The 72,089-nt window shown below is 32.1% G+C and overlaps 3 protein-coding genes across 4 annotated transcripts; all 3 read right to left on the bottom strand.

Moving 5' to 3' along the window:
• Positions 1-763: 763 nt before the first annotated feature.
• On the bottom strand, positions 764-16,623 carry LOC143080808 (sodium/potassium-transporting ATPase subunit alpha-like). The gene is made up of 19 exons (XM_076256865.1): positions 16,441-16,623; positions 10,967-11,146; positions 10,493-10,696; positions 10,033-10,146; positions 8,562-8,696; positions 8,224-8,341; positions 7,649-7,917; positions 7,214-7,412; positions 6,708-6,819; positions 6,137-6,462; positions 5,582-5,757; positions 5,005-5,141; positions 4,607-4,824; positions 4,229-4,330; positions 3,745-3,994; positions 3,373-3,547; positions 2,068-2,198; positions 1,691-1,792; positions 764-1,084 (listed from the first exon to the last, which is right to left on the bottom strand). Exons 1-19 carry the CDS (start codon positions 16,471-16,473, stop codon positions 964-966), a joined length of 3,102 nt encoding a protein of 1,033 aa, XP_076112980.1. The 5' UTR covers positions 16,474-16,623; the 3' UTR covers positions 764-963.
• A 10,187-nt stretch (positions 16,624-26,810) lies between these two features.
• On the bottom strand, positions 26,811-48,282 carry LOC143080807 (tetraspanin-3-like). Of its 2 annotated transcripts, none has more exons than XM_076256862.1 (8): positions 48,143-48,282; positions 40,937-41,015; positions 38,482-38,733; positions 37,576-37,650; positions 36,291-36,395; positions 35,238-35,417; positions 28,581-28,664; positions 26,811-27,525 (listed from the first exon to the last, which is right to left on the bottom strand). In XM_076256862.1, exons 2-8 carry the CDS (start codon positions 40,994-40,996, stop codon positions 27,253-27,255), a joined length of 1,029 nt encoding a protein of 342 aa, XP_076112977.1. In that variant the 5' UTR covers positions 40,997-41,015; positions 48,143-48,282; the 3' UTR covers positions 26,811-27,252. The 2 variants fall into 2 exon arrangements, with proteins under 2 accessions (XP_076112977.1, XP_076112978.1); XM_076256863.1 differs by lacking the exon at positions 48,143-48,282 and adding an exon at positions 43,096-43,193.
• A 3,775-nt stretch (positions 48,283-52,057) lies between these two features.
• On the bottom strand, positions 52,058-69,787 carry LOC143080806 (trehalase-like). Its single transcript, XM_076256861.1, has 13 exons — positions 69,576-69,787; positions 66,619-66,719; positions 66,194-66,323; positions 63,237-63,324; positions 61,999-62,099; positions 60,896-60,988; positions 59,934-60,173; positions 58,827-58,876; positions 57,715-57,912; positions 56,283-56,503; positions 53,862-54,086; positions 53,426-53,479; positions 52,058-52,279 (listed from the first exon to the last, which is right to left on the bottom strand). Exons 1-13 carry the CDS (start codon positions 69,641-69,643, stop codon positions 52,112-52,114), a joined length of 1,737 nt encoding a protein of 578 aa, XP_076112976.1. The 5' UTR covers positions 69,644-69,787; the 3' UTR covers positions 52,058-52,111.
• Positions 69,788-72,089: the final 2,302 nt, after the last annotated feature.

The following is a 72,089-nucleotide window of genomic DNA, read 5'->3' as shown; positions in this document are numbered from 1 at the left end:
GCATATGGTTTTTTATTTTTTATATTTCTCTCTGTTAAATGTATATAGATATATTTAAATGATTTTGCTATAAGCCCCGTAACCATTATTGCACTCTGACAACAAAGGACCTTCAAACTATTACAGTAAATGTTTTAAGCTAAAACCTAGACTGACGTCAGCTGTATTCTTGGTTATTTCCAACAAACAATTATCAGAAATGAGATTCCATTTTCAAACTTTATAAATTTACTTATGCTCCATAATGATTCTATTCCATATAATGATCCCCTTAACTTACTTAAATTTTGTCAGCTTTGTCATAAATCTCATTTGAACGGCTTTCCTGTATCTGAATATATTATGCCTTGAAATTCATGTTTGTGGAATGTTAGCCAGATTATATGTACAGATATGTGAGCAATTATACAAAAAAAAACATTTTGGTAAAAGACTACTTTTCTATAAAAGTTTGCATTCTACATGACATTAATACACATTCAACCAAAACATACAAATTTCAACTGTTCAACTGAATGAATCCAGATTTCCAATTTAAAATGTTGATTTCAAGTCGAATGTGAACAATAAAATAATCTGATTCTAAAAATAATAAAAAAGATGTATTTACAAATCTTACAACATACATATGTGTGAAGATGAAGTTGGTTTATCACATGACGCATGACACATAACCACTGTGTGCATAACTAACAAAATCATTGGAAAAGAAAAACATAAAAATGTCATCAAATCTTACTACTACACATTCATCACCATCTTATTAAATGCAAAATAATCCTGTTACTTCGATTTCTTAATCATGCATCTTCCACAATAGTTTCAACAATATATTAAAACGGTATAATGATCTGGATAAAAATTTACTTAAAAAATCTTTAAAATGACACTTTTCAAAAAAATCTAAAATTTTTGTATCACTAAGTACAAAGTTTGTGTAGGTCTCTTTACAACACACTGTTTTTAATAGTAGGTTTCTCTTTCTACCCATCCACCAGGGTTTCGGCGCAAAATAAACTTTCTACTTTCATCATATATAAAGATGGCTAAACTGAATGGCATGGCTGGGAACCACCATGAGGCCCTGCAATGAAGAAAATAGAAAATATTATAATTTATCCAAATGCACTGCAGAGACAAACATATTAACCTGAAATTATAACTTTTATTTCACTTGACAAGACATAGAAAATATTATAATTTATCCAAATGCACTGCAGAGACAAACATATTAACCTGAAATTATAACTTTTATTTCACTTGACATGACACTTGTATAGATTTAAGAAATGAACGAAATTCTTTGAAACCAAGACTTGAATACTCATTTTGAACTGCTATAATTGGAGGATTAATATTATCTATAATATTAAAACTGTAATAAAAATAAAAGAAAGTTTAGGATTTTTTTTCTTAAACTTGAAATACCAATTTTTTCTACACAAATTTTAGTAACTGACCCACTACAATTTAAACACATTGAAGACTGTTTCAGCTTAGTAAACTCTTGACACAAAATACATACTTACACGGATAAGTACAAAGTCTAAACCAAACTGACCATTATGACACTATGGATTTGGTCAAGAAACTTTATTGCAATAGACCATAACCCTTTTCTCTTAGGCTAATTTGATTCATTTACTGTAGTCCTCTGTACAATCAAACATCTTATAAAACCAGTACATACCTGAGGTTTTGCATACGAAGTCCCTTATCCAATCCTGGACAATAAGCCATAAATGCAGCAAGTGCAGTCTCAAAGAACAAACCGAATGTCATATGATGATTCCTGGAAAGAAACAAGTAATGTGTTAAATATATGCCATGTATTCTTAATCAAAAAAGTAAAGTTACTTATGTAATCAAAATATAGAATATTTTTTGTTTATCCAAATAACCAAAAACAAAAATTCTTTCAATTTTAAAATTTTGTCTAGTGAAAATTGAAGTTCAGCATTTTATCCATAACACACTTCAAAATTACAATGCAATAGTATTTATAGTTTTTGGTGCTGGACCTCACCATGCCTCAAAACCTTTCTAGTGAAAACACTGACAACTTACTTCAATCCTTGTTGAACAATGGACAATCTTCTGGTCTTGCAGATCAACAAATCAGCCCATTGCACTACGACAATGGAAACAAAGAAAGCTGTGTGGCAGGTGTATTCCAGAATCTTTCTTTGTCCATATGTCTGAAAATATATATATCAAATAATACTTAAACTCTCATACCATAATTTAATATCAATATGCATGTTTGAATTAATTTTTATATGCTGGAGCAATTCCTTTATTTAACGCAACTAATTAGATGCATATCTATGCATGTTAACTTTCATGTCAATAAAATGCTTGAATAAGTCAAACCAATTTTAAATGAAAATTTTCAAGATCAACTAATCAAGTTGTTCAAGTTATTGGCTAAGGAATAGCAGTTTGCAGCAAAACCTGTCAGATTAAATTTCTATATGCAATCTCCACTTTGGAGAACTTAAACAAAATTGAATTCCCTCCCTTTGTACATAACATTTGAAATGGTGAAGGCATCAATATCATGAATATTGTTCTCAATTTATTTTAATTTATTACTTCAAGCACAAACTACTTTTTTTACACCATTAAACATTTACATAAGGTTACTTTAACTATATAATATTTGATGTGATGCTCGTAACGTAATAATTGAATGTGCTTTTTACACATCTTTCACATACTTTAAAATATTTGGACTTTAATACTTAATTACTAGTTAAGCTTAAAGTCATAAGAAACGAGTAACTGGTGAAAAATAATTATTATCCAATTCTTGAACCAATGCATGTATATATCATAAACTTAGTCCTCTGTGCATGATTTTATCATTTTTTACGCAAATATATCGTATAATCGTCAATTTTTTTTCTCTCTGTCTGTTGTGATTTAACAAATATGGCTACTCATTAAATGTCGTGTTTTGAAGCCGAAGTTTACCGATTGTCACCTTATAGTAAATAATCAGCTAAAAAGCATGGGTATTTAGCACGTGTTTAACATATACAATCAGGTAATTGTTTATTTTGATGACAGATTCATGCGCATTGCTATCACCGGATTTTTTCGAGGAGGGTCACGCTTAGGTCACTATGCATACGGAAAATATGTCGGCGAATTGCTTCCTTGCAGCAAGCAATTAAAAATAAGTAAACTTCTTCTAAATGTGGACAAATTAAAGAATTTTCCTCAGAAAAAAGTATATGTACACAAGTTGTATAATGAAAACTATCCAATTAGTTTTAAAAAACATATGTATAATTTTTTTTTAATTTGTGGTTTCACATGACTTTAAAAGTTTCACATGAAAATTTTTCATAAAAATAGAAATCTTACCCATTCCTGTCCGTAAGAATCTTGTAGATCATTAACAGCCTTGGAATCCCATTCTTCACGGAGACCCAACAATCTGGATACCCAGAATCCATTCTCTACCATGATGACAAAGTATACAAAGAAACCAGCTGATGCCTGGATCATACCAATCTGTCCATATGCCATACTGATCAATCTGGCAATAAATTAACTTAGGCTTATTATTTCTCACCAAAACAATTGTCACATTGAAAATACAGGATAATCAACTTTAAAAAGATTTCTTCATTTTTATTGATAAAACAGAAGTTTTTTTGTCATAAAATATCATTTCACTATGAACTTGACAGAAATTCTTTATTCAGTAATTAATAAATGATATGCATGACTTACCTTTCGTTTACAAGTTTGTCCTTGAGTGGATCACGAGGTTCACGCTTCATGATGTCAGATTCTGGTCCTTCATAAGCAAGGGAGATAGCGGGTACCATGTCAGTTCCTAAATCAATACACAGAATGGTGATGGTTCCTAATGGCAGGGGAATATCCAATAGGATGAAGAACAAGAATGGTGAAATTTCAGGAATGTTGGAGGTCAAAGTGTAGGCAATAGACTTCTTCAAGTTATCAAAAATCAAACGACCTGTAAACATAAAACAATAAAATGAAAATATCAGTTCTTCTGTAATAACATTTTTTAAAAGAACTATAAAACTTTTATATTCTCAGACAGTAGAATCAGTCAGTTTTTGAAGGTAAACATAATGGTAAAGTTGAAATCTTATTTTTTATACTGTTAATGTGTAAATATATATAAAAAAAATACATGCATAACAAATAACAAACTTCTTCAACAAAGATACGTATTTATACACACCTTCTTCAACACCAGTTACAATGGAGGCAAAGTTGTCATCCAACAAGATCATGTCAGCTGCTTGTTTACTGACATCACTACCAGCAATACCCATAGCAACACCTGCAAAAGGCAAAAAAAATATTGTAATATGGAACTAAAACTGTAAAACTTGTAAATATCTGTTTTGTTTTCTCCAGCTACTATCAAACAACAATTGTTAAGAAAAATCTTCAATAGTGAATCAGAATTAAAGTAGATTCAAAATTTTGCACTGTGCATGGTGAATATTTGTTGAATCACAAATTCTATGATAAAATATTACTCCATGAACAAAAGTACTTTAACTTTATCTTTAACATGAAAGACAATAAGATGAAATCCAAAGCTAATCCTTACCAATATCAGCCTTTTTGAGAGCAGGAGAATCATTGACACCATCACCAGTTACAGCTACAATCTGTCCCTGTCTCTGACAACCTTCAACAATGATCAATTTCTGTTGTGGGGAAGTTCTGGCAAATACAATCTCAGGATGGTTCTTAAGGATCTCATCAATCTGTGCTGGGGTCATGTCACGAAGGTCAGAACCATGGACAACAGCTGCTGTAGCTTCACTGTAAACAAAAGTCATCATTAGTTTGTGACTGATTTTTTTTTACCTTACTTTTCATATTCATATGCCTCATACATAGAATTCTTGTACAGAGGAATAATTTCTAAAAGAGACTAATTCAATTAGTAAATTAGACTGTTTTTATTTCTTCAAGTATTTCAAGCAGTAATCTAATACTAACCTTGGTTCTACTTCTTCAATTGGACATCCACGTTCATTTGCAATATCTTCAACAGTCTTGCTTCCTTCAGAAATGATACCAACACCCTTAGCAATAGCCTTAGCTGTGATTGGATGATCACCAGTAACCATGATAACCTAGAAAAATAAGGAATTAAGTCATTATATGTATTGACCATTTGTATTTTCTAAATTCATATATTCATTAAATTATAATCCTAAAGATTAAAGAACTTATTCCTTGAAATTTTTAAATACTTTTTTGTTGCTATTCCAGAAAAAAATGTATGGGGGGTTGGAAGGCACATTATATTAATAATACATGGGTGATGGGTATCAGAGCAACTTTTCACACTATAATGCACTATAAGTCTCAATTACAATTGGCTGGGTGGCGGGTGCTCACAAAAAGTGCCTTCCAACCCCCCCATACATTTTTTTCTGGAATAGTCCTAATAAAGTTGAGGGTTTGAAAGTGTATTCATAAAATATTAAATTCAAAAATCTTATATTGAACAAATAATGTACATTTGTTTTTGTGCTAATGTTAAAGTGACATGATGTTGTGTTGACCTCACCTTAATACCAGCACTTCTACATTTTCCTACAGCATCGGGTACAGCAGCCCTAGGTGGATCAATCATAGACATTAGTCCCACAAATCTCAATCCAGACAATGGGAAGTTCTGTTCTTCAGCGTCAAAGTTGTATCCCATAGGGTACTGGTCAGATGGCAAGTAATAATCACAGAATCCTACAAACAGTAAACACTTATTTAAAGCCATGTATTCTATATCAATCAGTAAGATGTAATTCACAGAAAACAGATTTATCTTATATTTGTGTAGTTTTTTTTTCTACTAGAACTAAATGTCTTGAATATTTCAACTTAGTAATTCAGTAAAGCTGATTTGTCAATAGAATAAGAAAGCTATGTCATAAACTAAAGGATTTAATGTATATCATTATCATGTAAATATTTAATGGCTGAAAAAATTAAAATAAATTCTGATATAAGTATTTAGTCAACTAATGACAATATAACCTTATCTTAATAGGATCTACTTTAAACAAACAAAACAAATAATAAGTTTTGATCTTGTATATGTTTTTAAATTTCTAAATAATCTTACCCAAAACTCTTTCTCCAAGACCTCCTAATTCCATGTAGGCAGTGTTGAAATATTCCCTGAAGTTGTCGTCCAATGGAATCTCTTTGCCTTGAAACAAGACACTTCCACATCTGTCAAGGATTCTTTCAGGTGCACCTTTCATTACCAAGATATATCGTGGATCGTTAGGATTATCTGTCTCGTGAATAGATACTTGGTATTTGTTAGTAGAATTGAAGGGAATTTCACAGACTTTCTTGTGCTTGCCTCTGAATTCAGTGACTTTCCCAATAGACAATTCAACACACTTCAATAAAGCAGATTCTGATGCATCACCCATACACTCTCTGAAAAACAAACAATGGAATACTAAGTGTTATCAACCTTCTATTCACCTATATCTATCAGGATGATTTCAAAGTAATAGAATAAAAAATATTCAAACTGGTTTTTTTATTGTAAAAAGTATATTTACTCATTTTTAATGAAATGAATTTAACTTATATAGAGATTGTTTTTGTATTTAACACTCAAGTGTATGATGTATGATATTGGTTTATCTGTCTGTATTATGTCTTTTAAGGTACTGTACCTCTTTAATACAGGAACATTATCTTGGCCTCCTTTGAATTCAGCACGGTTACACAACATAGAAATTCTTGACAAAGCCATCCATGACTCATCTGCTCTTCCGTATGTAGCGTCTGAAAAAAAATAATTTGTTTTTATCTTCAATTCTGTTGTATTACATGTAACTGATATGCAATAGTAAATCAGACCATTAATATTTAATAAGCATAAAACAATCCAAGGGAATTATACTGCAATAAATGCAGCCAACATTTAATAATAGACAAATCTAATTACAGTTAAAATTATCAACCAAAGGTGCCTTTAAAATTGTAAGGATAGGCATAATGTTGTCTCAGTGGCAACCATACCACAACTTCTTTTACATAGAATGAAAAGTAAACATTCATTTCAGCTCTTCTGTACACCGACAAGTAAGCATTGGCAATTTTGCCCATAATCATGTATGAGAATGAAAACATGTTACTTTAACTAATTATAGTTGGTGAAGATATGTTGTTTACTTACTTGTCTGATCATCACTGGTATCAGCCTCAACAATTTTACCATCAAACCACATGTGAGCAACTGTCATTCTGTTTTGTGTCAAGGTACCAGTCTTATCTGAGCAAATGGTTGATGTGGATCCTAGAGTCTCTACAGCTTCCAAATTCTTTACCAAACAGTTCTTGCTAGCCATACGTTTGGCTGTCAGTGTCAAACATACCTAGAAAAAGAAAATGTTATTCAAATGTAAATCAACCACTCCAGCACAAGTTAACAGAATCCAGGAGATCAGTCTCACTACTAGATTAAGCACAGCTTTTTTTTAACATTGCAGTTAATTTAGTTAATAACAATTATGTCTAATTTTTACTTTATGCTACATGCGTTTTCAATTTTCCCCCTGCAAGTTGTAGGAAAAAAATAACCCCAATTAATTATACATGTGAGATAACTTACAGTGACAGTTGCCAAGAGACCTTCAGGTACATTAGCTACAATGATACCAATCAAGAAGATAACAGCGTCCAACCAGAAATATCCCAAGATAAATGCAATGATAAAGAATGAGACTCCTAAGAATACAGCTACACCAGTGATAATATGGATAAAATGAGCAATCTCTTTAGCAATAGGTGTTGTTCCAACTTCCAATCCAGAGGCCAAGTTAGCAATACGTCCCATCACTGTCAGGTCACCAGTTCTTACAACAATACCTCTACATGTTCCTGAAAAATATCAAGAAATTGTAAATTCACATAATTTTTATAAATTTCCTCAGCTCCCTCCTACTGTTTGATCTATTCAAAATGCATTTAAAGGCATTTGTGAGATGTTGTCGAAATGTATTTCAAAAAAATTTGTGTGATCTTGTCAAAATGTATTTATGAGCATCTGTGGGATAATCTTCAAATGTTAAATTAAAATCAAACCTTCAAAACAGATTACAAAGTTCCTGTAAAAAACACAAAAATATCTTTTTTTTGTTAACAATACAGATTTTTTTATACAGTAATATTTGATGGATATAATACCTTCTACAGCATTGGTAGAAAAGAAAGCCAAATTCTTAGTTTCTAGAGGATTTTCATTGGTGAAGTCAGCATTTCTGGTCTGTGGTTCAGATTCTCCTGTCAGTGAGGAATTGTCAACCTGTAATTCAAAATATCAAACTGTAAACAAAATTCAAACAGTTGAAATATTACTGTTGTTAGCTTTACAATCCAAATGAAAAAGTGCTTTCATCTTTTTAAAATTGATATAAATAAATTTGTCTATAGATTTCATTAATATCAGCAATCTATATTCTAACCTGGTCAAAATCAGCCAATTTAGTATTAATGTAAAACAACAATTATCTTAAATGACCTACCTTGAAACTGTGAGCTACAATGACTCTGACATCAGCAGGAACTCTGTCTCCAAACTTGACGTCCACTATATCTCCTAATGCAATCTCTTCAGCTTTAATTTCATATGTATTTCCACTTCGGAGTACTCTTGCATACTACAGAAAAAAAATATCAATTCATTAAAACAAAACATATAATCTGCTCCAGGTTATATTAAACTTTTTCTTGGAATATCTCCTTGAATTTTTCAAATCAATGTGAAAAAAGAATTTGGCATAAAAAATAGATTCAGTGTTTTATTTTCAATAACATCAGCAAACTAAACAAAACATTTAATTCACATACTTTTTGTTTAGGCTCATAAAAATGTTCAACAGAGCAATTGGGTAGAGGAAATAATAATAACAAGTGTCTCTAATCATAGGTAGTTGTCTCTTTCAGTTCACGAGCTAAACTATTTGTATATTAACCCTTTTTTGTGCAAAATAATATTTTATAAGATTTGTTTATAAGGCCAGTGTTTTTTAATTTGTTGGTTTACGGATTTATCCCATGAAAAAGTCGGGTCGTTCGGTCGGAAAAAAAAAAGAAAAAAATATCTTTAAGACAGAAATATATGCAAAATAAATATATATTTCATCTTTCTAACAATATGTTTGTTATACTATTTTGTCATCATTTCTTAAATTTTAGTTAAATGAAATATTATTGTTCAGCTGTCATAAACATCATGTGACATTGTCTAATAATTTTCCTGTAAAAAAAAGGGGGTGCACGGACAAAGACGAAATTAAATCGTCATTTCACAAGCAAAAAAAACAGATTCGCGTAGCTCTTAATCAATTCCAGAAAACTTGGTGAATAATGATCTTCAAGCACGAAAACAAAAAAAAGAAAAAATGTTAAAACATCGTACGAAAATAAGTTTCAACACACGTGTCTAAAACGAAATAGACTTGTCCACTGGAAAACGAGAATAATGTTTAGTACTTGAACTTGATGTCTTCCACCTGTCCTCATTTGGACGAGTCTATTTCTATGAGATTATGCATCTTACGGACTGATGACAAATAAGGAAAACGAACTTATCGTGTAATTGGTTTTAAACACAGGTTTCATTCCGCAAAACTATTTGCGCAAACGGCATTTCAAGGATTGTCTATTTTTAGAAACGTAAACTAGAAGTTTTATTTTTTCACAATAGAAAGTGTTATCAATTTTGTTAGTGATTAATGCATTCCATTTCATAAAAAAAAGACTATTTTAATTATTATTCAGGGATAATGCATTTATTAGGGTCAGCGGGAATAAAAAAGTATGAAAAGTCAATTTTATTTTTATTCTGGAAATCGTCAAAATCGGGTCGGCGTATCTGTAAACCAACAAATTAAAAAATCCTGGCCTAAGTTTAAACTTTCTCTTCTATTCAATCAACCCTTCATCCAGTTACAAATTAAAACAAAAACTTATGGTATATATTTTTATACATACTTGTGGAACCATGTTTTTAAAGGAATCCATAATTCTTGAACTTTTGGCTTCTTGGTAATAAGAGAAACAACCAGTGACAACTACTACAGCTGTTAATACAATACCTAAATATAACTGGAAAATACAAACAACACGTTATAATGATTTCACCAACTACTACAGCTGTTAATACAACACCTAAATATAACTGGAAAATACAAACAAAACATGTTATAATTATTGCACCTACATTACATTAATAAAAGCCCAGAATTCTTTAATAAATATATAACATATTCATATTGTACAAAGACTTCAACTTGGAAAAAAGAGAAAAAGAGAATATATAGCTTTGGTTTTTCTTTAAGGAAATGTCGAGGCTATTTTTATCTTTCTAAACCATTGATTTCTATCAGTAAAATAAATCTAATGTTTTGTTTTTGTCAAATTACATGTTAACATAGAAACTGTGTACACTTACATTATCACCTGGTGGAGTTTCATCTTGAGAAGCTTGAATAGAATAAGCTATAAAACATAAAATAGCTCCTATCCACAGTAGTAAAGAGAACCCAGTAAACAATTGTTTACAAAACTTCACCCACTCCGGAGTTGTAGGCGGCGGCGTTAGAGCATTTGGACCATCTCTTTCTAAAATACGTTTTGCATCTTCTATACTCAAACCCTGTAAAAAACCAAACAATATTCTATCATTTTGGTACTTTGAATGACATTAAGGTATTTATAAGTATTTTTTCAGAGATAGATGCCTGTAAGTTAATTATGTTTATTTTTAAATTGGAACCTTGCCCTGAACTATTCCTGGCTGGTAAGGTGCATACCAGCTACCCTGCTATGACAAGCGAATTAAATGATGCTTTATAAACCTCTTTAGTTCTGGTCTTCCTGTATTTTAATTAATTCTTTATTAAGTGATATTTAAACAGATATATACCGAATTGGGATCAGATCCTAGTCTTTCATATAATTCTGGAAGTGGTATTTTATGCTCGTCCATTTCCAATTCTTGTTTAAGTTCATCAAGATTTTCCTTCTTCTTGGTCTTTTTCGATTTTTTCTTGCCATCATCTCCTCCGGGTGTGACAGCATATCTGTAACTGTCTGCCCTCTTGTCCTACAAACAAATAACGAAAATTGTTAACTGATGGAATCATTGTAAAAACATAATTCTGTATGACAAGAAAATATTAATAAAGGTTGACAAATCAGCCATTTTAATGCAGTCAAATAGGGAACCATGTCACACATGGAATTTAGGTAGCTTTTATAATTTTAGCCTCATCAATAATTTGCAACCCTGATTTTATGTAAAAAAGGGTAGTTTTCAGCAGTACTTTATGAACAGTTCCTCAAAGCTGGATATTATTTGATAATTTCACTGGGAATTATAATGCAAGTAAAATTTTGTTTTCATATCCAATTTGTACAATTAAACATCTTGAGACAAAAGGATTACAGTTTTCTTTATTGCTTTGTATTATTGCAAAAAAATAATTGCATAAAAAAGTTATTTAGTTGCAACCAAACCATTGTGGTTTATAGGGTAAGATGCTAACACTGAAATCATTGGAGGTCTTTAGTTAACCATGTTAACTATGGACAAAATGATGGAATATAAAATTTTAAATGATTCTTTATAAATAACATAACAGTTGTTATACATGTTTTGTGTTGGCATTTTTATTCCATAAGATGTGTCAGTATCTCTTTTGAAATTGAAGTAACATGTACTGCCTTGCTTGAAATTCAATTGAGATCTACATTGTGTTGTATACCTATGTATCACAATTAATCAAAGGTATATAAAAATATTTAAAGCCCAGACAAATAATGTTATAATCAATTATGATAACCTACTGTGATAAATTGACAGGCCTATTATGACATTATGTCCCAGCTCAGTACACTGATGAATAATTTAACATTATGTCTTCTATAATAAGATGAATACATTTTTCACCTTCAATCAAAATTTAACCTTAATGTAGACAAAAAATGTTTCTGCAGATTTTTGAAGCAGTTACAATAAAATAAATATTTGTGAAAAATCTATAGTGAATGTTATTTAACTTCTTGCTATAATGTCCGGGCATTGATTACGACATTAACAATGAGGATACAATTCTGTGTTGACTCAGAATATTGACCTTAAAGACATACTACCAGTTAACCTTAGTTTACCTTATTTGTTAGGTGGTAAGTAAACTTACAGTGTATACATACGTTTACTTTGTAAACAACTGATATCTAACTATGATAAACATTTGATTCATTTTATAGGTTCTCCTTTAAAATATTTAGCAAATGTTGAAATTAATATTTGAAACAAAATGTTTAACCAATCAAGCAAAAAATTCTACTTATCATTGTTTTAATGCAACAACAAAGGGACCTTAAAACCACTATTGTTATCAACAATGTCATTATTTTTTTGAACATTTTGTGAAGTCATGTAATAGTTTATCACACTTAGTGTAAACATTACATCATCATCAATACCTTAAGATAAACCCCCAACAAAGGACATTATGTCATAAAGGTTGACATTGTGTATAATACTAAATATTTAATTCCGACAACACACAAGCATTATGTACATTACATTTTATCTGTGTTTTAAAGATATATTTTGAAGTGGAGACTAAAAGGGGGATAAAAATACACCACATGTAGACATTATTGATGTTAATAACTGATCTGAACTTAGCTGCCAGGAGAGTGATTGAAGTTTTTCACTATAAAAGCATAATGAGAAACACAGGATCAATTATCTGCTGGTCTGATATTGATCTACATTACCTACTATGAAAATTAATCTTAAACTTATTGAAAATAAGCCAGTTACTCTACTGAAAGAATCAATAATCTACCTAAATGTTTATCTCAAACATATTTCCTCACAAATGCACTAAGATATATAAACAAAATCTGATATTTTTTCAGTGCTTTTTGTTAGCTTTAAGTTTTGCCATGTGTTTTTAATTCTAAACCTTATCTTATTTCTATTATACTTTTATACATGGTACAAAAAAGCTTTACACCAGCATATTAAGATTAGGATTGATTAATAATTTATTTGAATAAATCAATAATGAATTAAAAAAATATTTTGGATGTTTCCCATGATCAAGAGGGTATATGGATCTGGACAGAGAAATAGTTTTCCATCTACAAAAAAGTACATGATGATATCTAAGTCCTGTCAAAATTATTACAAGAACTATGCCAACGTACAGACATGTTTAGATAAAAGTAGAAACCCAAACTAAGCATCTCATCCTTTTAATTACTTTGAATTTCATTTTGTCTAAGATTATTCAGTCAATAAGATGGATGGATTCGAAAGAAATTCTTAACAATACATTGTCAGAACACTGAAACTGCTGTCACACAAAGAAATTTTAAGAACAACATTTTCAGAGAGAAAATTACATTTAAAAGCAAAAAATATACCTAAATTAATATAAAGTAAGTATGTTTCCCACTTTGATGATTGTTTGTTCACAGTTTGTAACAGAATCCCAATGGCCATTGATTTAAAGTAAATACCTTTTGTACATGCATGTTATTGTACATTTGTACATCAAAGAACTTCTACATGTACAGGTATATTAATCTGGCTGTTAGTGTCTTGTTTAATTTGTTTTTACATTGTTCATTCAATGCCTTTCATAACTTGCTTTATGGTATGGGTTTGCCCTTAGTTGACAATGGTTGAAGGTCATAGAGGTTATTCATTTTGTTGGTATTTTCTGTGATTTTGTTTTGGGTTGAGAGCTATCTCATCTGCATATCATCTCTTATTTTGATATTGTGATATTCTAAATTGTTGTCTTGATAAACTATGACAAATTTGTTAGTCTTCTTGGCCTGCTGTAGTTTGTAATATGTTTATTTTCTCCAATATTTGTAGTCTGCAGAGATAGCAACACCAAGAATTCACTCAAGCTGGTGCTAGAATTGTTTAAACCCACACCAGATATCAGTTAAGATATAAGTGTTACTTCATATAGATAGGTTGAAGGTTAAACCTTTAACAAGTAAATCAGTACTTTCAAAAGTTTTTAAAAAAAAAGTACACTGTAGGAGGAATCTATAATTCAAGAATATGGAAAAGAAGAGGACAGTGATACAGAAAATGTTAAACATGGAGTCTAGGAGATGCCTAGTAAACCTAGCAAACACTAAACTTAACTAGTCCATCAATGTCCTTGTATCATGATACCTGAATATTCATTGTTAAACATTTTTAAAGATTGAATTCACCAGTTGAATTGATATTCATGTCTTCCAAGAAAATAAATTCAAGGAAAGGTCCAATCAGGTGAGACACATGAAACACCAAATTTATTATCTAGAATTCAAACATGCTACATATGCATTGTGTCTATATGCTGAAAAAAGATTACTTTGCAGCATAATTCAGGGTTCTCACTTAGGCCAGTCAATGTCTATGAACTTACTTAACAAAATGAATAAAATTTATAAGTGTGAAGTTTAATATTCTTAGGAGAAAAAAGTTGAGCATAAAAAGTCCAATTTTTTTAAGTTGGAGGAAAAAGTTGTTTATAATATTTATTTTGTGCATCTTCCATTGCTCAGTTAAATGGATTGCATGTTTTAAAAGCTTCAATTAATGTTTCTTAAAACCTGTTGGTTTGTTGAGTGAAATTAAGTAGACAGTTTAGGGTTAGTCTGGCATGCATTTTAATTCTAAGACCCCGTTTACACTAGGACATTTTAATCATTTAAACTAGACTAATTCACTTTAGATCGATTTAAGGGCCAATGTGAACTCTTTGAATCGATCTTCAATCGGTCTAAACTAAAACACCAAAAGAGGTAGTTTAGTTTGAATCGATCTAAAGTAAACCGATATCACTTTAAATGTTAAGGCATAGATCGGTTTAAACTAGTACGATTGAATCGAAAATAACGTATGAGCATGTACAGCGCCAAAACTATCTCAGAGGTTCGTTGTTTAATCCATATTTCTCTGTTTACAGACAATTAAAACAAACTGAAAACATTTTGTCTTCGCCATCGCATAGATTTGCGAAATCTGAGACTTCTTTTCTTGTGATGATTTTTTTTTCTTTTCAGAAACCGCAATATTTCGTTGTGTTGTAACTTCGTTACTACAGATATTTTTTTCAAAATTAAAGAATGGCAATAACACCTGTACCAAAATGTTTTAACTTCTGATTCAGGAGAAACAAAAACTTTCTCCATTTTTTTTTTCAAGTGTGTGTGTCAGAGTATCAATAGATGAATTTAATAAATCAGTCCTATTTATACACAATGTTTACAGTTTACGGATAAAAAGGTTAGATCGGTTGCGTTTTTAATTGTAGTGTGAACGCAGTGGATCGTTTTAGACCGATCTCTATCGTTATGATTAAAGATAATATGAATGCTAACTGGTTTTATTCAGTTCGATTAAAAAAAAAATGCAAGTGTGAACGGGGTCTAATCCTTTGGTATGATAAGAAACATGCTTTTATCTCACTAGTTCATCTTTAGATTTTATCAAATGCCAACAATAAACGATCTGTATTAATACATGTACACAAATTGGTTCATCCCTGAATTGATACATAATTTGAGTAGTCACTATTGAGGAACTTTGCAACTAGTTAAAAGTTCTATGCAAAATTTGCAATAGTTATTACATCAATGGCCTTGAGTATACAGAAATATTGACTAATAATGAAATAAAGTTCACATGTGTCCATATATTTGCTATTTAGAAATAAATTAAGAAACTATAATTTGTAGACCTTATTTCTACACACTTGTATAATTTTACTATAATTCTTCCATGCTATAATGAACTAACGAAAAAGATACTGTGTGATATGGTTCAGTGAAGAACGTCAAATGACCTCCAAATGCTGAGGGAAATGACCTTTTGATAAACCATGTTATTCTGTTTTTTTAAGAGCTGTTACAAAACTTGCTTTAGAAAAATATGTAATCGTAGATGGTTACTACAGTACAGTTCACTTTATTATTCTTTTGCTGTTTGGGGAAAATTGGGAATGCATCGATAAGTGCATCAGAATCAATCAATATGGATCCGGGTGATAAGTAGGTCACTACACATTTCCCAATGAATACAGTTATATGACTCAAAGCCCAATGAATATACTTGAAATAATTTTGCTCGGAATAAAACCAAAATTTTTAACACAATACACTTGTTATAATACGGTTATAAAATTTTGGGGACCGGCACAATGCCACAAAGCTGAGGCGGCCGCAAATATTCCACTAAACGTGACGTTTTACCAAGATTTGTGTACTTAAAATAAAAGTAGAAAAATGGTAATGGTTAGTCTTGCATGTCGTGAGGTAAATCCTACCATTTTCGTAATTATTTAAACATAATAAATGGTTAATATTTACCTCTTTAGACTTGGAAACCTTCGTCGACGCCATCGTGTCCGACGGTCACTGCAATGGAAAGCTTGATGTGAGGAACCAATGAAAATTACGAATTCTGTGACGTCAACACACTGACTCTGACATTTTTAAATGGAATTGCGAAATAATCACCTAAAATTCCTTTGGATTGAAAATTGTTTTAATTCAAAATAAGAACAGAATTTTATTTTTACCCTTTATTCTCTAAAAGAATTTTTATAAACTGATTATTCGAAAGTAAAGAGTATAATGAAGTCACGTGATAATGCAATTTCTTTTGCCACGCCTCCTTTTGCCCCTCGGCAATAAATTTTGTGTCACTTTTACAGGTGAATTTTGTATTTGCAAGGACGTTCGTTTGCCCTTGACTAATATTATTTTACAATGTCACAAATTATGAAAGGACACAAGAAAGACTATATGATAATTTAGATCCCTTTCCTCGTCTTCCTGTGACAAACTGAGTGCACTGTTTCTTATTGATCATTATAAAGACACACTATATTGAACTTAAATTATGTTTATTGGAACGTAGCGGATCCAGAGGGGGAAGGGGGTTCCAGGGGTTGGAACATTATTTTTAGGGGGACGAGCAATGCGTTTGAAATCGGACATATAGTTGGACCCCTTTTTAAAAATGGCTGGATCCGGCCACTGTTGTATACACATTTTCCAATAGCAATCAAGAGTTTCAAATTTTCTATTTTAATAACTAATTAAGTAAGAAAACTGAAATACTTACAAAAATAGTTACAATACAAGTTATTTTGGTTTTTTTTATGAAAAGTTTACATCTATGGTTATACTGTACATAATACATGATTTATGGCGGCAAATGAAACTGTCACACAATGGCTTAATAGTAAATTGGACCTGGACAGGGACAGGGAATTTATCCACAGGCAAATTAATTTATGTAAGATCATGCAATATTTGATGTGTCCTGCAGGTGAATTGTTACGACATCATTGAAAACTTGACGGGGATTATCCTGTCTGAATAAATATCATATGTAATTGTTATTTTATTTTTCAAAGCTATTATATCTTTGTACTTACTACGGATTATTTTCCCTTTGACACTGACTTGTTAATTGATAGAACTCCACTGTTGTATTACATAATTATTATGATAATTTTGATAATTACGATAAAAGTTATCTAAAGATTTATTAACTTTTATAATGTCAATTAGCCGTTATTCTTTGAAACAGTCGTTTGTGGATTTAGATGATAGCGAATATTATGAGAGTAAAAAAATTGTCAGTAGAAGCAATATCTAACTTTAGACGAAAAAAGTCCTTTTTAGTATTATTGATCAAATAAACTGTTCCAGGCATTGCATGATGCCTTAATATATAATCTGCTGGCATGTAAACATCATACATTTCTTCTCAAAAACTATGAAATCATTATGGTTACGATGGACGACAAACAGTTAATTGATTACCCCTGCTCTCCCTCTACAGTTATTTCCACCGTCACATTTATAATAAATGATAATTTACATGTTTCACTACTGGTATATGTCAAGTTACGATTAATGTTTTAGTAAAGACACGAGAAACACAAACCTTTGGTGTTTCAATGTTGGAGTAACCGGAGAAAGGGACATTCTGCTTTAACTGCAAATTTCCGTAAAACACATTAATTAATGTTCTTTCGAATAAAATAAACATTTATCTGTCTCTTGTAAATTAGATGGAAACATAAATAGCTGTTAATATATATCAAGAGCAAAACCTCGATATAGATATATGACGGGAAAACAAATGGCTAATAAAAAAGAGGGAGAGAGAGAGAGAGAGAGCGAACACTCCAAACTAAATAAAAAATAGAACTCGGGTTTCGAACTTTTTTCAACAGGTATGCATTGTAAAGGTTAATTAAACGGAAGAAAGCTTTTATTTTTTTAGTTTTACACCGACACAGCACGGTCTGGTGCAAGGTTAATTTCAGGTTTTGTGCAACACTTAACCTTTAATTATATTCTATGCTATACATAAAAAAAAATCCATTAAACTGAATTATATAAATACACCTATAGGACCAACATTGAATTGTTTCACATTTGCCTCATAAAATACTATCTCTTACATTGTCAACATAAGCTTGTATTCTCACCGTATATTTGTCATTTATGATACAAGAAGTTTGACATTCGCCGTAGGTGTAGGTGACATTTATAATAAGTTGTAATACGACCGGGCAATGCTGGTTAAACATGTCTAGTCAGTTTTTTTTTATTCAATGACCCTACCTTTCCGGGCATGCGGGTAACAATGGTACACATACGTTTTTCAACATTTTACGTACTTTAAAATAAAGTGCACAAGTTATATTCCAAAACATACAGGACACAGTTAATCATAGACATTTTTGCAAGACAATAGCTTTCAATAGAACCAGACAGTATTTTTTTTTTGTCTCTGAAAAAGTTCCATAGTAGTTTGCCAATTTTGAAAGACACGTTTTACCTATATATGAAATCGTTCACGGTATTTGCCTAGTTTGAAAAGAGTGCATATTAAAATACGGAGATGTGGTAATTGAGACAACTTTTATCTGAGTTCAAATGACATGGATGTAAGCAAGTATAGTTCTGTAAGTTCACCGTATAGAATAGTATACAACCCCCACCAATGAAAATAATCTATACCGTATAGGCTGCTATAAAAAGATGTGAACACTCGCAGACCCAGAGAGTAATTTCAAAATCTACTTGGGTAGCTACCATTTGATTTTTATCAGAGGGACAAGTGCGCTTTTCTCATCACTTGGCGTCCGCCGTCCGTCGTCGTCGTTAACTTTTACAAAAATCTTCTCCTCTGAAACTACTGGTCCAAATTGAACCAAACTTTGCCACAATCATTATTAGGTATCTAGTTTTAAAAATGTGTCCAGTGACCCGGTCAACCAACCAAGATGGCCACCATGGTTAAAAAAATTCGTAAGGGTTCCACGGAACCCAGTGTCTCGCCTACTTTTGCTGTTAATCGCAGACTCAACAAAAATGAGGAAAAACATCAATAAAAATTTCCCTCTCGATACTGTCTTTTGATTGAAAGAAGCTTCCAAGTTTGGTAAAAAATCCAGGATAGTTTATGAATCTAATAAATGTTTTATAAACTTTAACTGCAGACTGTATGTAATAGTAACTGAAAGAAAAACTAAGTCCATTTATAAGTAAAATACGGAAAAAGCGAATTTTTTTTTACAAAATTTACTTCTGAATAATATCTTATGATCAGAAACAAGCTTTTGTCTAAGTTTGGTAGAAATCCAGGATAGTTTAAGAACATTATAAAAATTTTAAACACTTAAACCACAGAGTGAATGTTTTGTTTCTGGCAAAAAAACTAAGTCCATTTATAAGTAAAATACGGAAAAGTGGAAATTTATTTTTACAAAATTTTCTTCTTGATACTATCTTATGATCATAAACAAGCTTCTGTCCAAGTTTGGTACAAATCAAGGATAGTTTATGAAAGTTATTAAAATTTTAAAAACTTTAACCACAGAGTGAATGTAATGTTTCCTCGCAGAAAAACTAAGTCCATTTATAAGTAAAATACGGAAAAAATGGAATTTTATTTTTACAAAATTTACTTCTGGATACTTTCTTATGATCATAAACAAGCTTTTGTCTAAGTTTGGTAGAAATCCAGGATAGTTTAAGAACATTATAAAAATTTTAAAAACTTAAACCACAGAGTGAATGTTTTATTTCTGCAAAAAAACTAAGTCCATTTATTAGTAAAATACGGAAAAGTGGAAACTTATTTTTACAAAATTTTCTTCTTGATACTATCTTATGATCTTAAACAAGCTTCTGTCCAAGTTTGGTACAAATCAAGGATAGTTTATGAAAGTTATTAAAATTTTAAAAACTTTAACCACAGAGTGAATGTAATGTTTCCTCGCAGAAAAACTAAGTCCATTTATAAGTAAAATACGGAAAAAATGGAATTTTATTTTTACAAAATTTACTTCTGGATACTTTCTTATGATCATAAACAAGCTTCTGTCCAAGTTTGGTAGAAATTCAGTATAGTTTAAGAAAGTTATTAAAATTTCAAAAACTTTAACCACAGAGTGAATATTTGTGGACGCCGCCGACGACGACGACGCCGACGACGACGGAATGTAGGATCGCTTAGTCTCGCTTTTTCGACTAAAGTCGAAGGCTCGACAAAAAGAACATAGGGGTAAAATATAGATTGTCAGGTCAACATCTATCTGCCCTAAAATTTTAAAATAAATTGAACAACCCGTTGTTGGGTTGTTGCCCCTGAATTGGTAATTTTTACGGAAATTTTGCCGTTTTTGGTGGATGTCTTGAATATTATTATAGATAGCGAAAACTGTAAACAGCAATAATGTTCAGCAAAGTAAGATCTACAAATAAGTAAACATGACCAAGATGGTCAGTTGATCCCTCAAGGAGTTATTGCCCTTTATAGTCAATTGTTTACAATTTTTCGTAAATTTTTGTAATGTTTTACAAAATCTTCTCCCCTGAAACTACAGAGACAAATTTAAGCAAACTTTTCCACAATCATCATTAGGGTATCTAGTTTCAAAAATGTGTCCGATGACCCCGCCCACGAACCAAGATGACCGACATGGCTAAAAATAGTACATAGGGTAAAATGCAGTTTTGGCTCATATCTCTAAAATCAAAGCATTAAGAGCAAATCTGACAGTATAAAATTGTTAATTAGGCCAAGATTTATCTGCCCTGAAATTTTCAGACCAATCAAGCAACCTGTTATTTGGTTGTTACTCCTGAATTTGTAATTTTATGAAAAGTTTGCAGCTTTTGGTGATAATCTTCAATATTATTATAGATAGAGATAAACTGTTAATAGCAATAATGTACAGCAAGGTAAGACCTTCAAATAAGTCATCACGACAAAAACGGTCAAATGACCCCTTAAGGTGGATCGGGACTATTCGACTGCGCATAATTTCACGCATGAATTACAATGCTCACGAAAAGTATGTGTCGTAAATTCGATATTATTTTTTTTTTAAATATTTTGATTGATTAGAAATGTTAAATCATTGCAGTTATGTCACTAAAGGAATATTTTCGTTATAACGTGTATCTGTGAAAGGCTCTAAATGACATTTCAACCATTTTCACCATTTTCCCGCCAAAATTTGGGTTTTAAGCCAAAATATATGTTTTATCCTTATCGGTGACCTATGTTTTTTATTTGCCCATTCTTTGCAGCTATTTTTCAGCTTTTTATATTACAGTTTTGGACCAAGTGTCATGATAGAACTTTTTTTTATATATTCCAATAAAAATATGTCAATACCTCTATTTTCCCTATCATTTCATTGAAAAATGGTCCCTTTTACATACCTGTTTAAAAGTAAAATTTTGAGCTAAATTGGTCCCTGACCCCTATTTTATTCGACCAATTTCCCTGGGACATTTGTTCCTTTGCCGTGAAATTCTATCTGGGTAATTAAGTTATTGAATAGTTATTAGAAAAAACTTATCCTTTACAAATACTATGAAATAATAATAGTTTATTTGAATTAAAGCTAATTTGTTAAAAAAAAATGTATTATGATGGGAAATAATTTCACAAATTATCATTGACAAAATTTCCTGAAATATTCAAGTAAATATCATTCTTTTAAAAAGAAATTATCGTGAAAAAATCTGAGCCATAGGCGGACCCAGCGGGACCCTGAGGGGCCCGGGGCCCCCTTTCGTGGGAAAAAATTGGTTGATTATATAGGGAATCACTGAAGCATGACTGGAGCCCCCCCTTAGGTCAGTCAGCGCCCCCCTCCCTTTAGGAAAAGTTCTGGATCCGCCAAGAAAAGAGATTTTTCTTAAAACTAGAAATGGTATATATAAAAATACACGATATTGCACTAAATACACTTTCGAAAAGTGGTGACCAGGTATTGGACAAACGCACGTATTTAAAGGGCGAACGGAAAGCTGTAGATATGTTACAATGCATTGGTACATATTGCCGTTTTCTCTCTACCTTCGAAAATATAGTTTAACATGTGACTATCCCTAAACGAATCAAATTTGTTAAAATATACGAATTGATAATCTTGCTGTTGGTGTGTTGTTTATATCGGTACATATTGCTGTAGATGTGTTTTTTATCGGTGTATGATATGTTATTCAGTGGTACATATTATTGCAAGTAAATACTGTCATTATTATTTATTTCCTTGCAAAGAAGGTAACGTGCAATATGTGCTTACAAAGTTACATTTTCTAAGTGACAAAATAAATCAATATGAAAAGACAACATATAAAGGCCATTCCCACATTTTGACATAGTTGTTCTGACCAGCACACATACAGCTTACCTCATTTACATTGTAAGAGATACACCTCATTTTTTTCTTGCAATTTACATTTCAGATGTAGGTATAAGTTGGGTGTTGGGAGCCTGTGTTTATAAGTCAGATTTATTTTGGCCCTGGTCACAACGAACCAACGACACATCAATGCAGCTCCACGACATGAAATTTTGTCAAATCGCGGACCATCTGTGATCGTCGTATGACAGTCGCACGATATTTTGAGCATTGTGGCGCTGTCATGTGTCGTGGGACGAAAATTGGACATGCACCTTTTTTGCTCTACGATTTTTTGTCGTGTCACTGTCTTGTGACTGTCGTGAGAGTGTCTTACCACAGTCACGAGACTGTCGTGCGATAAACACATTGTCGTGGGTACCATCATAAACCATTTTAATAAAGAATAATCGTACGACTGTCGTACGACTGTCGTAAGACAACCCCACGACTGTTGCAAGACACTCGTGATACAGTCGCACGATTGTCTCACGAATATCACATTTCGTACGATGCTCGCACAACATTGATTGTCTGTCGTACGACAGTGGTATGTTCGTCGTGCAACATATTTTCGTTTTATTTAGAAGAATACAATTCGGCGGAAATGATTGTTTGGAAAAAAATATAGTCTGCCGTTTAAAGAGGATGATTATTCAACCAGAACGAACACGCTTGGCCCTGCTAAAAAAGGCGCCTTGTCGGAATCCAACAAGACCAAAATATGGCCCTGTTAGCGTTGATTCGCGACCGTGATATATAGTAACCAGCGAAACGCCCGACGTTGGTTGGTTAGGCCTCACATCACTAACCCAATAAATCTGGCCTTCTTTATATACTAGTAGTTCGGAGTCAAACGTGCGAGTGCGTACCCACGACTGTGTCTAGCCCCAAACAGTTCACGATTGTCGTACGACTGTCGCACGACCGACTTGCGACAAACCCACGACAGTACAATTACAATTTTTTTTCAGTCTTGTACCCATCGTGGAATCAGCGTGGACATGTCGTAGCTGATGTGATCACTCGATTTGTTTTTGGCATTTTGCACGACAGTGCCACAACTATTTAATAGATCTTCCACGACAAAAAAATCGTACGATCTGTTGTGACCGGGGCTTTACAACTTTTAAAAGGGTTTGGTGAAAGATCATAGTTCAGTATGCAGATCGACTCTTGAGATTTAAATTGTGTCTTAGAAAATCCAGTACGAGTGACTCGCAGGAAGATTTTGAAAGTTAGGGGTATTATTATTTCAATTTCTGAGGTGAAATATATCTGATGAAAACCCGGCTGACTGCAAGCAACGGTTTTTGGGTAATATTTTGGATAAGTAAAACTACAGGGGGAGACATAATAGTGTTTATCATCGGGCTTACAGTACACATATGTCGACATGAGTCCATCCGAACTGTCGAAGAAGTGTCGAGCGATATGAGCTTACAGGCAGAATTATAGAATTTGTTCCAAGAGTCAGATAAGGATTTAGAAAAGGGGGACTTCCAAACTAAGCAAAGTTAGGATTGGGACATATAAAAAGTATATTTACTTTGGCAAACTTTTATACATTTCAGATAACATGGTTTGATATTTCTTTAAATCTAAAAAAAAATGTTGATCGCCATCAATAGCTCAAGGAGAGTTACTTTTGTAATATTCTTGACTCACCAGTTTACACACTGTTATGATACACATATATATACAGCTTCAATACATTTGATAAAATCAATACTTTGTTTACGTCAAATTTTAAAGTTATAAAAAAGAAATCAGTTGAACATTTTTTTATCTGAAACATGTATATACTAGAACACGCTAAAATAAAATTGTCTTTTATTTTCATCGCTTTTCTCAAGGAAAGACAAGAAATTTGTCATTTAAAAGAGCAAAGAAATTTTTTCATATAAAAACGAAATCGGAGTAACCAGATGTTTTATCAACACTTAAACTGGTGAAATTGACTTAATAAACTAGGCAATATAGGAAAGGTATTGCGCCGCCGGTTACCATATCTATATAAATAGGGTGCACACATTAATCCACCATTCTGCCTCTGAAGAAGGTCCTTTTTGGACCGAAACCGGTCAGGCTATGAAACATCACCAGGCGCTGTTAATTATGTGCATTGACATATATAATATATTTCAATTTTTTGACTAATGTAACCTTAAACCAAATCCATGGCTTTTAGGACTAAACGCGAAAATATTTGTCGGCTCGAAATCGGAATATTGTGTCCTGTTAATAGAGTGACATGTCTTACCGTGGACAACTTGCTTCACTTGTTTAGGTCCATATTACATTTACATGTTCTGATATAAATATGCTTTTAATATTTGCCACTGGACGCAAAATAACAACCAATCTATGCAACATGGTATATTCTGCTGCATTGAGTCATAAAGTCTAAGTCGGTGAAAATATTCATACAATAAAGCATTATTTGGTATCAAAGAAAAAAAAAGGCCAGCCAACTTTGCATTAATGCCATTTTTTTTGCCATTTGGGTTGTCTTTCCTTTACTATAAACTATGTATATAGTATAACACCAACGCAAATGCTGTGAATCTCAAACTGCCAATTTTGACGGAATCTTTAACTAAGACTCAGGTATCTATCTCCTGCTATATCATAAACAGTTGTACATAAGAAAATCTAGTAGTATACTGATTGGTTTAATTGTTTTGTTTTGAGGGATGTTTTTGATGATTTCATACGAAGTAAAAGTACATCATTTAATTTGTGTTTTTATTTACAGTTCCCTTCATTTAATTGAAGAAAAAACAAAACAATACAATGACTTCTGCTTATTAACATTCACACTAACACAGAGACAAAATATGTAATAAAACAATGATACACCGGGTATCTAGATCAGAAATCCGCGGAAGGGTCAGAATCACGAGGGGCAATTTATCGAAACGGTTGTAACGGTGGGTATAGGTATAAACTATGGGTGTGATTCCAAAGAATCAAAATTCCTCTTTTAGATTCGGATCGAAATTGACAAACCAATTGGCCGTTTCAGAATCTAAAGAATCATGGGTAATTTCTTTGTTCGTATCCCAAAATGAAAATAACGTCACGTCATTGGTTGAATTTCCATTGATTATGACATTTTTAACCAATCACGACGTTTTGGTGTACACTTTTAAAAATATTAGCCAGGATGCATTAGATTCTGAAACGGCGAATTGTTACAAAATGTTCGGTATTCGGATCCCTCTGCGTTTTATGATCGAGATACTCCGATGTGATAATACAGTTTGAAAGGATAAGGAAAAACAGTCATATTCCTCTTTTCACTGTCCATGTCAGCTACAACGCAATCGTATGATATTTTTTACAACTATCAAAGTTCCGATACTCTTTATTGTTGTAAATATATAAGTCTGAAATTCATACATGTACTTTCTTAATTCAAGTATTCACAGAAAAGCTGAGCTTTATTTTTTATATAATAATCAAATCAATTTACCAAAGAGAATAGGGAGAAAAGTACATGATTTTTAAACCACATCTATTTTTTTTTCATATTACTATTCACTGGCTAATAATAGTTTTTGGCAAATCTATGTTAATTTAGCAAAAATATTTCTGAAATAAGCTTAATTTTTCTTTTAAACTGGAAAAAAACTTCTCTTTTGACATGACTTTAATGATGCAACAGACAAATTATGTCAACCATCCTTGGAAAACATTCCCTGTTATGGAAGCTCTTCGATTTGAATGATAAAGTTTGTGATTATTATACATCACCCAGTTAATTTACAAGGCCAAAATAACCCCCAAAAAAATATCTTCTCGTATAACATACGGTTTAAAAAAAATGATTTACAAAATTCATAGCATAATCACTACAAAAGATGTTGATAGAAACAAAACAAAAAAGTTTAATTGCTTTCATAAAAACTCTTTCCATTCAAAGTACATTAGCAAAACGTATGCAATCTGTTTGTTAACAAATCCAAAGGGAACATTGATGCCTTCAAAGGTGATATTCCGGCATTCAACTTTTTGCGGTAATATAATCTATTAAGCTATTAAACAAGTTCATGAATAGTCTTTCAATTTCTTTTGTAGAGGAATAAATGATTTTAATATGTATATAATCACATGAACTATATATCACAGTGCTAGAGATTTCTTTCAAACATTGCTTCAATAGCGAAATTGGAAGAACAGTTTTCATTATGGATGATACAAATGGATTTTAATGATTTAAAACAGTACGGTGTTTTTGTGTAAACGAATACATATCAACTATTTCCTAAACTGCGCCAAACATTTGTCCTGGTTTATTATCATTATGGCCATTGGACTTGGATTTCACAGTACTGAAAATGTTATACTTGGTAAATTGCAAGACAAAGTTTACAGATCTGTTGCACTTTTACTGTAAGTAGTTTTGCAATAGACCTTGACAAGTAATAGACATAATTTCCAAACTCTAATAATGTTTATCTCGGCGTCGACTCGGAACATCATTTTGGTACCCTCGATTGTCTCTTTGTCCTCTTTTATCATATGAACCTCTATCCTCATATCCATTATATGGTTGTCTGTTATGATGTGGTCCCCTGTATCCCTGATTCTCGTATGCTCTAATGGCATCATAAGACCGATCGTCCATCACTGGTTTACCGTAGCTATCGTTTTCATAGTCTTCTTTGTTACTTCTCTCTTTAGAACAAGCCACACAGGCAAATATAACAAGTATTATCTATAAATAGAATATGCAAACAACTACGTTACTATTCAAATACTCTCACAAAACATGACTATACTAGAAAGAATGGAATAAATGAACCTTCGAATTCAAATACTAACAACTTTATTGACAAGTCTATTTACCTTTATGTTCAAAGGATCGAACCAAATATTACATTTAAATATTGAGGAGTAAAATGTTGACCAATTGCATGGACAATAGCTATGGAAACACTGATTTATATATATTTTAAAAAATTCTGGATCTTTTGTTCAAAAAGTATACCAACAATTCCTTGTCTAATCATGCACACCCACTCATTTTTATTCAAACTGTCTAAATTCCTACTCGTTTATAAGAGTTATATAGTTTTTTCGTGTTGGCCAAACGATATGTCACAGTTGTCTTGTCAAGAATATGAGTTGTTATCCATTCATTTGATGTGTTTGGGCTTTTGATTTTGCCATTTGATTAGGAACTTTCGTTTTTGAATTTTCATCGGAGATCGGTAATTTTGCGATTTTACATTTGTTCATGATTATACATGTAAGCTTACCTCAATGGCTAGTACTCCAGCACTGGTACGTATAAGTGGCTCCATGTTGTCATGTAACCAGTCATTAGCTTACCTCAATGACTAGTACTCCAGCACTGGTACCTATTAGGGGTTCCATGTTGTCATGTAACCAGTCATTAGCTTACCTCAATGGCTAGTACTCCAGCACTGGTACCTATTAGTGGCTCCATGTTGTCATGTAACCAGTCATTAGCTTACCTCAATGGCTAGTACTCCAGCACTGGTACCTATTAGTGGCTCCATGTTGTCATGTAACCAGTCATTAGCTTACCTCAATGGCTAGTACTCCAGCACTGGTACCTATAAGGGGTTCTATGTTGTCATGCAATCAGTCATTAGTTTACCTCAATGGCTAGTACTCCAGCACTGGTACCTATTAGTGGCTCCATGTTGACATGTAACCAGTCATTAGCTTACCTCAATGGCTAGTACTCCAGCACTGGTACCTATTAGTGGCTCCATGTTGTCATGTAACCAGTCATTAGCTTACCTCAATGGCTAGTACTCCAGCACTGGTACCTATTAGTGGTTCCATGTTGTCATGTAACCAGTCTTTGATAGCATCATAACAGCCCTGCGACATATAAATATATCAAGTAATTTTAGTAATATGATATAGTTTTACTTCGCAAAAATGTAAAAAAAATATAGAAAACTAAACCAATGTCATCGATTAGACAAACCTAACAGTTTCAAATGGGTAACTAAACATTAAAGACTAATATTGATAATAGAAGTCAGAATTGCGTGTGTGAATTTTTTTACATCAACATTTTATAATTGCGATTGTTTTAACTCTATTTAGTTGGCACATAATTGTATGGAAGCGCATATGGTACACCCCTTGTTAAGTTATTTTGTTGCTACAAAGTCGGAATTATTAGTTATGTTGTGTGTTATAAGCTGGAATCTAATCAACATGTGGAGTCAACATGTCGGAATGATGAATAAATAATTGCATTAAAATGTCGACTTACTAATATAAATGTAATGACATAGTAATAAGAAGTCGACATGATGAGTTCAACTTGTTCATTGATAAGTCGACAACTTTTTTTTTTAAGATGAGGTAAAACCACGTGACTACTTTGGAAAAACATAGGTCTATTTTTAAATCGATTTCCATATTTCATTTTGTTTAATGTGCTTCGGTTGTGTGAGTTATTTTGTATGAAAAGGCAGTCAAATATCAGACAAAAAGTACTAAAAAAATAACAATAGGTCGGACAAAAGGGGGATATACCCCACTATTTAGTCAGGCCGTTTATTTTCCTAAGTTCTCAAATGGAATCAGTATAATGATGAATTCGTGAAGAATTCAACGGAACCTTCTGTTGTATGAGATTGCCGCTGTCAGTGCACAACTGTAATGTTGACTGTAAAAAGGCAATTTTTCTGTAACATACAAGATTTAAAAAAAAAGTGGTTATTTCTGTAGATGCTTTATTTTGATCTATTAAATCAAAGCATCTACAAAAAAACATCTTTTTTAATCTTGTATGATCTAAAATATTAACTCCTATGACAATTCATGGAGATTTACAAAACAGTTTTACTTACTGCAAAAAAATATTGTCCTGTTCCCTAGTATCTATGTAGAATCGCAGTAAATTATATCGAAGGAAGAGAACGAGGAGGGATCCGCTAGCTAACAACAAATAAGGAGATCAGCAAAACCTTTACCGTATAGTAAGCTATGAAAGAATCCGAAATGACATGTAAAACTACATCGGCGGGAAACCTAACAATCTAAATGACGAAGACGCCGACGCCACTACTCAATAAAGTTGTGAGATGTGATGTTACAACTAACTACCAGAGTTTAGATAAAGAGGATGTCAGCAATCACAGGAAGTCGTACGGCCTTTAACAAATCGTATAGTCAGCTATAAAAGACCACCACGTGGAAATGTGAAACAATTCAAACGAAAAATGTATCGGCCTTATTTATAACAAAACAATTTACAAAAAACAAATATGAAACACATGAACCAACGGCAACCATTGAACTACAGGCTCTTGACTTTTGACAGACATATGAAGAATGTGGCGGAGTTAAACATGTATGTGAGCGCTCATTCCTAACCCAAACCTGGGACCGCCGTGTCACAGCACAACAAAAACCATAAAAAATAAGCTGTAGCTGGATAACTCAATAGATCGGTATTACTGGCCAATATAAATTCAGCAAAATCTGTCGATGATCTCAAAGAGTGAGCTGATCCTGCTCAAAGTGAGTCACCTGTCGTGTTATTCGTGAATTTACAAACCCAGTTATTTGGTTGAATGCGGTAGGTCATACTTGAGAAAAAGCGGAAGGAATTATGGATACGACAATTGGAACATATATTATCCGTTGTTTCCCTGTAATTGAGTGTGAGATGATTAAAAGTGTTCCATTTGTTGACAATAAAGTACTAGTCATTTGATTTGTGTCGAGTCTGCGACATAAATGTCCAGGAAGTGAGACAAAGCAAATCTTTATTCAGTCGTCGGTATTAATGGCGTCGGCGTTGGCGTCTTTTAGATTGTTATGTTTCTCCTTTTTTTTTGTTCACATTTATCATTTCGGGATCTTACATAGCTAACTATGCGTTATGGGGTTTTGCTCATTGTTAAAGACCATATAGTGACATATAGCTGCATACTTCTCAGTGATTTGGTATGTTTTGGAGAGATGTCTTATTGGCTATCATACCACATCTTCTTTTTTTCATATAAGTATAAAGAAAGAAGACGTGGTATAATTGCTAATGAGACAACTCTCCATAAGAGACCAAATGACACAGAAATTTACGATTATAGGTTACCGTACGGCCTTCAACAATGAGCAAAGCCTATACTGGCTAGTCCACTGTAAAAGACCCCGAAATGATAAATGTAAAACAATTCAAACGAGAAAACTGACGAACTTATTAATGAACAAAAAGTGAACGAAAAACAGATATGTAAATAAACTCATCATAGATACCAGGACTAAATTTAACACATCAACAAACGACAACCACTAAATAACAGGCTCCTGACAGTTGGCAGGCACATACATTTAGAATGTGGCGGGGTTAAACATGTTAGCGGGATCCTAACCCTCTCCTTACCTTGGACAGTGGTGTAACATTACAACATAAGAATGAACTATAGAAATCAATTGAAAAAGGCTTAACGCATCAGATAGATACAAATAGAAATAATACACAGAGTGGACATGGCCGGGAACTTGTATATCCCAACAAAAAAGACACGAAGCACAATTCTGAGAGTTTTGTTTTGCAGCAAATAAAACTTGTTTGTCCTGATGAATTTGTAAATCTCCATTTATGTTATAAACCGTGTATCGTTGTTTATGAGTTATCTTTTAGATCAAGATAAAGCATCTACAGATTTTGAAATCTTGAAATTTTTAGAGTCAACAGCAATCTCAGGCAAAGAGAGAGGGTTCCTGGGAATCTCACGAATTTAGTATAGTACTGAATCCATTTGAGAACTTAGGAAAATAAACGGCCTGACTAAATGGTGGGGGTATATCCCCTAATGTACGAAATATTGTTATTTTTTTGTACTTTTTTCTGATATTTGACTGCCGTTCCCCCTTTTCATACAAAATAACTCACACAACCGAAGCATATTAAACAAACGAAATATGGAAATCAATTTATAAATAGACCTATGTTTTTCCAAAATAGTCACGTGCTTATACCTTATCTTCAAATAAACAAGTTGTCGACTTAATCAATTAACAAGTTGAATTCATCATGTCGACTTCTTATTACTATGTCATTACATTTATATTAGTAAGTCGACATTTTAATGCAATTATTTCTTCATCATGCCGACAAGTTGACTCCACATGTTGATTAGATTCCAGCTTATAACACACAACATAACTAATAATTCCGACTTATTAGCAACAAAATAACTTTACAAGGGGTGTACCATATGCGCTTCCATATAATTGATTTCATATTTTCGCCATTTTTCTTGACAATTTTAGGACTTGATTTCAATAAATCTCTCTTTGCTTTTCTTCTGTGAAAGTTTTCGACAATAACTTGTATTTGTATTTGTAATAACCTGAAGTAGACACTAATTACTCTTTTAATCAAGTGTTATTTCTATTAAATGCATTTGTTAATCTTTAAAAATGAGCTCATACATATTACTTTTGTTGGTATGTGACATTACATTTAGATGTGACATTACATTTAGATGTGACATTACATTTAGCATGTTTATTTGGAGTATGTTGTTCGGATTTACCAAAACTAAAAATTTAAGGACTGAAATAGTAATATGCATAAACAAAGGAACATATAATGATATCATTTATTATTATTTTTTATTCTGTTGAAATGTTTTTCATTTGATTTTATTGATTTAGCCAATATTTAAGGTAAAATCAACAATTAGATAAATGTTCCGATTGTCTAATATTATCCGTATCTGAATTATTTCAATTTAAGTTGACATACTAAGATAGGAAGATACTTAGCAGAGAAGAATACGACGAGTTGTCGATTAGATAAAACCAAACACTAGATAACCTGAAAATAACAAAGATAAGTGTACGGTAACAAAATGGTGTCCAGGACTATTTTAAAAAAAAAATACTCATGTCTGAAATTTTCCTTCACTTTCATGACATCAGTTTTTGTTGAAGGGTTAACATTTTGTTATCAGTATACTTTCTTATTTATAACTACCCTGTCCAATTGACTAGTTATCTGAAGAAAAAAATCGTAAGGGTACCGCGGAACCCAGTGTCTCGCCTACTTTTGCTGTTAATCGCTGGCTCAACAAAAATGAGGGAAAAATCAATATAAAATATTCTTCTAGATACTATCTTTTGACTTTAAGAAGCTTCTGTTCAAGTTTGGTAAAAATCCAGGATAGTTTATAATAACGTGTTATATTATTCTTTTATTTGTCTTTATTAATATTACTTTTACTGTTAAGTATGTTTTTTGAGATATCCTTTTGACGTAGCTCTGTGCTTATGTATCCCCCTATGTATCTTGTCATACTTTGAATGACAAAATTATTATATTTATTAATATTACTTTTACTGTTAAGTCTGTTTTTTTGTGATATACATTTGACGTGACTCTGTACTTATGTATCCCGTCATACTTTGAACAACACTATTATTTTATTTATCATTATTACTTTTACTGTTAAGTCAGTTTTTGTTATATCTATTTTACGTGACTGTATCCCGTCATACTTTGAACGACAAAATTATTTCATGTCTACCTGTGCGCATTTCAAACGCGCAATTTTACACCAGTACTTAAAACCCTCCGTCTTTGATGGGTGCATTTTACATAGATAAATAAAATCGTATAATATAAGCAAATTGAGGATGTTAAATTTGATGTATGCCTTTTGTGCTTCTTCGTTATATCTGAGACTACTATAACACAGTAGGCTCAGGTTACATTTGTTGTTTTTATAGTGATTAAGATGATAACACAATGTTGACTGCTGTACCCGTAAGGCTATTTTGACATTTTTACCTATTGTGTCTGTTTGTTTTGTCCACGCATCGGTGACAATATAATGGAATTTGATGCGACTGTCATACAAGTGAGAGGTTTAGCTAGCTATAAATCCAGGTTCAATCCACCATTTTCTACATTTAAGAATTGAATGCTTCTTTTTGTAACTTCATTGGGGTGTAAAAGCGTTGACCGAAGTACATTTTATATGAAGCGCGGTAGCGCTTCATTCTAAAAATGTGCGCACGGTCAACGCTTTTACAACCATATGAAGTTACAAAAAGAAGCATTCAATTCTTATAATTACATTTTTTAGCTATGATCATGAAAACACGAATTTTATAAATTTTCGTATTTAATTTACCTGTGCACTTTATTGTGGGACCACGTGTTATCATGAATGAAAAGTTTTATTGAGTAATGCAATTGCTTAAGGAATGACACGTGATGTGCAGTTAGCCAATCAGAATAAAGTATTATAATGAAACATACATCTAATGTAATTATTAAAAAATGCCTGTAACAAGTCAGGAATATGACAGTTGTTATCCATTCGTTTCATGTGTTTTAACTTTTGATTTTGCCATTTGATTGGAGACTTTCCTTTTTGAACTTTCCTTGGAGTTCAGTATTTTTGTGATTTTACTTTTTATGAATCTAATAAATGTTTTAAAAATTCAACTGCAGACTGTATGTAAATGTTAACTTGAAGAAAAACTAAGTTCATTTATAAGTAAAATATAGTTACACAGGTACAAGATTTTAACAAAATTTCCTTCTTGATACTAGCTTTTGATCATAAACAAGTTTCTGTCAAAGTTTGGTACAAATCCAAAATAGTATAAGAAAGTTATTAAAATTTAAAAAACTTTAACCACACAGTAAATATGTTGTTTTCTGGCAGAAAATGTAAGTCCATTTAAAAGTGAAATATGGAAAAAAAAAGGATTTATTTTTTTACAAAATTTACTTCTGGATACTATCTTCTGTCCAAGTTTGGTACAAATCCAGGATAGTTTAAGAAAGTTATTAAAATTTGAAAAAACTTTAACCACAGAGTGAATGTTATATTTTCTGGCAAAAAAACTAAGTCCATTTATAAGTAAAATACGGAAAAAATGGAATTTTATTTTTACAAAATTTACTTCTGGATACTATCTAATGATCATACACAAGCTTCTGTCCAGGTTTGGTAGAAATCCAGTATAGTGTAAAATTTCAAAAACGTTAACCACAGAGTGAATATTTGTAGAAGCCGCCGACGGAATGTAGAATCGTTATGTCTCGCTTTTTCGACTAAAGTCGAAGGCTCGACAAAAAACGGGAGACGACGCACATGGTGCAACTGACAAGTCGATTAAGTGAACAGAAAATACCGTGGTCAACAGAAAAAAAAAAACGAAAATACTATGATCAACAGAATTTATCATGGTAAAATGAAAAACAGAAAATAGCATAGTCAAAGGAAAAACAGAAAATAGCATGGCAAAATAAATAACCATGGTCAAAAGATAAACAGAATATACCATGGCCAGAGGAAAAACATATCTATACTTGGTATGCTATAAACATAAAAGTATACACACCGTATCCATGTAAAACTTAAGATAAATACTCACCGTATCCATGTAAAACTTAAGATAAATACTCACCGTATCCATATAAGAATTATTTGTGTTTGGGTGCTGCCAACAGTCCGTATTATTTACATCTTTACAACACACTGCCGGTATAGACTTGGTTTTAGTAATTCCATCAGAGCTGTGAAACTCCTTATCCCAATGTGTCGAGACATTAAAATCTCCATAGCCTTCCACACCACAACAGTCGTACTAGAATTAGAAGAAATAAAAGGTGAGTACTTTGTCTCCTTGGGTGATCTGCGCTGTAAACCTTAATGCTATTAGCCTGTATTTTACCTATATGTGAGTTAAAGATACTTTTTAGTTCTAAACCTTAAGATAAAATAATTAAGAAGTTATAGAAGTTGAGTGATACACATTTTTTACTTCTTCAAAATGCGTCTAATTTACCTCTAAAAATCTTTCTTAGTTTGACATAGATGGGCGTCTTCAAACTAGTATCTATTTGTTTCACATTGTCAACTTTCCGTTTCTCAGAAGTAGTATAATTATTGACCCATTGCACGTCGTTCACATTTGACAAACAACACGCTGGCATTTTAACTTTATGTGGACTCCATTGCACGTCGAATGTTGTCCACACATAATCATCCCAACAGGATTATGAGGAAGCACGGTTTTGAACTCGAGGTATTACGGTCACGATCGTGCACGAACATGTAAATTGAACAATGTGCATGTGTCTTAACTAACGAGATTTTTTTTTTTGCTTTTTTATATATCTTAAAACACTAGAATGGTTACTAGTATATATAATACAAAGTATTATTCCCATTCGTGACATTTTTACTGTATCTTGATTCGGGCGGGTGACACGCGCATAACAAGAGATGCTTACCTTATCGATGTTCCGAGTCTTGCTCGGTTTGATTTTGATGCTAATCCGACAGTCCAAATATAATTGAAAATTTGTGAAATCTGTAATCTTCTGATGTCTTTTATCAGAAATTTACTTTAAGTTAAAAATTATGGAGAACTTTTTTTTTTTAATGATACTTATCATGACATTACAATCATACCGATGAAAAATATAAATTTTAACAATACAAATTTTACACAAACCTGTGTCATGATGAAATTAAGTCCTAAAGTAACAGCATCTGTACCATCAGTACCATTGTAATCTTTTAATGTCTTTTTGAAAGGCTTCTTCAACCATTCGTCAAACTACAAACAAATGTTGGATTAATTTGAGTGGCTGATACAAATAAGCAGAATTAGTAACCAAGATTTTTGACAAACGATATCATTATATATCATATTAGATAAAAGAAATTTTATGTCTTGATTTTTTAGACGTTATTTTTACATAAGTATTTGAGACGATTTAACCTTTTAAGCATATTTATCTGATATTAGAAAGCAAAATAGCAGCCGAGTAATGCCTTTCCCAATTGATCTTTTATCAATCTTTTTTTGAAAGAACTGTTTTTATTCTGCTTTCAGCTATACTGCCACCCCTTGATGTGCCTGTCCCGAATTCAGGAACCTTGTCAGTGGTTGTCTTATGTAATTTCTTACACTGTTTGTTCTTTGAAGAATTTTGTTTGTTGGTGGCAGTTCTGTGTGTGTTTCTATTAACAATTTAGTTTGTTCAAAACGTTTCACAATAGGAATGATTTAGGGCTTGACATGTTCATAGACATGTGCCAATTGTCGCCCTTTGTATGAATATTTGTTATGTTTGTCGTTAGATTGCTATCTGCTTGACGTAAACTTAACAAACATCTCCATTTGTTCATGGTTATCTAAGTTTTTATCAAAAGCAAAATAACAAACATACTGCACTCGTCGGAGGAAAATTCAAAACAGAGAGTCGTTATTAAATCAAAAGGCAAAATCAAATGATAAATCACATCAAATGAATGGATAAAAACTGTCATATTCCTGACTTGGTACAGGTATTTTTTTAAACATGTAGAAAAGGGTGATGTAAACCTGGTTGTTTTAGCTAGCCAAACCTCTCGCGCGCGTCTATGATATAGTCGCAGAAAAATCCACTATATTGACAACGATATGTGAACAAAACAAACAGACATAATAGCTAAAAAAAATCTTAAAACGATACACTCTGGTCATTGATGAAGGGGATACAAATAGCTGAAAAAAACACCAAATAAGAGTTTTAAATAAATACAAACAATAACAAGAACTGTGTGTATTATTCTTTCAAAGGAAGCATTATGATAACGTGACACACATGCGTGATATATGCTAATGTTGATAAGCATAATGTTGTTGTCATGACATTGTACGATTGTAGTCGTCGGAATTTGTATAATGTTGGTCGTATTTTCTTTTCATGGGATTCGAGTTAAAACGCGTTGTTAATATATACATTGATTACCTTGTTTTGAGCAGCGAACAGGACAACCACAAATGCTACTTCAGCTAACACCAAAATGGACAAAATAACAACGTACTGAAAGATAAAACTTGTATAAATTATTATACAAACATGATAAAACTGCAGTTTTATATTCATTAACGTAATAAATTTAATTGTTTTTGGTATAACAACATAGTGCTCAGACTGTGGGATTACTAGTATATTTGGTTTTAGGAAAGTCAAATCAAATCAGACTTCGTATAATTTCACTGATTCAAATTAAAGTTTTTTGAATCGGACATTAGCAAAATGTTTGATTTGTTTTATTGAAACCATTTTTAATGTTTGGCAGATCAAATAATATAGGCTTTCTTACGTAAAACCAATTGCTGGCCTCTTCTCCGCATCGATTCTTTATTTAGTTGTGACTTCATACAAACGCTTATCGCGAATAATGAAGAAAAAGCTAGCATTATCATTTAACTTTCCTTTCTGCTATATAGATAATGTCCTCTCAATATATCAATTCAAAGTTTGGTGACATGTTATCAATTAGACTGAACTTGAAATAAAGAATAACTTTATATTTTGAAGTTGACAGAATGTCCGTTTGAGAACAGAAGAAATGAACTCGTTTTTCCTATAGTGAACTTTCAATTCTAATTAACAATATTCGAGCAAAATCTGCACATGCGATATTCCTAGACTAGCGTAGTTCTTTTCATTTCTGTACTGCTGTTTACAGGGAATGTACTAAATCAAGGCCTCTACAGTTAAAATGTAGTCATCTCTTCGAAAGTTGTAAGTGTCGGAAATATATGTTACCTTCCATCATTACGAATCAAAATCACAATCAAAGATATCAGAATGATTACTAGATCAAATGAATAAAATAAAAACGAAATGGCTAATTGTATACATTACCAATATAAGCATTGGTCTGACTGTGCAACATGCTCCTATACATCCTAAAATACCAATGATGAAGAAGAAAGCACCAATTACAATAAAGCTCAATGTCACATCCTCAAGCAGATCTGATATGTTAAATTCAAAATCATCATGAACATTTATAGCATTTCTAAAGTCTGTATACACATCCGATAGATACTGGTTCATTAGATCTGTCCCCCATCGTACTACGCTTCCAACAACCAACAAAGCTATTCCAATTAACTGTAAAATGAAAATATGAACATTGGTGTACACTTCACTTTCTGTTTTTTTTATAACACGATAGTTAACACGAGTTCATTACATTAGGTATAAGCGTAGATAAACACCACTTCTGACGTACTGTTAGTCTACAAACATGCCAGCAGTAAGCTGGTTGTTTTAAAATTGCAATATATTTACATCTATTTCTTAATTCATATCTTAATTATATATCATGATTAATATCAGAGTGATAAAGGGCCAAGTGAGCTTTTCTCATCACTTGGCCCTCGTCGTTCGTTGTCCGTCGTCGTTAACTTTTAAAACAATCTTCTCCTCTGATTGTGTCAGAAACTACTGGGCCAAATTGTACCAAACTTGGCCACAATCATTGTTGGGGTATCTAGTTTAAAAATGTTTCCGGTGCCCCGGCCAACGAACCGACATGGCCGCCATGGCTAAAAATAGAACATAGGGGTAAAATGTAGATTTTGGCTTATAACTCTGAAACCAAAGCATTTAGAGCAAATTTGACATGGGGGTTAAATTGTGTATCAATATAAAAAAGAAGATGTGGTATGATTGCCAATGAGACAACTGTCCACAAGAGACCAAAATGACACAGACATTAACAACTATAGGTCACCACACGGCCTTCAACAATGAGCAAAACCCATACCGCATAGTCAGCTATAAAAGGCCCCGATGTGACAATGTAAAACAATTCAAACGAGAAAAGTAAATTAACGGTCTTATTTATATAAAAGAATGAACGAATAACAAATATGTCACACATAAACAAACGACAACCACTGAATTACAGGCTCCTGACTTGGGACAGGCACATACATAAATAATGTGGCGGGGTTAAACATGTTAGCTGGATCCCAACCCTCCCCTAACCTTGGACAGTGGTATTACAGTACAACATTATAGATAAAGATAATTGTAAGTAGCAAGAATATTCAGTAAAGTAAGATATACAAACACATCACAATCACCAAAACATGATTTTGTCATAAATCAATATGTGTCCATTGTTTGATATGCACATAGACCAAGGTGAGCGACACAAGCTCTTAAGAGCCTCTAGTTTTTTTTCTCCTATATAACACAGTGTTCTTTTTTGTTACTTTCTAGAGGTGTGCCTGAGACGAAGGTTTTTGGTATACTCCTATACATGATATATATATATATATATATAATACATGAAGACTGTTGTCTCTTATTTGTGTTTGTGACTATGTATACTGTATTGTTTATTATATTTGTAAAAATGATAATAATATTGTAATGATATTATATCATGCTCCTTGTGAGCCCATTTTATGGAAATAAAGCATCTTCTTCTTCTTCTATAACATTTCTTCACAAGGGAAAAACCTTTAAGATGTAAATTGAGGCTGAATATATAAATTAAAACACAAGTGTGGATACGTGATAAAAATATCATTTTGGAACACTTTCAAGTTATGCAGAATCTAGAAATGAGACGTATACAATTTAGTGATTTGATTTTCAGAATGGTGTTTGGAAATGAATATCTTGGCCTGGTTAGAAATGAAGAAAGCGAATAACTGTGCCAAATCCACAATAAAAAAATATTTTTCTGCTGAAAAAACAGGAAATATTTGAGTACAAAAGTTGAAAATAAATACGTTCACCTAGCAACAGGTGGATATAAGTATTCCATATAAAAATAAAAAAAAACCCTCATGCCCCTCCTCCTGACTGAAAAACAAATGGTCATTTTTTAACAAAATCTTCTGAAGATATGTCACCAACATCATATTTTTAAATGGGCAAGCAAACCCTTCAAAAGTACCAAAACACAATCATTCATGCTTTTCTTGATAACTTCTGTATGCTTATACTCCAGTTAACCAAAACGGTTGTGCCTTTGTTTTTTTTGTTTCTTAAAGTTATAGAGCGTGATTGCGTGTAGGAAATTTGTCAAGACTTGAAACACTATATCCCTCCCTTTAAAAAATACAAACAGTAACCGAAGCATAGACAAGTAGGATGAAACGGTTAAAAGTTATGTGTGTCGATTCTCACACTTTCTATATTTTTTATATTTTTGCCGAAAGCATGTGGATGTTAAAGCATGCACGTATATATATAAACCACACCGCTGTAGATTAATGAATTATCTTACGACCAATTTTGATATAGATACACCTGTACTTTGGTAATGATAAATTTGATACATATTCATACTTACTGAAAACAATATGTTAATAAGTACAAGGATGACACGAGAACATGACTTACATGCACCCATGCTTTACAAGTTGTGTTTGCTGAAAAAAAAAACAACAAGAAAAGTATTATAAACAACTGGGTAAATAAACAAATAACGAGGATCTCAACGCTAGTCTGAGTTCGTCACAAAGTTCGATAGTAGAAGAATGACGTGAGAGTATTATTATAAGTGAGAGTTTTTATTTTTCAAGTATTCATCTAAAATCTATTTTTTGTAGGTTTTAGTTGTGTCTTCTTTTTTAACTATAAAAAAAGCTTGAAAGACGAGAGATACTTTCTTGTTTCAGGAATAACTTTTGACAAAAAGCAACATTCACAAAAAAGGGTCAACAGTCAGATTTTCAAAGTTTTTAAGTTGTCAAAATAGGAGTTATGATAAAGGATTTTGCATGAAACATTACTGTTAAAGCTGTTAACAGCACTAACATGTATAATGTAAGTTTATGGGATTTTCGATATGTTGCAAAAAGGAAGCAATTCAGGAATAAGTATCTTTTTTTCTCTCTCGGGTATTTAAACGAGAATTCTAAATAAGTAAATACGTATTTTAAACGGTAGTTATTGTTGTTTTATTGAAAAATTGAAATTATGACGAACTTTTTGTGTGTATATTTCCTCATCTTTATCTCATCATTCGTTCACTCTGAATTGTATTTTGTATAAAAAGGATTTTGAAGTTTTCAATTAAATCTTTTTGAATTAAGATTAGGGCTATTGATTTCACGTTATATTACAAAAGAATGTAAACAAACTACCTGTCGCTGTTATCAAACGAAAGATGTTATTGAAGTTAAAGAAGTTGGTATTGCAAGCTAGGACAAAAATTGCTACTTAAAAAAATTTTATTTCACAAAATTGGACATGACTTTGCACGAAAATGTGTAATATTTAAATTGAGAATGGAAATGGGGAATGTGTCTAAGAGACAACAACCCGACCAAAGGGCAGAAAACAGCCACACTTTCATTTCTTAAGCCGGTATTTTCGAAATCATAGCATTGAATATCAATGTTTACAATATGTTGGTTGCAGTTCAATTTTCGATAATAAAACGACGACCAGTCTATAAACATGTCTAGCATGATCTCCAAATAGAATGAAACATTTTGTATCGAGTAGATAGTGATCTCCTGCTGACCACGCTTCACCCGTTAGGTGATCAAAAGTCGTATCCAGTAGCAAATATCACAGCCATAGGAATATGAATGAGGATATCCGCGATAATTTCAGAGGGAAAACATGAGGAATGTCCGTTTAATTGACACTAATGAATCATCTTGGTTATCTTTAAGGACTTAACATACACTAATTATTTGATTTCTGATGAAAGAGAGATAGGAAGAGAGAGAAAAAGATAATTTTCCACTGTTTATTTTCATTCTGCATAATAAAATTCTAAAATCATGAGTATTGTTACTGTTTAGGTATATATCATGTATCTATTAAGTGACGAGAAGTACGAGATATTCACGACTATTTATATAGCTGATTCGTGAACAGTAATACAACTAAGACATTATTTAGCCTTATTTCAAAGGTTATAACTACAAGCCGAGCTAACGTATTAATGTTAATATACATGTGTTATCATAAAATGTAGTGATTTCAGTACTAATAAAATAATAAATAATCTTGTTCAAATATTGAAATATTTGTTTTACGTAACATACATGTATGAGTTTAATTGTTCATTGTTAATAGATATTATGAAAACTTTAAAAAAAAAAAAAAAAAAAAAAAAAAAAAAAAAAAATTACGAAGAGCACACCTCGAATATATTAATATCTTTTTTTATGTAAGAAAAGTTTTACAATAGCTTTCAGCAAGGTAATAGATTTATTGTTCCTGTATTATTTATTTGTCCATGTCATGTTCAATATTACATAATAGCGATAAATAATGTGGTAATTTTTCTTTGTTTTGGTCAAAGTTTGGACAAATATGACACATCTATGTAGATTTATATTAGATAACAAAGCAATAAAAATATTTAACATTTCAACAATCCTTAAGCAGTTATATCAATCTTCTTTAGGAAAAATAAAAGAAAACATGAAAAGATGAAGAGAAAAGAAATTCTGTAAATCCATGTTTTAAAAGCGAAATAATCATAAATACCTTGTTAGAATAGCGAGACAAAAAAATAATCCATGATATGTTTGTTATGTGCTGTTGAAATAAAAACAATTTAACATGGACGACGTAGATATTTTATCTTTAGTTGAGATAAAAGGAGAAGGAACGCCCAGGGGATACAACTGTGTATGATAATTCTCTTTTACCTTTTACAGGTAAAATTATGTAAATTACTCATGTAAAATTCTTATATTAAATTTTTTTGTTGTGAATGTACTAACATGAAACTAATTTGTCCACAGAACTATATCATTAAATACGAATTAGAGAATAAAATTACCACACGATTCTTAGTCAGTTCAAACAAAGACTGTTATCAACCCTAAAAAAAGAACGACGTATACCATATCAATCACATATTGATCTTTTTCGGTCTAAACGTAACTAGATTGTAAGTTTGTCCAAGGAAGTTTTTGAATCGTGTTGCTTAGAACGTACGGGCGAAAAAGCGGGGATGATGAAAATTGTTTCAAGTGAAGATCAAACTAGCAATTTCATCCGGAGACTATTTATACTTCTATTTATTTCCTGCTTACATTGAAATATAAATTTCTCGAACTATTTTCTACATCAGGGCCGTAACTACATTGAGGCAAAAGGCAAATGCTTCATGTTTTAAATTTAATAATAATAAAAAAAATTGTCTTCATATCAAAATGTTTTCACGGAAAGTGTCTTGCAAGAAGCAAGTTCTCTTCACTTTCTGATGTCGCCCCTGCATGTTTTTCGTAATCCATGTTTCTATTTTACTTTTGGTTTTCAAAGTTGATGGTCTATTTTGTACTTCTGTGTCCCAGGTTTGTCTTTTGGTCATTTATTGTCCTACTTAATGACTAGTCTGAGTGTTGATTATCATTTGTAAACGTGTCACAATCACTGTGTAATGTTGCATGTCCACCGATGTTCAAGCTTTATGCGAGAAAATATTTTAAGAATATACGATGCTACTGGACACAGAAAAAAAATGGTCGTTTCTGCTTGGAGAATTGCATAGACGGATCCAGGGGGGGGAGCCTGGGGGGGCCGCTCCCCCCTTTCGTGGGAAAAATTTGGTTGATTATATATGAAATCATTGAAGCATGACTGGAGCGGACACCCCCCCTTTTTTAGTTCAGTCAGCGGCCCCCCCTTAGGAAAAGTTCTGGATCCGCCACTGAATTGAACTTGATATTGAAATTGATATCAAAGAATACAAAACTGCCTTTTTTTGTATATTAAACCACAGGCTCTTGGGTATATGATATAGATTTTTTTTTTGATTTTTTGTTGTTGATTAAGATATTAAATTTTCAATGTATAGAAAAAAATACAAATGATCAATGGTCAAAGTTTTTATTCCTGTTCTTCATCTTGATAGTTGTTGGAGGGTTTTCAATAATGAAAGAATAATAAATACCATAAAACAAGGTAAATATGGTCCCAAGTGTCGACTTGAGCAGTACTAGTACAGTACTTAAAGTATATTACTGCACTGTCACGATATTTAAATCTAGTCATTAAAAATCACAAGTCAGCACAATACAAGACAAGATCCGGTATTAATGATTATGAGAATTACGATTGTTGCTTTATCCTACATATCGGTCTTTTAATGTTTTCCCTAAAACCTTAAAGTCTTAAATAACGATGAATCTATGTTTGTGCTTTGAGACAAGAATATTGTCGAAAAAATAGCTAAACATTATTTGCGTTTCTATGTAAGAAAGAGTCCGAGAAATGCTCAGAATGCACGATTTTGCGTTATTTTTCTCAAGAGCTTCTGGGGGCCTTGAGCGGCCCCAAGACCCCTCGCCAAAAAATTTTCGCCTCGCTACGCTCGCCGATTATATATTATCTCACCATTAAAAGAGGCTAGTTACGGCCCTGTACATTGTATATTGTTCGGGAGTCAAATCTATTTAGGCCATATAAGACATAGCAATTCAACAATAACATATAACTAGATGTTTCAAAGTGACACGAATGGCCCGCGTCTCAAAAAGTTGAAAAATCTGCAATTTCAATAACACATGTGGACACAAACATGATGGTAGTCTCACCTATCAAAAATCAGCTCAAGATCTGGAGGCGTATAGAAGAATGTCCATATAACTGTGATTTTCCACAATTTTCAAATTTGTAAACCCTTAATTTTGGCAAAAATTAGCGGAGCGGAACGAAACTTAAACTGATCTGTTACTCATCATGGTTAGCTCACTCACATATCAAAAATCAGCACAATATCTGAAAGCATTTAGAAAAAAACTCCATATAATGGTTTGTTGCAGAATAACGGAATGACGGAATTACGGAATTACGGACAAGGGTAAAACTATATGACGCCGACAACTTCATTGCGGGGCCATAAAAATGACGATACAGTATAAAACGCTTTTGATCTGAGGTTAAGCTTTCTGTTGTTAAAAACAATGATAACAAGTGCAAACCGCTATCCTAGCTATACATTTATGTCTTTTCACAATATATCCCTAAATGTTTTGATGAATATCGATATATCTTTTAAATTTCAATTATGGTTCAATACACTTATCATTTAATCGCTCACTTTTATTGAATGGTTGGTATCTAAATTAACTTCTAATTGACAGTGACATAACCGAAAAGGAGGGAGGGAAGTTTGGACTGTTCCTAAAAAACGCAGTACGTACAAACAGTTTGCCTTGCAACAGGCCACCTTCTGACCCCTCAGATATTTTATGCCAGTAAAATATAATGTGCATAGTGCACGGCACTTGACCTACACGAATAATTTTATTTAACGTCAATCGTAACGACGACGAGGTGTTTTAAACCGGCGACCCATGAGGGTTTTTCACTTCTCCGACTTATTTTTTTAACCACATCGATCAGACGTAGCTGCGGATTTATACAGCCAGCACATCCCAGGTGACAGACTCTCCAAATTAGTAAGGGTTTTATAGTCGAATAAATGAACATATTTCTGTACTCCCATGCCAAATCTTGGAACATAAGCCACTCTAAGTGAACATATATGTGAAAAAACTTAAATGTTATTATTTGGAATAAAGCTTTGGTTAATAAAATCAAAACTCAATGTTAATATTTAAAAAAAAATCAACTGGGAAAATCAAATATAGTGTGGGAACACAAATTTATTTATTATTTGCAAATAGCTTTGAACTAGTGTGTTCAGTAACTACGAGTACTCTTATTTCAGAGTTTTGTGTCTATTTTTTTTTATGTTAGTTTTTTTTTGACAGACTCACCACTATAAGTAATAGTTTTACTGCTACTTCATTGCCAATAAAAATAATTTTGACAAGCGTTTATGTTTTAATTTTGAAGAGATGCGAACATTTTTTCTCTTTCGATGCTCTTAATTTCGAATGTTTGTGAAACCGGCATTTCATTGTAATCAGAAATATATTCTCTACATTTTTAACATGATAGATATCATAAGTCTATTGTTTTACACTATTGTCCTCGTAGAGGGATTACGGCTTTATCTTATTTTTGGGCTTGATAAAGATTATCTAATTCTGCTATTGTTCAAATATCATATCTGCTGTTTTCTATTGTTAAAATATCATGTCTGCTGTTTTCTATTGTTTAAATATCATGTCTGCTATTTTCTATTGTTCAACTATCATATCTGATATCTGCTATTTGCTATTGTTCAAATATCATATCTGCTGTTTTCTATTGTTCAAATATCATGTCTGCTGTTTTCTATTGTTCAAATATCATGTCTGTTGTTTTCTATTGTTCAAATATCATATCTGATATCTGCTGTTTTCTATTGTTCAAATATCATGTCTGCTGTTTTCTATTGTTCAAATATCATGTCTGTTGTTTTCTATTGTTCAAATATCATATCTGATATCTGCTGTTTTCTATTGTTCAAATATCATGTCTACTGTTTTCTATTGTTCAAATATCATATCTGATATCTGCTGTTTTCTATTGTTCAAATATCATGTCTGGTGTTTTGTTTTGGTAAGTAACATAAGTAAAATTGGTATCGTTATTTTGTTTTAGTTGTTGATAGTTTTAAGCAACACTAGAATGTTCAATTTGTTATTCTGCATTGTTATTCTGTACATTTTTGTTTTTCCCATTTAACAAGGTTACATCTGCACTATTGTTATTAGTTTGCTGTATAGAATCCAGTATGAAGAATAGCAATTGATATAAGAGTAAAAGACGTCACAGTTTCCGTTTCAATCTTGACTGGATAAATATTTTGAGCTTGCTGTTACTTACAACGAACATTATCTTTATCCGATATTGTTATGCTTGTCTTATTCATGCTTGGGATCTTGTTTTTCAGCCATTCGATCATTATCAGTAACAAGAATTAAGTTCGAGTACAGATTTTATTGTGCGTTTTAAGTATACTATTTCTCAGTATATATACAGATCGAGATTAAAGACAGGGACAGGTTTAGATTTCACGAAACATGTCTGCAATATGCCTATGTGTCTGCAATAAATCAATTTTTTCATGAATGGTCTCTCGTGTTATATCTCAATGTGTTTTGGTCAATTTTATAGGGGTGTATGTATATTGTTGAAGGTGATTGAAAACTAGATGGTTTGGTTTTTGGAGTCGTTAGATTGCTATCTCAGAGACGTTTACCTTCGGTCCCTTTTCATCCATGTGTATACGAGTTATGACTGGTATTTCTCAAAGCCCCATAACTAGCATACTAAAAAACGTAAATAATTATGCGACTTGATTTCTGGTTTCTTTGATTGGTCGGGATCTTGGGTAACGTTCTCTGATAAAAGAAGGGGTCTCATACTGTTAACTCACCACTATTCACGAATGTTATATAGAAAGTGATTTCAATGAGATATACGGCATTATAAAAAGTAAATTGTTTTAGATTTTTATCCATTTTTAAATTGGAACATTGCGGTTCGTAGTTGTTTGAATATGTTATTGACATCTATTAATTCTATAGTCTTTGATTAATTTAGTTCAATTGTAGGCAGGTCATTCGACGAAAACCTGAGTGTATACTATTGAAAAACGTGTGTTGACTTCATAATTTGAATTACTTACTTTCAATGTAAAACTTTCTCCAATATAAGAACCTTCTGACAAGAATTAATTCTAAGAAGAACTGAATTGTTGTTCTTTCTTCCTTATTGCTTTGAGAATATACACACACACTTACAAGATCATATATCTTTCCTATCGACAGAAAAAATCGTTACTTCAATTTTACTGAAGTATACAACAATACAAATTCAAGATATACGGTGTAAGTTTATCTAATGTGTAACTTGTATAATACAATATAAGTCTGACATAAGCAGGTTATAAATTACAAGTTATAGCAAAGAAGTGGATAATTTTAAATCAACTTGATTTTTTTCCGTAGACAATTTTTAACAATAAAAAGCTGAAAAAAATTTCAAAGCTTAATTTTGTGATTCTGAAACTTTACAGATATTTTATAGGCACGATTTTTCTTAACTTTATGACCTTTATGATAAATAAAACAACATTTTTCATCATTTTTTATTTGTTTGTTCATTATCGATACTTCCTTGTCAATATGTATGGTACATACTAACTATTTGTTATCTACTATTGTTAACATAGTAAGTATAAACTTCCTGATCAACAGACATTTTTTTTTATCTGAATATATATAGTTTGTCATTTTATTCGTTGATTTCGCAAAATGAAACTGTTCAAATCTATAATTTTATCTAATGAACGGATGTCCTGCACATTATAGAACGGGATTTTATCAGATGTTTAAATAGTTGTGACAAACTTTCATGAATCTACAATCTTTCGACTTCTGTATCTTGGATTTGCACAAGGTCATGTTTTTCTCTGACTGTTTAAGACGTTTTTACACTAAATCCATTGGATGTTGGATGTGTAATGATTGATATTTTAGTCTTAGATGCGTACACGATTATTTTATAAAGGTGTAAGCAGTGCCTTTTTATTTCTGGGATGAACAAGGACCCGGTCACGTCCACATGTTTTTGTAATATGTATATCTGATGAGTTAAGCCTTTTTCAGCTGATTTTTATAGTTCGTTCTTATGTTGTACTATTACACCACTGTCCCAGGTTAGGGGGAGGTTTTCAATATTGGATCACAATAACATGTTTAACCTCACCACAATCTGTATGTGCCTGTTCCAAGTCAAGAGCTTATAATTAAGTGGTTGTCGTTTGTTGCCGAGTTACATATATGTTTTTCGTTCATTTTATTGTACATTAATTATGCCATTGGATTTTTTCGTTTGAATTGATTTACATTTGTGATTTTTGGGACTTTTATAGCTGACTATACGGTATGGGATTTGTCCTTAATGATGCCACTCTGTTCAGTAGTACCTGAGATAAAATTGTGATACACATATTTGTTGAACCAACTTTCGGACTTACAAGGTAAATGCAAAAAAAAAAAAAAAAAAAAAAAGAAAACAACACGTTATAAATTTCATGCGTACCAAGCGCTTTTCTGATCAACCTTCACCAGGAACGCGCAATTTCAAATATATGAAAGCCAAGGATGTACAAGAAAATAAACAGCTGAAGAGCTATATAAAAAAAAGAAGACATAAAAAATAGCCAATTCTATCAAAGGTCAACTTTGCCTTAGGGAAATGAAACCTTAGTTTCTGAAAATTTCAAAATTTATTAACGGACATTTTAAAAAAGTTTGTTATAAAATATTGAAAACAACAAGTCTAACAAATCATGTCAGGATATTGAAGTACAATATAGCCCCCATTTTGTGAGTAATGATTTAAAAAAAAAGAATGTATAGGTTTTGTTGCTACAGACAAATATGACCTTAGATAATGTGTTTGCTCTATATATATTTTTCTATATCACGAAGTATATGTTTTAAATGTACCATAACTTTAATAATGAGCCACCTTAATGACGTTGCATACAAAACAGGAAAATTAGCTGCCTAGTTTATTTCCACTGAATTGACTCAAAACCCCAAAATAGATTTATGACATACTAAAACGTATTTCAAAATTTAAAAAGTCCCAAAGGAAACAAGAAACTAATGCATGAAATCGTAAAAAGTATCAACTTTGTGGTATCGATGACCACCGTGTATCATCGTACAGCGGATATAGGTACTAACCAAGCGGGCGTGAGAGATTTTGACCTTATACGGTATCGAAAATCTTTGTTTTGTTCACATAATATCAATGGGTACTTAATTCAATCTAAACTTAATTGTTGTTTTAAGAAATGATTTGGTCGTAGGTTGATATTTAGAAATGTCTCATTATTTTCCAAAAACAAGAACGATTACTAAAACCATGTGCAAATACTTGTCAAAGAAGTTGGGGCTCGTCTCATCCGATATAATTCTATATCTATTGCAGCTCTTTTTCTGATTGAATGCCACTGTGTGTGTGTATCAAGTATAGCTGTTTCAATAATTGTCATTTAAATCTTTAATACATATGTTATTTTTCGATATTTTATTCCGAAAGAAGCGTTGTGTACGGTGTTTAGCTGACCACAGAAATTCTTCTGTACGGTGCATAGTTAGGTTGCTTTACACTGTACACAAAAACTTTATTTTCATACTCGTGTATTACTCAAAAAGTTTCAAGGAATGAGTCATCACAGGTAGGATTATGATTGGTAACTATTACTTTTGCCCTGTATTAGCTTTCTTTCAGATAAAACATGTAAATGTTCCGACAACTGTATCGAAATTGAAAGTTTGTGTTAACATTCACAACTATTTGCGCATGTACAAGTTAATTGCTCTTATTAGAATATGAAAGTTGTTTTATAAATAGGAAAAATCGATGCGAAAATTATTTGGGAGCAGGATTTTTAAATGTTGAGAAATGTACATTAAAAAATATTGATAAAGCAAAACAAAGATTTTCGTTACCGTGTAAGGTCAAAATTGATCATGCCCGCTTGAATCAAAATGAGGATGTTAATTTGATGTATGCCTTTTTGTGCTTCTTCGTTACATTTGTTGTTTTTATAGTGATTAAGATGATAACACAATGTTGACTGCTGTACCCCTATTTTTGACATTTTTACCTATTATGTCTGTTTGTTTTGTTCACGCATCGGTGACTATATAATGGAATTTGATGCGACTGTCATACAAGTGAGAGGTTTAGCTAGCTATAAAACCAGGTTCAATCCACCATTTTCTACATTTGAAAATGCCTGTACCAAGTCAGGAATATGACAGTTCTTGTCCATTCGTTTTTGATGCGTTTTGTTATTTGATTTTGCCATGTGATTATGGACTTTCCGAATTGATTTTCCTCTGAGTTCAGTATTTTTGTGATTTTACTTTTTGGTTAGTACCTATATCCACTGTACTGATGATACACGGTGATGACGCCATTTAATTAACCATCAACATAACCATTAGAGTATTGCAAGTCGTACACAGACCAACAGATACAAAAATAGGCACGTTCTATAGAACGATGACGATTTTTCTGTTCAGTTTCATATCATAGACAAAAAAAAAACATAATGTAAATCAAGGATTTGACGGAAACCTTTTTAGAATGTTTTTTTTAAAGTCGAAAATGTCAACAAAACCGGATTTCCTACTGAGCATAAGTTTTACTTTACCAGCTGACAACTGAAGTTGATAGGTATATGAACGGTCATCTCAAACTGTGTTAACATGCATATACAATTGATTAAGGTCAGTATATAATTTTGGTAGCCTTGTGCTGCTTTTTGGTCTATTTTTTCTATTTGACACGTTCCCCATTTCCATTCCCAATTTTATTCAATATCAATAATGTATGAGTGAATTTGATCTCATTAATCCTTAGTATTTCGAATAATTCATACTTTTGCAAACAGTTAATTTATAAAAATGACAAAATAATTGATACTCATGTCAACACCGAACTGCTGACTACTGGCCTAGTGATAAAAGTAATTTAAATATGTTCATGGCTATTACAAGCCAAACGAAAGCCACAATTTTCGTAACTTCAAATTTTAATAGTGTAACAATGAACAACACCAAGAAGGGTTTTAATTTGAATAAACAATATAAGCTAGTAAAACAATTAAAATGTTGGATTTACGAATAACACAACCATTTATGCACGTTGATTGTGGATTAGACTCAGGGGTTGTGAGGACGTCACCATATTTCTTCAGAATTTCCAAGGCAACACCATTTGTCCATCCAAATCCTTCCTGATTTATAAAATAAACGAGTAAACAAGAAATGAAACACTGTTATAATATTAAAATTTCAGTTTACCTTTACAATTAGTCTTATCGATATATTAGATAAACCTTGTGTGTTGATTTTAATGTTGAATACTTAAACATTCTGTTTTTCTTCTTTAGACATGCATGAACTTTACTCCTTTATTCTATTAAAATCCCCACTGTAACACCCCCGACAGACTTGTTGAGCATAAACACAATGTTACCGATAGCCGGTGATAAACAAGTTAAAGGTAAAAAGTAAAATAAAAAAAAAATACTGAACTCCGAGGAAAATTCTCAAAACGGAAAGTCCCCAATTTAAATGGCAAATCAAAACCTCAAACACATCAAACGAATAGACAAAAACTGTCATATTTTTAACTTGGTACAGGTTTTGTTCTTATGTAGAAAATGAAGGATTAAACCAGGTTTTATAGCTAGCTAAACCTCTCACTTGTATGACTGTTGCATGAAAACCATCATATAGACAATGATGTATGAACAACATAAACAGACATAATAGGTAAAAATGTCAAAAATAGGGGTAAATGATTCAGTAGTGTTACCAACATAAGTATTGCAGTTGTCTACACTGTAACGGCAATACCTCTATGAAATAGTTTTGGAAAATTTGTTACGACTAAATCATAGAAGGTTATGTCCATCATATAAGTTAAATTCCCATTTTCACTAGAACACGTCTGCTTCGAATTATGACTGTGAGGGTTTCTACACTGACTAAGATTTAATATTCGTCGACTGTGACGTCAGAATAAGGAAGATCTAGCTGATGTTCCTGTTGACAATATTTTGCGTGTTAAAGAGCCATTTGAAACTTTAGTTGAAGTTGATGGATGGTCTATTACAAAGAACTATTCATGCCTTTACTCGGCTGTTAAATTGAAATTCTACAGTGTAACACAACATTCTTTGTTCACATCTAATCTGTTTTATTGCTTTTGTTTCTAGTTTTGCGAACGGATCAAAAATGTCTGAGTAACACATTACAATAAAGAAAAATGAATTGAACTATAGATTTTGACAATAATGTAAAATGTAGGTAGGTTTAAGTTCCACAAGGTTTTTAAGTAATTTGGAAATTAAGTAATAAGTGGATGCATAACATACCTGTATATCATATTCACCTCCTCCACCTCGAGTCCCTGGCTCAAGTACATTATACTGAAATACACAATGTTTTCAGTCAGATCAAGTCTAACATATACTTTACAGTAGTGTAAGATTCCGGGTGGGGAGAGGAGCAAATGCAAGATGTTAATGCAACGGACGACGAACGACACAAATTAACTTATAGATTATTAGTTTTACTAGTCTTCTCCTACGATTTTTCAATTTTCTTCACAATGGATTTAAAATTGCATTTTTGTGTAAAAAATCATTACTTATGTCAGTATTGATAAAGTGAGGTAGTAGAAACTTAGGGAAATTGGTACTACATAGAATGAAACAAAATTGTAAAATACATATTGTTATTTATTATATAAATTCATTGTATAATATCTTCATATCATTGCTCCATCATTTTATCAAAGCAAACTTTTACCTTTTCGAACATGCCTCTAGTTCTTTGCCAACCTAGAAAATTGCTGTCGAGCCATGACGAAGCTAGTTTTCGAGCTAGCTGCTTCGTCTGAGGAATACTTTCCAAAGACCATATCATTATCTGTTGTAGTGGAGACCATCCATTTGGAAAATCCCACTGTTGGCCAGTGTCATCTAAAGAGGTTGGAACTCCTCCTTTCGAAATGTATTCTGTTATTTTATTAGTCTGAAAATGTAACATAATACAATTTAATTTATTTTTTTGGATTGTATTTTTTTTAGAGAAACAAAGTGTACAAAATTTCAAAGTATTTTGAAAAAAAAATGTAATAAAAAGTTTGAACAACTAAATTCCTTATTTACACGAGTCTCGTATATGAAATTACTAATAACGTCGTAGAGAATACGAATAGGCTATATAAGTGGCCCTTTCTGTAAAAATCTTCTCAAGGCACACACAGAGCAAATCAAATTTTAATGGAAAATTTACCTTTTATCGTTAAATTTGACTTAAAAGATTTTAATGTAAACAGCTTCTGGGCCGTAACTACATTGAGGGAAATGAGGCAAATGCCTCATGTTTGAAATTTCAAAAAAAAATGAAACAAAAGATTATCTTCATATCAAATTGTTTTCACGGAAAGTGTCTAGCAAGAAGCAAGTTCTCTTCCCTCTTTTATGTCACCCCTACATGTTTTTCTTGATCCGTGTTTCTATTTTACTTTTAGCTTTCAGAGTTGATGGTCTATTGTTTGTACTTCTGTGTCCCGGGTTTGTCTTTTGTTCATTTATTGTCCTATTTTATGACTTTAGTCTGAGTGTTGATTTTCATTTGTAAATGTGTGTTTTTTGCAATGTTGCATGTCCACTGATGTCCAGACATTGTGCGAGAAAATATTTTAAGAATTTTCAATGTTACTGGAAACCGTACACAAATGGTCGTTTCTGCATGGTATCAAAGAATACAAATCTGACTCTTTTTTGTAGATAACACTAGATAGCTGGCATGGTTTAAATAAAAATAAAACCACAGATTTCCCGGTATCAAATCATCTATAAAAAAGCATCAATGTATTGCCATATGACCTTTTAATTGAAGGATACACTCGTGTTTAGACCCTTTAATAGAAAATAAAGGAATATGGTAAAAAAAAAGTAATAAAGTAAACGTGCACAGGACCTAATCGCACACAAAGTCAATGTATAGAAAATATACAAATGATCAATGGTCAAAGTTTATTTTTCTAAGTCTTCATCTTGATAGTTGTAGGAGGGTCTTCAACAATAAAAGAATCATTAATACCGTAAAACAAGGTCAAGACGGTCCTTAGTGGTGACTTAATGCAGAACTAGTACTTAAAACATAATACTGCACTGTCACTATATTTAAATCTAGTCTTAAAAAAAAATCACCAAAGTCTAAGCACAATATAAAACAAGAACAAACAGACAGATCCGGCTTTAATGATTATGAGAATTACGATTTTTGTTTTATCCTACATATCTGTCTACTTTTAATGATGTCCCCGTAAAACCTAAAAGTCTTAAATTACAATGAATCTATGTTTTTGCTTTGAGAAATTTGTCGAAAAAATAGATAAAAAATAATTGCATTTCAATGTAAGAAAGAGTTCGGGAAACCCTTAGAATGCACGATTTTATGTTATTTTTCTCAGAGCTTCTTGGGGCCTTGAGCGGCCCCCAGACCCCTTGCCAAAATTTTTCGCCTCGCTACGCTCGGCAAATATATATATTTTGCCCCTCTATATATTTTGTCTCTCTATTAAAATAGGCTAGTTACGGCCCTGAGCTTAGAATTTGTTTGTTTAAATGTAGAAAATGTAAAAAAAAAAATGTTTACCGTGTACACGATACCACGGGGAAAGGTAGTAGATTAAACAAAGTTTTATGGTCCCACTTACATATTATTCTTCATACATACAAATGAAAACCTATATTCCAGACAAACATTCACGGAGTAAGATATATTTTTCAACAAATATTCAGATTGCACAAACATTTTATCTATCAAATATTAGTTCATCGTATAAGAGTGTGCATTACTAGACGCAGATCCAGGATTGTGAAGGGGCATCTACAAGAAACAAAGTAATGCGACTAAAAAGTATATGCATAAGGTTAACAAGGGCGCGGGCTCCGTCCGCTTAAACCCGCTTCTGATGACATAGAAGACTTAAAGCTTTGTGTTAAGTAGTTAAAGAACGAAGTACATGATAGAATAGTTCATTTGAAAATACTTTATAATCTCTTACTTTTGATCAAAAGATATGACATAATCAGTCCCTGTACATGTAATCTATTTCTATCTCAATTTGTACAGAAATAAATGATTCATTTAAAAAGCATTTTGAAATTTCCTTTTCGTTAATTTGAAAATCAAACAGAGACGAAAATTAATTACCTGTAGATATCGTAATAATTTTTCCTTCTTTTCATTTGTTAAATCTGTACATTCCATATATACAGGGAAAATATTGGACATATAGAAATACTCCCTTGATTTATTGGTATGTAGTGAAAAATCATGCCATATTCCTGCATCTGTATTATATAACACAGCTTCGATGGCTTCTTGACGATTAGTTAGTTTTTGATGGTAATATTGTTCTTTTGTAGAATTACCTGAAAATATTAAGATATAGCAAAAAAGGAAAGACATGTTTGGATGCATTAAATATATAGCGTGTTGTTTTCATCTTCTAAATAAATAAAAAAAACCCAACAATTATATGTTATAATGTCATAGTGAACAGTTCCAAGATGTTGGTAAAAAATTCACGATGGAATTAAAGTGTGACCTAAGTTTATGAAAATTCCCAAAATATACCAGACAAAACGTTTAAAGTATGCCTGTATCGAAATAAAAGCGAAGAAGAGTTCACCACCAACGATACAGAAGACGCCTCTTCATACGTACGACGCAGAATCAAGCAGACATTTATGAAAACAAATATGTAAATCTACGAGGAGTATCGGAATTAGGATAAATATACATTAATTTATAAAAGATTGTGGAAATTTAAAATATTAGCTTTAATAACGCATGTTTTGAAGATTATTGATAATAAGTGTCATGTTCGACAATCTAGTCAAATCTACTGCTGTTAGAGTAATAGTCCCTTAGTGTAGCAGTGGATCGGTATACTGACATGGTTGATGACAAGGTTTTATAGTATTCTGTGTGGATTCATGCATTTATGAATTATTAAGAAGTTTAATGTTAACAAAGACTTGACCTTTGATGAATTTGGCTATTGCTTTAAGTCCCGTTTAGCAATAAAGCTCCTTATGCACATGATGCAGGTACTTGTGTTTACATACTAGTGACATCAATCTTTTGGGTTCCAGCGTTCATAATGATAGTTAATAGAGAAAAAGCGTCGGATGAATCAAATATTCAAGTGTTATTTTCAATGTACATTTCAAATTCATAAATGTTGTTTTAATGAGCATAAACATTTCCAGCTACACGAGTCATCAAACAGCTAACAGATAAACAGAAAAAAGTGAGTGTAAATATATACTTTGAAAGTATTTTAGGTATAGGAAAATGCAAATATATACGTAAAATATTAGTATGCAAACAGAATAATCCCGTTACAGTTGACATAACGAGACGAAAAGTAATATGATACAACAACAAAATGGGGTTTAAAACTTGTAGTTATAATGTTTGTATATTCCAAAAGCACTAATTCAGCTAGTTTCTTAAATAATGAGGTCATTTTCAATATTTTATGAAATGGTTTTGTCAATTGATTGGGAGCAAATTCAAGACGAAGTAAATTCATCAATGTCACGGTTACATAATTTACCGACTAACTTTAACCTACCAATAATTCTGGCGAATGTCATTAAAATAAACTCATTTAAACAAAGTATACTGTTGAGGTCAACTGGAATTATGTCCATGGTTACTATAGTATTCAGTGTTAGATTCTCTCCATTTTCTCTGGAAAACCAACGTGAAGAAAAATCCCAACCTGATTCGCAAGCAGATACTAAGTTTGAATACAGTTTGGGTGTGTCAGCTACAAGACAACAGAAAATCATAATTGTAAGTTAATTTATGTTTCAATAAATATAAAATTATACAATCAAGTAATCTTTTACGAGTTGTGTATTTTTTGTAAATGATCTTATTAGATTATTTTCAATGAATCACAATGACGTTTATTGCATTGTTACAGTTTGCACAAAGATAGAAAACACACAATTACACCATACAGATATACGTTCCAAAAACCAAACGGACAAAGCTAAAAACAGTACATTTTAGACATATATATAAAACAATGGCATAAGGTTTAAATGTTTTGAACTGGCTTTAGTAATCATTTTAGTAATAACATGGGGATAAAACAAATTCTAACGAAGGAAATTGAATGCTTCTTTCTGTAGTCTAATTCTGATGTAAATGCGCTGACCGAAGCAGACGCCCTTCGCACAAAAGAATGTTTGAACGTTCAATGCTTTAACAACCGTACAGAGTTACAAAAAGGAAACATTCAATTCTTATATGAAGGTTCACCAAAATATATGTTTCGGACGCATGGAATTTTTAATGTTCGTTTTTCATGTTTTTCTTTATAATTCTAAAACCAAATCTTCGAAATCTCTTCTTTAGCCATCCTGCCTTTCTTTTGTAGACTGCTAAAAAATCTCTGTGGCACAGGCCCTTGATATATTTCATTTGTAGTAGCTGTAATCCTGCCCCTCCAATATCACCAAATTTGTATAATCGGGAACATGTCAGATTACTTTATTAGGCTTGGACGTTTAATTTAATTTTAATATTGAGTGGTATTTACTACTCCCGGTTTGAACTATTTATTTCAGAATTATCTGATATGTGAACTGCCAATTCAAGCCAAGTAGTTGATATACCAAAATTTATTTATACTCTTCATCATTTTTTGTCAACTCTCAGTCAGTGCATATTTACCTATATCTCTTTCCTCTGCAGTTTTTACATCTTCAAAATAGGATTCTGGTCTGTAACATAAACGAAATTTGTAAGTTAAGGAAGCAGATATAATAATGGAGTTATTTAATTGGAAATTATTTCGAAACTAATGGAATTAAGTTCAGCAAAAAGGGTTTTGGTTTAGTGATTTTCCGTATACTTGGTGAAACCGATGTAACTTGTCCTGGTAAGTATACAGGATGAACATGCGCTAGCTTGTTTTTGATATACTTGCACACTACTATTGTAGTCCTGTCATGTAATGATGTCATTTTAGTGTTAAATTTAACATTGCAATAAAAACGGGAGTTTTGGCTAGCCACAAAACCAGGTTCAACTCACTATTTTTTCTTAAAATGTCCTGTACCAAGTCGGGAAAATGGCAATTGTTATTTTTTAGTTCGTTTCTGTGTGTTTTGCAATGTCGTTTGTTTTTTTGTTACTTTTTAGTGTTTCTGTTGTTTCGTTGTTTTCCTCATATATTTGATGTGTTTCCCTCAGTTTTAGTTTGTAACCCGGATTTGTTTTTTTTTCTCTCAATCGATTATGACTTTGGAACAGCGGTATTCTACTATTGCCTTTATGTGTCTTTCAATTGTTTTTTAGTTTTTATGCCAGAACGTTTCAGTTTATCATTAAATTATGAAAACAGTTAAATTACATAAATACGTCCGAGGAAAATTCAAAACGGAAAGTCCCTGATCAAATGGCTAAATACAGGTCAAACTCATCAAATAAATGATTAACAACTGTCATATTCCTGACTTGACACAGTGATTGTCTTATGTAGGAAATGAGTTTGAGGTATCTTCCACCTCTCTTCATTCTTATACCATATAAGTTAATCGCATTTTACATGCAACAATAGTGTTATAATTTTCTCAACAAGCTCCTTTCAAAACCTATCAGATGACTTTATCTACTGTATGTCGTCATTTTATTGTATCTGTACGTATGTCTTTAGCAACTCGTCCACATTGACATTTCATGTATAATTATCTGTAAAACTAGATGCATATACTTAGTAACATTCCTGCCACCTAACCTCTCAGTAATCTGATTATTCCAGTATAACATTTTACTTACCTTGGTTTACTTACGTCTGACTGATATTGGTTTAATATATGCATCTTCCCATCCCTTTCAACGGCTACAGTTCTATGTTTCATCCAGAATTTATATTCAACTTCTAATATATCAAGATTAATTCTAATGAATTCCAAATCACCTGTAGTCTTATAATATTCATACATCATTGGAATAAAAAATGGAGGCTGCGATCGTCTGGAGAAATATGTTCTTCCACCGTTAGGTATAAATCCAAAACTAATAACATGAAAAATAATTTAGTCATAAATGGTTGAAATAATAAATAAACAGCTGCGCCTCGACAATGGAAAACCCTCCCCCTCCCCTTATTTTTTTTACAAAAAACTTAATTACTCTAAAATTAAATTTTGAGTCATTACCAATAAGTATACATATCTTTAGATTTATATAATTAAGAAGTGTGTAAAGTTTTAAGCAATAATCATAATTCATTTTTGCGATACGGCGCGACATGTGAAAAAAATTACTTCCCCTGTTTAAGTTACAAAGTCCCGCAACTCAAAAAGTTAAATCTGATTTTCCCCAAAAAGTATACAGATCGTTTTACAATCATAAGAATCAACTATGTTAAGTTTCAGGAAATTTGGATAAGTCGTTCTCAAGTTACGGTGTGATATATTTACGCCGGAGAGACAGACAGACAGACGGACGTCGGACATTTGTATACCATAATACATCCCGCAAAAATGTTGACGCACGTATAAAAAGGTATAACAAAAATAATGAACTCTATGTTTCACTCCGAGAGCTTTTTCGAGCATTTCAATACTAATGCTATTTTTATAAGCTCTTCATATTTTTGGATTTTCAAATATTTTGGCCTCGAGCATCAATGAAGTGACAAACGGGCAGAAAATATGGACCGTTAGATTGATTATAAATTTAATGCTTAACATTTTATATATAATGAAAATATAAAAATCATTTGCAAACCTTACGTTTTGACGTAGTGTACAAAATTTTCCATCATTCCTTTGACAGTAGTGTTCATTTCACATACCAATAACCCCTTAATTACCCAGTAAGAGTCCCTGAAAAAAGAAAGTTAAAAACAAAACCTTAAATTCGTATATTAATAAGATGACTTTGAATATATGTTTAAGTAGATACCAGGTCGTGATCTCGATTCTTTTACTTTCTGTTTGTTACCATGAGTTGTCTCTTCGAAATTGATTTACAATTCGACCAACAGAATACTACTGTCGCCGTAATAGTGCGTACCTACAGGTGATCTTAATTTGACAATATCTGTACCGTGTACAACTTCACGCTTCATGTTATTTATTATGCTCTAGCAAAAACGTGAAATCTTTTTTATTTTCATCATTTTTTTTTTATGATACCGTTTTAATTTTGATATGAGATTTGCATTGTTATATTGGTTCTGGTGTGGCTATTTTAACACATATTACAAATGACGTAATCCATTTCAAAATTCAAAATCAATTTCCAAATTTCTAGGATATTTCAAGACTACATGTTTAGCATCTCTATAAATATATAATCAGCAAAGATAGTGTTGCTTTTGTTTAATGCTTAAAATATAAAACCCAAGCAAAATCCTTGCTAAAGGCAGGCGTTCTTTTTCCTGTATGGGATGTATACATAAGAAGCCCCAGCCGATTTGAATGAGGACATTAAATTCGACGCTTCATGTAGGATGAGTGCCATGCACTCTGTACATTAAGCAATCCTTATCTGAAGAAGCTTTTACAATGCAACATGCCAGCCTCTACCCACCAAACCCTAAATTTCCAGTGGCAAAGCTTATTACCCGCATTTCGTTTTTCTACACTTTTGTTTTTTCTTTAACCTAATATTTTCATTTCATATTGATCTGTGATAACCGTTTATTTATTACGAATCACAGCACCGAAAGCTGAGCTGAATAATTACATTAAATTTTTAAACGATGATTACAATGATTACAATAAAAAAACTATGATCTAAATTGTTGTCTTGCTATCCTATGTTTTCCCTACTGAAATTGTAAACGTTCATTAAAACGCCATATATATAGTTAAACATTATATGAACATACCAATAAAATGTCTCCCTGAATCGACCACCAGGAACAATAAAGGGGTTCGGTAAATAGATCATCGAATATCGATCTGGATTCAACTTTACATCGTCTTTTACCTAAATTAAAGATATCGTTCATAAGTTGAATATGGAAGATATTAAAAAATATGAAAACTGATATAGATATATATTTAACTTCAACTTTACGTAAAAGTAGTAGAAAACAGTCCATTGTTTAGATGTATGTATGACAAGTTTTCTTTGTACTTCTCTAGGTCTAACAGACTCACTCAGAGAGAAGGGAAATCTAATGGAATATAACATGAGAGTCCGAAAATTTGCTGTAGAAGAAATAATCAATATTTGTTTACAGAATCTGATGCATAAATGTTTGAGATTGGAAACACCCCGAACCAACGAAATTAGAGTGCCTCTATAAGAGAATTTGAAGCTTCACTTCCGACATAATTTTCGATTTAGCTTTCAATGACTAACATATTTATTTTATGACAGCTATTTAAAAATATGATAATATATATATATATATAAAAAAAAAACCGAAATATTGTGCTTTTTAAAAATCAGTTGACAATTATTACTTTTCGAAACTTAACACTACACTTTTACACAAAAAGTTGTCTGTGTAAAAAGATTGTCCACTAAAACATCTGACTTCAGATTTACTTGCAAAAACTCATTTAAAGCCTCCTTCTGTAATATTAAACGTAACTTTGCTGTAATGGTAATGAGATGATTAAATCTGTAAAGCTATACAACCAGGTTTATCCATTATTTTCTAACTCAGAAAATGCATGTACAAAGTCAGGAATATGACAGTTGTTATCATTTCGTTTGCCTTGTTTGCGCTTTTGATTATTCCATTTTAATTTTTCAAGGAGTTCGGTATTTTGTTATTTTACTTTTTTCGTATTTTTTAATTTTAAATTTAAATTTTTGGTATTCTTATAGGCTCTAATTGTGCCCTTACAATAGCAGACTATTATTCCTTTCTTGCTATAACTTATTGCAAACTCTGTGAAGATCCGTCTAAATGATGAGTTTTGATAACACTATCCGTTTACTGGGTGCTGTTTTCTCTAGTATCAATAATAATCTAATTATGCTACAGGACTTTACCCAAGGAAACTAACTTTGAATAAATAATTTATGAATGGCTGTTATTGACCTTTTCTAAATCAACTACTATTTTTCCAATTCAATAATAACTAGTCCTATAATACATAGCTACTATACCTTTCTTCCCAGATCTTTCCAGATTCGACAAAGGTCCCATCCAAAGTCTTTAAGTTGTGGGTCTTTTATGTCATTTAGAAAAAGAGGTCTAATGAGTGACAAAAAGAGAAAAAGGTAAGATGACATGATGTTACAATCTGTAATAAACTCATCATATATATCAGGATAGAAATTTGGTATTTGCGCCAGATGCACGTTTCTTCTACAAACGATTCATCAGTGACGCTCGAATGAAAAGGGCATAAATTGACGTAAATTTTATACTGAGGTTCTGCAAAAGGAAATCACGAATTCACCTACAATCCAACTGACTTCATTTTCAGAAAACGACATCTGTAACAAACACAAACTTTTAGCTACTTCTTTACAAGCAGAACCAAATACAATGAAAGTCCCAACTATGTACTGGCTTCCGAAGCTACACAAAAAACCTTACAAATATAGATTTATTTTATCTTCAAGCCATTGTTCCACCACTAAATTGTTTTTTCTACTTACTAGTACAATAGGTACAATCAAAATCCTGATAATAAATTGTTCAAATAAGGCCTTTGAAAATAGTGGAATTAATTACTTTTGGAGTGTCAAAAACTCATTGGAAGTACTTGATAAATTGCATGCATATACTGGTGATTTTAAATCTGTTCAAAGTTTTGATTTTTCTACCCTATATACCACTTTGCCTCATATTCTTATTAAGAAAAAAATTCACATCCCTAATTAACTGGGCTTAAGTCAGAATGGGGAGTATATATGTTCAAACTCTTTTAGGTCATTTCTTAGTAGCAATAAACAAAAGAACTATGTCAATTTGGCTATATATGCGCTTGAATTTTTACTTAATAACATCTTTGTTCGCTTTGGAAATTCCGTATATCGTCAAGTTATTGGAATTCTAATGGGGACTAACTGTGCACAAAAATTTAACAATGCTTTTAGATATTTGGATGATATATTGGCTCTTAATAATGACGACTTCAGTATGTATACTAAAGAAATGTATCCTGTTGAACTTACTTTAAATAAAGCTAATACTAACAATGACCACTGCCCTTTCCTCGACCTTGATATATATATCATTAACGGGAAGCTCAATACAAAAATTTATGATAAAAGAGATGATTTTTGTTTTCATTTCCTATAGTTAATTATCCATTTTTAGATGGTGGCGTTCCCTTGTCACCATCTTATGGTGTTTATATATCTCAACTTGTACGATTCGCTCGTGTTTGTAATAACGTATTACAGTTTAGCGAGAGAAATTTGTGTATTACAGAAAAATTATTACACCAGGGTTTTCGATATCACAAACTAGTCAAAACATTTACTAAATTTTATCATCGGTATAAAGAAATAATTCGTAAATATAACTCAACATGCGGACATCTTTTTCTCGTTTAAATTGTTTTACATTGTCTTATCGGGGCCTTTTATAGCTCACTATGCGGTATGGGCTTTGCTCATTGTTGAAGGCCGTACGATGACCTATAGTTGTAAATGTCTGTGTCATTTTGGTCTTTTGTGGATAGTTGTCTCATTGGCAATCATATCACATCTTCTTTTTTATATCTTACACGTTCAGGTATTTCACATCCAATCTTTTTATAGTAATATTCGTTACAAAGCACAAAAATGTCAGTATTCAACTCAAAAGCTTACAAAACCTTTAAACATACTTATTAAGAAGGGATATAGTAACGATACTGTTGTCAGGTCATTAAATATTGCATATTTTGGCTTTAATATTTATTCACTTATAGGGTCTTTGCATCGGAACTAAACACATTTATTTAAAAAAACAGTTGTTGGCATGACACGGATTATGTTGTTCTCATATATTTTATGATGGTATGATACTAAACCCCTTACGGGAGGAATTGAGGTCTGGAGCTGGCATGTCAGTTAACTGCTAGTAGTCTGTTGTTATTTATGTATTATTGTCATTTTATTCATTTTCTTTTGTTTCATCTTCTGACATCGGACTCGGACTTCTCTTGAACTGAATTTTAATGTGCGTATTGTTATGCGTTTACTTTTCTACATTGGCTAGAGGTATAGGGGAGGGTTGAGATCTCATAAACATGTTTAATCCCGCCGCAATTTTGCGCCTGTCCCAAGTCAGGAGCCTCTGGCCTTTGTTAGTCTTGTATGATTTTTAATTTTAGTTTCTTGTGTATAACGCGGAGTTTAGTATGACGTCCATTATCACTGTACTAGTATACATATTTTTTAAGGGGCCAGCTGAAGGACGCCTACGGGTACGGGAGTTTCTCGCTACATTGAAGACCCATTGGTGGCCTTCGGCTGTTGTCTCTATGGTCGGGTTGTTGTTGCTTTGACACATTCCCCATTTCCTTTCTCAATTTTATAAAGTACAAAGTTGAAGAGTAAACTCACACACATCAAAGAAAAGTAATCATGAAATGTACAAACGACTTATTTTAATCGAGTAATGATTGATTTAGTTCTCTTTTAACAATGTTTCCTGTATTTTGAACTTTATATTCAATTGTAATAAATGTTAAAATCAACATGTATTGAACTCTTAAAAAAGACAATTAAAACTGCAGGAGATTTTAGATGTTTTCTTTACCATATATAAAACAGTATGTAGCCAAAATATAATTTTATGTTTGAAGAAATCATAAACAATCATAAGAATAGGTTTGTCAGTTTTTTAGATAGCAAAAGTGTTGTGAGTATTTTTGGAAAAGATCCAACGCCCTGCTGATACAAATGATGTTATTGAATTGTTGAGTCTTTCTGGTTTGTCCAATATTATTCAGTAATGACATGACCCACTAAAACTCGTCTTGGAACATTTTCGTCCTGTTCTTCTTTAGTCTTGGTTGGCATTTGGTACCAGATAATATTGGATAGTACATTACGAATTATTCTTAAAATAACATAATTTCTCAATTGTTTCCATGATATTATACAGCTATCTTATAACTCACAATTTAACATAATCTGTTGGAGCCCATGTTTCTAATTCTTCACCAGGTCCAGTAAAATACTGAGAGACAAAGTTTTTCAATGTAGTCCTAGACTGGTTTGTCAAGTTGTTAAATGCTGAGATTATTACATCTACAATTAAAAAAATAGTAACGTCGTTAATCTTATGGCTTGTATAAATCACCAAGATGGCACAAAAGTATGTTCCCTGTATATCTTTACGTTCCGTAGGTATAAAGTGAGGTAAGAATTACTAAAGATAAGCCCAAAATTAACATAAATAGGACTTCATGACTATGTATCAAACTAAATCAATAAAGATAAAGAAAAAGATGAAGCAGTTTTTGAATATGCAACGATATAAACTTTAAAAACCAGAAATATTCTGAAATATAACATTTCATCAACTTTTTTTATACTATCTCACCTGGATTTTCTTTCATACTCATGTCAACGAAGGTTTTGCCATCTGGAAATATCTTGGCCATTTGTATTGCATGTAATAATGGTCCATCACAATAAATCTGGCTAATGAAAAAACAAACTCATTCGAGATACAAGGGCATATAATTGAGTTCGCTAAATGCACGATTCATTAATATGTTCCTATTTATTGAAATGCCGACAACTGGGCTTATGATACCCCGAGAAGATAAACCTACAACAGCAGAGGCATCAATACAAACATTATCTTTCTATGTCGACATTAAACGTATTATTTCAATGGGCAGTTTATACATACGCAAATTATTTCTATTAATCCTGAACAATTGTTGAAATGCAAGACAAATGCATCTCTCGTACACCTGCCTTCATATATCAATTGACCTTTTTGTTTTATAAAAGTGCTTTTGTCGTCAAAATGTAAGAGGTCTTTGGAACACCTCAAATTAAATGAAAAGATTTTGGCAAACATAGTTTAAAGGTAAACCTCAAACGATTCAACCATTGCGTTGAAATTGAATTTCAAATTAATTACATGTCTTAGCCGAAAAAAAGAACAGACACTTAAGGGATGCTTTTTGAAAGGTTAGATTGATGTGTTTGTTGACGTAAAATTGCTGATTTTCTTTTATTAATGTGATACGATTAAAGCGAAATATGCCACACCATTTATGCTTGAATATGTAAGGTTTTATTTATTTCAGTACTGCCTGGACAAATAGAAATATGCGCCCCTGTTAGTACTAAATGAGCTTTGTAAGTTTTTAATTCATTGTGCTTCCAAATTCACCAAGAACAATAAAATCTAAATAATTAGAAGCCAATGATTGTTATCTAAACATCACTTGAAGTATATGATTCCTTGTTCTGTATTAGCTATAGTTGTGTCCTGATTGGGTTTATCAGTTCTTCAAATTTTGAATAAGTTTTAGATGTTCAAATATGTGTGCCCTCGAGCATCACTGATCAAACATTGGTTGTCGAAATACGCATCGGGTGCTGTAAAATTGGTGCCATTTATGTTAATGTAAATGATGTTTATGTTTCTTAGTTGGTAATATATTTCAAAAATTGTATTTCATGTTCAAGATTTCTAAGACACGAGAAAACGACTAAACCAAGGTTCTACGTTGTTATGTTGAAGATATCACTTTAAAAAAAAAAGTTTTATAATTATATTTTTTTCTTGATTGCCCAATGGCAATAAATGTATGGTGTTCTGTATTCATTGTCGTTCATTGTCAAAGTAATGTGGGTTTAAATATAAGCTTATAATAAGCATAGTAAAATAAATGATACTGGTTTTACTGCACTAGATGCGAATTTTGACGACAATTGCCTCTTACATGATGCTCGATGCCACAATATTAGAAACTAAAAGTCTAATACAAACTTTGAATATCTTATAAAATCAAAAAGGATACTAGGAAGAGTCATATCCGGACAAGTAATTATTGCTTTACAGGTTATATTCTTTCATGTAGAATTATTTTTATATTTCATAACAGCAAAATTCAATTAAACAATATAACTAGTAAAAGAGGGACAAAAGATACCAAAGGGACAGTCAAACTCATAAATCTAAAACAAACTGACAACGTCATGGCTAAAAATGAAAAAGACAAACAAACAACAGCACACATGACACAACATAGAAAACTAAAGAACAAACAACACGAACCCTACCAAAAAACTAGGGGTGATCTCAGGTGCTCCGGAAGGGTAAGCAGATCCTGCTCCACATGTGGCACCCGTGGTGTTGCTTATGTGATAAAAATTCGGTAAATAGTCTAATTCGGTAGGTCACATTCATGAAAGGAAAGGGGATTGTAGTTACAACGAACGGAACATATCCGATATCATTTGTGAAACGGTTTTTCCATAACGGTCAACCAACTTGTGATAACGTCCGTAAAATTTACGAAGGGATGATTTCAACTTCACCATTTGGAACTCTTGGTTTACTAGCTTCCTTGTGAGCAGCAACCCTCTATCAAGAAAATCATGATAGGAAATGCAAGCACGGAAATATCGTATCAATTGGGAGATATATACCCCGTATGCAGGTGCTGCTGGAATGTTGCTCCTTAGAAATGGAAAGTTGATAATTGGAAAGCTGAAATCATCTCTTTTTTTTGTTTTGTTTTCAACCGACCCGCATTGTCAATTTCTAGTTAGTCAAGATATGAGGCCGACTTAACTGTATCTGTAGTATCCTTTATCTCTAGCTCGATTGGATAGATGCGTTCCACATAGTCACCAAATTTAGAATTATTTAGTGAAAGAACATCATCTATATAGCGGAAAGTAGAGTTAAGGCATATTGCTAACCTGCATGAAGTCAGCCTCTTAATAATAAAGAAACAAGTCGGTAAGTAGAGGGGCACAGTTTGTTCCCATTGGAATGCCGACAGTCTGTTGAAAAACACGTTCGCCGAACGTAACAAATATGTTGTCACTGTATCACATGTGTTCTGGGTTCATGATAAGTCTATAACTATAGTGTGCGTGTTTAATATCTTTAATTTTCAGTTTTATATTTTGAAGAACACGTTCTGTCTTTTTGTCATTATCCTTCTCATCATAACGCGTGTCTTTTTTCTGCATGTTTCAAGCTTTTCTTGTTCTTCACAAACATGCATTTACATTGATAGATTGTTATTTGGATGAAGTGTTGTCTCATTGTCACTCATACCACATCTTCCTATATCTATGACTATTTCATTTATTACAAAACTAATTTAAAAAAAACAGGTGCTGAACGAGTAATCCTTTTCATATAAATAAAAAATTTAATACCAGTACTTTATATATATTGCTTTTTTTTATCTATAGCATTCCAATTCATTTTACATCCCTGTGTAGACGTATCAAATATATATATATATATATATACATCTGTACACTTCAATGCATAGCAATGTATTTTCCTAACCTTACCTATCACAAGCGGCCAAATCCTTACACAATGTATATCCAAAGCATAGCAAAACAGTTATAATAAACATCCTAAATATACAGTACACGAATCATACTTGTATAAAATAGTGTATATTTGTGTATGACATGTATGAGTTCGGTACTAATGCGTACAGATAGTGTTACATATCTCAGTTCCTCATTGTTATGTTTACAAAATGTATTCTATATATAAAATATATAACATGGTTTTAAATTAACGCTTAAAGTTGTTTGTATAAATTATGCAAAAATAAAACTTTCGTCCAATAGAATCATGAATATATGTCCCTGCGCAAAACATACGCCTGTTATATTAGGTACGGTATTTTAATTCATAATATAAATACTACGATACGATGGATTGTTTGTTTCCTGAGACATATATATCATACATGTAGGTATTACAACTGGCGTAGTTTGGTTGTTATTGATTTATAACTCTATCCCTGTTAGTGTCGGTCACTTATCTTCTGAATATTACAATGCAGCTGTTTTCTTGTGGTCTTGCTGAAGGACGCCTCCGGGTGCGGGAATTTCTCGCTACATTGAAGACCTGTTGGTGACCCTCTGCTGTTGTTTTTTATTTGGTCGGGTTGTTGTCTCTTTGACACATTCCCCATTTCCATTCTCAATTTTATTATTCTTTTTATGGTTGTAGGTAAATTATGTGTTTTTGAACGAACAAATTGTTTTTAAAATAAAACATAATATTCACGCCGCAAATTTTTTTTTCGATAGTCTGATTGACGATGCAAATTCGCGACCAACGTCACATTATTTAAATCAAAATCTACAATTTCTGTAAATAATTTAGATTTGGATGTAACACGACAACTTATTGGCTGAAAGTGTTTTGTCTACCAGCTCATAAACACAATTTTGTCATGTGAACGCGACGTCATCAACATTTTTATCATTATTTACACATTTTTAGAATTAAATTATAAAAAATGATTTTAATAATTGTTCTGTCTATTCAAAGTAAAATTAAAAAAATATGCACTCTTTTTTTATTATCTTTACTATGTAAAATAAGCTATATCCCCAAAAAAAGAACTAACAACAAAAACCAAACCCACCAGAACAAAGGAAGGTGAAGCCCCTAGTTTCTTAATAACCTATAAAAATTAAAAAATTACAATTTTATCACGGTTTGTTTTTAATCATGTCAGTACCGCAGACTGACTACTGAGCTGATGGTAACCTCGGTGACTGCTAGTCCACTAGCAAAGCTACCAACACAGTGGTGTAAAAATTTGAAACATTACTTTAAACATTTTTAAATGCGTTAGAAGCGCTTTATTTGATTTACCTTCATCAGGAACGCTCAATGTCACATATTTAAAAGCTGAAGAGTTGAATAACCAAACAAGAAATAAAAAAAATCCATGTTGACTTTGTCTGAAGGGGGTTGAAACCCTAGTTTCTCAACAGTTTCTAAATTTATGAACGGACAATTTAAAAATAAAGTTTCTTATAAATAATTTCACAACCGAAGTACCAACTACTGATGTGCGAAACAATGTGCTAACCCTTCCAGATCACTTGAGATGTTTAATTGGAGTTTATGTTGTTCCTACTTTTGTTGTCTCATTGTTTAACTTTAGGCGTAGTTAAATATTGAAATGTCTCATTCGGTCCCGTTAAACGGTTTGAAAATGACACAACTGAATTCAACATTGTGTGTGTTATAATCTTATTAATCACTATAAAAAGTAAAATCACAAAAATACTGAACTCCAAGGAAAATTCAAAAAGGAAAGTCCCCAATCAAATGTCAAAATCAAAAGTTCAAACACATCAAACGAATGGATAACAACTGTCATATTCCTGACTTGGTACAGGCATTTTCTTATGTAGAAAATGGTGGATTGAACCTGGTTTTATAGCTAGCTAAACCACTAACTTGTATGATAGTCGCATCAAATTCCATGATATTGTCACCGATGCGTGAACAAAACAAACAGACACAATAGGTAAAAATGTCAAAAATAGTGGTACAGCAGTCAACATTGTGTTATCATCTTATTCACTATAAAAACAACAAATGTAACGAAGAAGCACAAAAAGGCATGCATCAAAATTAACATCCTCATTTTGCTTATATTATACGATTTTATTTATCTATGTAAAATGCACCATAAAGAATGGAAGGTTTTAAGTACTGGTGCAAAATTGCGTGTATGAAATTCGCACAGGTAGAGATAAAATAATTTTGTCGTTCAAAGTATGACGTAAATACAATCACGTAAAACTGAGGGAAACGCATTAAATATTAGAGGAGAACAACGACACAACATTAACGTAATGGAAACATAAGCTCAGAGTTACGTCAAATGGAGATCTAAAAAACAAACTTAACAGTAAAAGTAATATTAATAAAGACAAATAAAAATATAATATCACACGTTATTAAGATGATAAACAACGTCAGTACGAAAAATCTATACTTCAAGACCATCGTGTATTATTTGTGAAGTTGATACAAAATAT

Source organism: Mytilus galloprovincialis, chromosome 6 (genome assembly GCF_965363235.1).
Source record: "Mytilus galloprovincialis chromosome 6, xbMytGall1.hap1.1, whole genome shotgun sequence".
NCBI classification, from domain to species: Eukaryota; Metazoa; Mollusca; class Bivalvia; order Mytilida; family Mytilidae; genus Mytilus; species Mytilus galloprovincialis.
This window is presented reverse-complemented; position numbering and strand designations above follow the sequence as displayed.

Excerpts from the sequence above, each read along its gene's own strand:
- LOC143080807 (XM_076256862.1), bottom strand. The coding sequence starts at position 40,996 with ATGGGTGCATGTAAGTCATGTTCTCGTGTCATCCTTGTACTTATTAAC. Across the intron at positions 37,651-38,481 it reads TCAGACCAATGCTTATATTG|TACGTTGTTATTTTGTCCAT; the intron begins GTAATGTATACA and ends TTTATCTTTCAG. Across the intron at positions 27,526-28,580 it reads CTGGAGTACTAGCCATTGAG|ATAATACTTGTTATATTTGC; the intron begins GTAAGCTAATGA and ends TTCTATTTATAG.
- LOC143080808 (XM_076256865.1), bottom strand. The coding sequence starts at position 16,473 with ATGGCGTCGACGAAGGTTTCCAAGTCTAAAGAG. Across the intron at positions 7,918-8,223 it reads TTCTACCAATGCTGTAGAAG|GAACATGTAGAGGTATTGTT; the intron begins GTATTATATCCA and ends GATATTTTTCAG. Across the intron at positions 7,413-7,648 it reads GTCTCTTGGCAACTGTCACT|GTATGTTTGACACTGACAGC; the intron begins GTAAGTTATCTC and ends TTCTTTTTCTAG.
- LOC143080806 (XM_076256861.1), bottom strand. The coding sequence starts at position 69,643 with ATGTTTATTATAACTGTTTTGCTATGCTTTGGATATACATTGTGTAAG. Across the intron at positions 63,325-66,193 it reads CCAACAGATTATGTTAAATT|ACCTCTTTTTCTAAATGACA; the intron begins GTGAGTTATAAG and ends GTCACTCATTAG. Across the intron at positions 60,989-61,998 it reads TTCAGGGAGACATTTTATTG|GGACTCTTACTGGGTAATTA; the intron begins GTATGTTCATAT and ends TTCTTTTTTCAG.